Source organism: Panicum hallii, chromosome 9, assembly GCF_002211085.1.
Source record: "Panicum hallii strain FIL2 chromosome 9, PHallii_v3.1, whole genome shotgun sequence".
Taxonomy (NCBI): Eukaryota; Viridiplantae; Streptophyta; class Magnoliopsida; order Poales; family Poaceae; genus Panicum; species Panicum hallii.
In genome coordinates, this window is record NC_038050.1 from 31,732,209 (window position 1) to 31,803,419 (window position 71,211).

Genomic DNA, 71,211 nt, shown 5'->3' on the forward strand with positions numbered 1-71,211 from the left:
AACCACCACCCCGGCCGGCGGCGACCTCGCCCCCCCTGTTGGGGGTGCCACCTTCAGATCGCGCCAAAGGGTCAAAAGCCGAAGGTTGATGGTGATCACCTTGTTGGCTTCAGAACCATAGCGATTGTCTTCGGCTGAGCCGAAGGGTTGCGAAGACGAAGTCATTCCGAAGGGTGGGCGAAGCGAAGACAGCGCTAGGGTCAAGCACCCGAAGGAGCGGAAAAGCTTGGTAGCCGAGGGCCTGCGACGAAGGAGACGAACGCGCCCAGTCAGACCCGAAGGGCATAATGAGCTGTAAAGGGGGGTTCAGATAGGAAATTACTGTATGCCCTTGGAATATTTAAGAAAGATAGTTGTTGGGGGGAGGGTAAAAAGGTGTAATTACGATGGGGGTAGGTGAAACCGGCCCCTATAAATACCCCTGTAACTGTAAGTGATGGGACGGATTCCTGTTGAATAGAGATACGTATCCTACTTCGAAGGTGTCTTGTTCTTGATTCAGGTCGTTAGAGTTCGTTCCGCAGGCTATTGTGGTGCTTCTTCCTCTCGATGGGTACCCTCCACCAACAGTTTTGGCACCCACTGTGGTTCGTTCCAACACACCTAGCGCTTCGGCGTGGCGGACCGAGGACACCAGAGCTCTCATCGTCAAACTAGACAAGTGATGAAGGCGTTGAAAGTCTCGAAGTCGAGAACATCGCCAACGGCCAGTTCGAGGTCCCAACTCGAAGGGATGGGAGTCACGCCGAAGGACATCGTGGAGTACCGAAGGATCGAAGCAAGGCTCGACGAAGCAGCCGCACGAGCTCACGAGGTCGCCCGGGTGGCACAACCATCAACTTCCCAGCACAACACAAGGTCGAAGGGCAAGGCGGTCGAAGGGGCAATTGCCGAAGCCAGGAACCACCTTCGGCAGCTGCAGGAGGATGAGATGCACTTTTAGCAGTTGCAACAACAAATACAAGAAAAGAGAAGAATGCTGGAGCACATGTACCAGTCGGAGGCAGAAGACCTAGAAGATATGGAGAGTCCACCCCAAAGGCGCCCTCAGGATCTCATCCGATCCGAGGTGGTAAGACCAAGGGAGAGGCAGGATCACTCTGAAGAGGAGGTGTTCGAAGGGGAGCATTACAGAGAAAGGAGAGAGCATCACCGAAGGTCCAGCAGGCGCGAGGAACCTTGGACACCATTGGCCGTCGAGCTGGAACGGGAGCCGTGGCCACCTCGTTTCAACACGGTGATCTTGTCCTAGTATGATAGGGAAATAGACTCGAGGGAGTCTTTACTCAAATACGAACCTGTTGTAGAGTCAAACGGAGGAGGCTGAGCAATCAAGGCGAAGGCTTTTGTCATGGTCGTGAAAGGCTCGGCGCATCACTGCTAAGCCTGTATCCCGAAGGGTCACATTTATTCGTGGAGCCAGCTGCGATCGAAGCTGCTAACCAGCTTCCGAGGTTGAAGACGGAGGAGTTGACATCTTGTGATTTCCACAACTGCAAGCAAGGAGAGAAGGAGACGCTCCAGGAATACATGCAGCACATCATCACATGCAGCGCATCATCAAATGCGAGCCAAAGCTCCGAATATGGCTGATCTCACAGTCATCGAAGCTGCATCAAATGGGTTACGAATCGGGCCCTGTCAGGAGTATCTGGACTGATGCAAGCCCCGAAGCATCGGAGAACTCTTCGATGTCATGCAAGAATACTGCAAGTCAGATAAGGGCAGACGAAGAGGCATCGAGGTCATGAACCAAGAAAAGAAGGCAAGAACAAACCAGTGGTCGCATCCGAAGCCTTGGCATGCGGACCAACCAAAATAGCAAGGCCAAAAGCCTGTGAATGCATTTTCAGGAGGCCAACAGCAACTTGATTTCCAAAGCCCGTCAAACAGAGGGGGTCGAGGCGGTAGAGGAGGCCGCGGAGGCCGAGGGCCAAAGGTACCATTTTTCTATTTTCACGGCAAAGACTAGGGCCACTGGACGAACGAATGCCCCTTCACCAAATAGAAGAAAGAAGAGCTCGAGAAGAAGCCTTCGGAGATGCTGAAGTCAGTGAACTACACCTTCGAGGGAGACAGAGCTAGGTCTGTGGCTTCGGCACCTCAGTGGCCAACTAATCATCCAGCATTCAACTACAACCCCACGCCATACGTGCCACATTACTTGCCACTGCCTGCTTCGCCCGTAGTGCACCATCCATAGGCACCTTCAGCGTATAACCACGGATGGGCACGAAGCACATCCACCCAAGGATATGACCCCGTAAACTACCATCTTCCACCAGTACCGAAGGTAGAGCCAGGACAAGTCGAAGAAATGGTTGGAGGGTCTCCGAAGGTAAACAATGCCGGAGGCCCAATGGTGAATGTAATCAATGCAATTTTCGGAGGGTCCAACAAGCCAGTACATGAGACGAAGAGGCCGAGGAAAGATTACCTTCGAGCAATCAATCATGTATGCAAAGGCAAGCACTTCGGAACAACATGGTCTCATGTCCCCATAACTTTCTCCGAAGCAGATCTCAAGCTGAAGCATTTCTCTCACAACGACCCCCTCATCATCAAAGCGAATATCAGCAAGAACTCGGTACATTTCTTCTGAAATGATGTGGGGAGAATTCTAGTGGACATAGGAAGTTCCGCCGATGTCCTCACTTGGCGGTGCTTCGTCCAAATGGGTTTCACAGAAAAAGACTTAAAGAAGTCGGTGTATCCTCTGGTTGGCTTCGTAGGGAAGAAGATCAAAGCTGTCGGCAAGGCACACATCAATGTGACCTTCGGCCAAGGCACAACCATGCGCCAAGTGATAACTTCCAACATCGTCGACATACAGTACCCTTACAACGCCATCTTCGGAAGAAACATCATCAACAAGTTCGCAGCGGCTATCCATTAGTCGTATCTGTGCATGAAGATCCCAACGGCTGGGGGGGGGGGTCTGATCTATCTTCGGTAGCTAGGAGGAGGCCTGAAGGTGTGAATACAACACGTCTCAAGCTTCAAAGAATGTGCACGTCATTGAAGAAAACAAAGAGGAACCTGAAGGGGTGGCAAGTGTCGAAGCCCCAGAAACAAATGAAGGGGTGAAACCGGCGGAGCATACCAAGAAAGTGCCTTTGTGCGACGATGTACCGGATCGCACGGTCATCATAGGCAAGGGTCTCGAACAAGTTGAAGAGGAGAGATTGATACAATTTCTCAGAAACAACCAGGATGTCTTTGCCTGGTCTTCGGCTGACTTGAAGGGGGTCAGCAGGGATGTCATGGAGCATGTGCTCAATGTGGACCCGAAGGCCAAGCCGGTGAGGCAACGCCTTCGGACCATGTCCGAGGAGCGGAAAAAGGCTGCACATGCCGAAGTCCAGAAGTTGCTTGATGCAGGAGTCATATGAGAAGTACAGTTCTCTGATTGGCTCGCGAATGTTGTAATGGTGCCAAAGAAGAATGGCAAATGGCGAATGTGCATAGATTTCACAAACCTGAACAAAGCTTGCTCGAAGGATGACTACCCTCTACCTCAAATCGACACTCTCGTGGATGCAGCCGCAGGATCAAAGATGATGAGTATGCTTGATTGTTTCTCTGGGTATCATCAGATCTGGATGATGAAATGTGACGAAGACAAGACCCGTTTCACAACACCCTTCGGCACATATTGTTATGTTAGAATGCCGGAGGGGCTCCCGAACACAGGGTGCACTTTCAACAGAACAATGCGAACGGTCCTCGGAACGCAGTTGGACAGGAACATCTCGGTATATGTGGATGATGTGGTGGTACGAAGCCAGAAAAGAGGAGACCATATCCAAGATCTTCGGGAAACTTTCGCCAACATTTAGTAGCGCGACGTGAAGCTGAACCGGAGAAGTGTGTCTTCGGCCCTTGGGCATCTTGTTGGGTCCTCGCTTACCCCTACGGCTTGGTTCTGAAGTCGACTCACTGACATTTGGAGCTACCTGCTGCCCAAAGTCAATAAGAAAATTTAAAGATATGTATAATATTGAGGTCTACCGATATTTATAATCTAGAGAGCCAATAAAAAATGGTAATAGTTTTCAGTTGTTGAAATATATACAGTCAGTACATGCATGCTGCATAGATAGTAGGCAGGTAACATCAAAACTGTTGCGGCTAAACAATGCTACACCTATGGAACTTGAAATGTGTGCGCAATCAGGAAGGGGCACAAAGGTTGATGACCCTTCTAGACAGGCCCACGTTTGCTGCCTGCAGATCAAGTTCTGTCACTACGAACTGGTTTGGTTCTGGTAGGTGTGGCTGAAACGGTGTTTGCAGCATCCTGCTAGTATTCAAGAACGAGAAAGAGTAGGCAGTTAACTGAACGCTGCCGTAAAAGTCTGAATATCCATGTGGCCTCTACTCTACTGGCAGGAATAGCCTCTAGGTTATAGAATATTTGAATACGTCACTGCATACCACAATATCAGCGAATTAATATTATGGTGCTGCAATAGAAGTTGAAATCAGTGACATGCAGAGGCTCTGAGTTAAGGCCTAAGTGGAATTCCTTAATGAGGTAATCATGACGAAGAAAACAAGTAGCTTATTCTTTCTACATGCGCACCATCATCCTTATTAGTTACCCAGTAAGTTGATTTTGTTCCAATCTAATATGTTCTGCAATAGTGATTAAGACAGAAAGGCAGCATGCATGTGTATTTACATACTTGTCGTTACATCAGTTAATGTCCATTAGTCATCGCACAAATATACTATATAACGTGATCAAAGCATGGTAAAGTACATGTTTCGTTGCCTATGAAGAAACTTAGCTCAAGAGCTCAATACAGGAACCTCTGCATGGCTTCTACTACTAGAAATACACATGAGGGTAACACACAAAGCTTAGGCACATCCTTGGTTATTTCCTTATTTCTGATCGTGGCAGTTGCCCATTTGCAGATGACTAATGTTACCTAGAAGAAGGACAGAAAAGAAAGAAAAGAAACACAAACCCGTATACATATGTGTACTATATGAGGGGGCATGCTTGGCATTCTAGTACAGAGATAAAATCTCATGTGTGCAAATTTAGGCATAGTTCAAGTTATTGATTCAGCCAAAGATATCAAGATTCCAATTGAATTGGAACAATTTCATGCTAACACCACTAGGATTCAGGGATATTAAATGGAAGATGCAAATAATTAGAACAGATTTATAATGAAAATCCAAAATTCCAAATACACTAGCTAATTCAGTTAATGTCCTTTTCTTCTGAAGAAACTTTTATTATGCTCACTATGTCAATCTTCTAACAGAAAAATTATTTAGAGCACCATAATATTCTATAACTGAACGCTGCCTTAACAGTTGCAAAATATCCATGTGGCCTCTACTCTACTGGCAGGAATAGCAGGGTAGGGGGCAGAGGCACGCTACCTTGGGCCAGCGCCGAGCCGGGGAAGGGGGCCGGCAGCGGTCAGGGAACGAGGAGGAGAAGGGGGCTGGTGCCAAGTCGGGAAAGGGGGCCGGCGGCGGTCGGGGAAGGATGAGGAGAAGGGGGCCGGCGCCTCGTCGGGATGTAGGCCGGGGGTGGAGGTTCAGGGCGCCGCCAGAATCGGGTGCCTCAGATCGAGCGCCGCGGATACCTGGGCGGGTGGGTGCAGGTCGGGGGCGGCGTGGAGGTGTCGGGGGCGGGCGAAGGCCTGGGCGGTGTTGAGGCATTTTATCCATAGGCTTTCTCCGCACCATGGTGAAATGGCCCATGGGTAGTGCCGACAGTGAAAATAGGGATACCGGCCCATAGGGCTGGGTAGTGTATATTTTCACCGCCGGTTCTTAGAGAACCAGCTGTAAAAATACCGGTGTTGAATAGGCAATGTATATTTGTTTTTGATTTTCACCGTATTGAGAGATCGGTAGTCTACACATCACCTTAAACTATGATCTTTTTTCTTCACAAATAGGGCTGGGCAACCCAAGGTGAAACGCTTGGACGAATATAGCCTTTTTCTAGAAGTTCTTGCAGTTGTATTTTTAATTCTGCTAATTCCTTAGGTGGCATTCGATAGGGTCGTTTAAAGATAGGTGCAGTGCCTGGCTGCAGTTCGATGACAAACTCTATATCTCGATCTGGTGGCATGCCTGGTAAGTCATCTGGGAAAATATCGGCATACTCGTGTAACACCAGAATTTCTTCTATTTTGGAGCATACCCCAATGAGAGCACATGAATTTGTGCATTCTCGAAAGGGCAAATATAGAGTAGTAGCTCTTTAGGTCAGGGAATTGATTTCAACGGCTCGGGAGGAAGATCTACGGTTACTCCATGCCGAATCATCCAATCTACTCCCAAAATGATATCGATGCCTTCAAGTGTCAAGAGAATCAAGTTGGTTTTGATGATTTTGCTGCCTAATTTAATTGGCACATTTCTTATGAGTTGATTTGAAGAAATTTTACCACGCGGTGTAGCTATCGTATACGATCCTCATGTGTGATAGAAATCCAAACCCACTTTTGCACCGAATTTTGCTCTAATGAAACTATATGATGCACCAGAGTCAAATAATATAACTGCGGGCTTGCAGTGGATAGAAAATGTACCCTTCATTACTGGTGCACCATCAGGAAGCTCTGCAAGGGTGGTGAAATTGATCCGTCCTCACTTGACCTGAATAGTTTGTTTCTTGCTCTGGTTTCTGTTGTTGGTATTGGAGCCTTGACCTTGAGCTTGCTGTCTGGACTGAGGGCATTCTCGAGCAAAGTGAGTAGAACTCCCACAATTGAAACATCGGTTTGTGTTACTCGGGCAGTGAAAATGCCGGTGTTGACTGTAGTAGTGTAGATATTTTACATACCACTAGGTTCGTGCCTGTGCGTTGCTTCGGGCGACTAGAATATGATCAGATTCATTGACATTTATAAGAGAATTTTTGCGTAATAGTTTTAAAAAGATCTTTACCCTTACATTGTGAGCTCATTTTTACCCTTGGGTTGTGAGCTCATTTTTCGAACCATAGATTTAGAGCAGCAACTGTATGAAATATAGTTGTGAGCTCATTTTTCAAGCATGTTTGAGAGCTACTGCAGAATGTTATCTAGTTCACCTATTGATCGAGCTTATTATTATTACTGCGACTCCCACTTGCTTAGTTCTGCTTTCTAAAATTCTGCACAAGGAAAATGAAGAAGTAGATAAGTTGTCGCGATGAAAAAGGTTCATCAATTTCATAACAGGTGGTAACTTCTGAAGTATGGTCACAAGAATATGGAGGCCCTGGATGCACCTGACTACAGTGTACCCCCTTCCAAAATTACTGAGTTCGACCCATACCATGTAATTCGACAATGGGTGCAATATTGATACATAGATATATAAAAACAAACATCAATTAAATCTTATCTACACATATCACAAATATCTATCATTTGGATAAACAAAGTGGCAAACTAATAGAAGCTGGAAGCATAAACAATTTGCGAACTAATACCACTGTACAGCTTGCGAATTAAATCCTCGGTATGGTATGTGCAAGCCTTCAATCCTGACATGTATATTACCACAATTCCCAATCAGCTATTCTACAAGCAGAAGTCATTTTGACACAGCGAGTCACTGGCAAAATTTAAAAAAAGAAGATTCCAAAATCAAAACAACCTGCCTAAGGGAAACACCATTGGCAAAGCGCTTCTCATAGAAAACTGAGATAAAACATTTATAGCCAAACCATGCCACAAATTCTAAAATATGTTTTCAGAATTTACTCTATAAGATCAACAAAATCACTCAACATGCAGCAACATAAATCCACTACACAGAGCAGTAAAAGAATTTCTTATCTTTGTGTAGCTGCAGCATGGACCTCCTGAATCGCCTCCCTCCCCTAAACCACAAATGCTCAGACGGTCAGACCCATGTGTTGGCTGATCCTCCGCAGCACATGAACTCAGTGTTCAGGTACATAGGAGCGGGAAATTCTTTTGCCCTCGAAATCCATAAGCAGTTAAATCTACCAATGTAACCTACATGAACCCCATGAATGTAGCAATCCATTAGGGGAAAAAAGGAAAGTGAATAGAAGACATGGACAAGACACCGATGGTGCATCAGAACCAACTTGCAAGCAAATTAAACTTTATACTTAACCATTATTGTGCACCAATTTACATACTTTAAGGAAACACATGAAAGGACATGGGCTTTGTCCATTCATTAGTTTGTTTTCTTAGTAAATTCAATCTGATGCTTTGCTTTTAGGAATCCCACAAGTGCTGATGTCAATTGTATTATCAAGTTAATAAGAACTCTACATGAAGTTTACCCCAAACAGGGCCAACAAGAAAAGTCTTTGATGGAGCAGATGTTTAACTTTGAGAGCAACAACTACTGAATATAAATAAGCAATTAGTGTTTGCACAGTTTTTATATTGTCCTATTGAGGGCTCACGGAGCAAATGACATGCTAATTGGAATAGGGTTTTTACCCTGCTACGCACTAATTTAATTTGAATAGAAGAATGCCAGTGCTAACTAACAAAAATCATACAAAAATTAACCTTAACTTCAGAATCACCTAGATTAACTTTAGCAATGAGGATGAGGATAAAGGATGCAATGTTTGAAAATAAAGGGAAACAAAAATTGAAGCCAATAGCAAGGATGGGTTCAATATGCAGATGACTATCTTTGAAGAAAAAATTATAGAGCATTGCAAACCAAGTTCTAACAGTAGATATGCCAATTGTTGCGATCAGAATATGCCACGTGGACATCCATCCTATCTTCACGAAGAGCTTGAACCTTTCGTCCTTAGCAATCAGCAGATCCGAGAAGGAGACACATCCTGCACTGAACCCATCAAAGTAATAGAGGAGGGCATCATGCTCCCTCGATGATGTCCCCTGCAACAAGCAGGCTCTAGCTAGTGACACTCCCCTGTGCCATTCCGTTTTAACACAATAGAGACATTGCTGGTGGAACCGAAGCAGAGAAAGCCAACCGTTTCCTCCATAAGGTGTAGTCATTTCCTTCCAAAACTATAGAGCAATCGTGACTAAATCATCAGCTTCGCCTCCATGCCCTGTTCATGGGCAGTACACTTGGCAGTCACTGTCGTGAGCTCGCACAACCAAAAACCTATTATTCAAACAAGTAACTTGGTCTATAAAATGAAAATAGTCCAAGCCATTAACCAGAATTAAATATTGTGCAGATGTTTTTACCTAAATTTGATGACCTGATTTTTAACACTAATTATTTTTCTCCCAAAACAGATTAGCCAAACAGATTCTAAATAAGATTATGATATTGGATAAAAATAAGAGATAAAGTAAAGCAAAATTCAATTTACCAAGAAGCAAACAATTGTGATATGCTAGATCGCCTCCATCGAACTGGTAACAATAATGGGGGACAAATGAAAGAAATGTAAATATTTACATATGACAAAAAGGCAAGAAATATAAAGGAAACATATGACCTTAGAAGCTCCTAGCAACTCCACCTTGCAATAAAAGCATAGAAAACAAGGAAGAGGATTTATAGAAAAATCCAATCCCACCGTGTGAAGGGAACACCGTTCATCGGAGAAACTGGACATCACTTGGATGGATAGAAAAAGATCCCAGAAGCTTGATGCTTGATCCACCCGATTGAAAACGAATCCAAAAAATAGTTTGCATGCTAAGAAAGTGAATTGAAACATCAGTGATTAAGTGTTGTACCATTAACTCTACAATCGTGAAAAACAAAGAATTAACAGCTAGCAAGCAGATCATTATGAGAGATGGGAACCGCTAATGTGATAAATTAAATTTCCTAGCTAGTGGAAAATGGAAAGAAACTGAAAGAGAAGCAACACCTTTTCATGTATAATAATGAAGATTGCAGTATATTACACAACATATAATTTTTTGCCACGGCAGTATATCACCTTTTCATGTATAATGAAGCCATCACAAACTAGGTACAATCTGCAGGGATCTTATTGCAGGCATTTGCCACTGGTAACATCGCAACCCTCTGAACCATAGAATAAAGCATATTTTTTAGGTGTACTAATTTCTCAGCACCAAAAATGACTTCTTAAAGTATATAATATGAATGCTTGTAGAGACGAAATCAATATATGTCAGCACAGTGGTGATCATGTCTGCTTGCAAGCAATGCATAGGCTGCCTCCGTTATATCTTCTCAAGTGCTTGTAAGCATTGAATATGAACAATCATGATCAGATAAAGTAAGGGTGATTGCCCGATCAGGTTGTAAGAGCTTTTGGTTACCTGCTCAGCAACATATTGAGCAAAGTACTAGCTGGCATCCTCTATGCAGAACGAGAGCAGCTCGCAGAGTCCATCAGCACCGCCATCAGCACGCCCTCCCCATGCTCTTTGTGATTTGTGAATACAACTTTACCATCTGATGGAATAAATCTCCATCACCATCACCGTCAACATGAGAACCAATTGAAACCATTCATATGAGCGTGTTAGTGCAGGTCATCTCACCTTGAGATCCATCAAAGGAGACGGAACCCCTCGAGGTAGGCGGCAGCGGCAACATTGAGGGCAGGCAGAGGGATTAGCTGCAAGGTTGGGGGTTTGGAGCTTTGGGCTTGGGATGCTCGGAAGCGCAAGCGGAGCCAATGGCTGAACGAGGGCTAGCACACGCGGGGAGGAGGCCTAGTGGCCGGCGGGGCACAAGGACATACGGCAGCTATGCGGCGACGATGATGACATGGGAGGGGGGCAGCACTAACCGAGCATGGCGCAGTTTCTTCCCGCCGCCTTCGGTTCCCGAGCGGCCGGCTGGGGTGGAGAGAGATTGAAGAGTGGCTATACGGCGGCCCGTCGACCCGTGCGATTGGAGGTCTCCGGATCCGAGTGTGCAGCACGGCATCGTTGGGCGGCCGACTGGGGCGAAGAGAGGTCGGAGATCCGTGTGCAGAGAGCGGCAGTGCGTCGGCCCATCGATCTGCATGATTGGAGGTCGCCAGATCCGAGTGCGCAGGGTGGCGCTCAACGTCGACCTGAGGAAGGCCACGGTGGGGACGGCATCGTGTGGGGAGGGCTGCTGGTGGCGCGTTGGGGAGGGTGGCGGCAGCGGTTGCGGCGTGGGGGATTGAGTCGTGAGGTGGAGGGCGGAGCGTGGTGAACGTAGGGGATGGCGGCGGGGTTCGGAGGAAGGAACCGTTGGTAGACGTGGGGTGGGAGGCACGGGGGTTAGGAGTTATTTAACTATTTGCCACCTTTACGACGGGCACCTGCTCATTTGCCATCCTTATTTTGGCTCCTGCATTTTTATCACCCTTCTACACGCGAAGCTAATAAATTACCAATTTTGCCGACGTAGCTTGCCAAGTCAGCTAAGCAATATGGAAGGGCCCTGCGAAATACCATCATACCCGCTGTATTGGATCAGTATCACTACCGGAATCAAGGGGCTTTGCCGAGTGTCTGGGACACTCGGCAAAGCCCAGATTACACTCGGCAAAAGGCACTCGGCAGCGATTTCGTCGGCAAAGGCGTCTTTGCCGAGTGTCTTTTGTCGGGCACTCGGCAAAGGCTTTGCCGAGTACCAAAAAAACACTCGGCAAAGAGAAGCACTCGGCAAAATGTAAATCGAAAAAAATCCAAAAAAATGAAACAGGAAAAAATATTATTGGGGGAGGCATGCACATCCAGCTAGTGACCCATCTAATGAGTTGCACATTTTTTTAACAAGTTTTCATAATTTGTCGATGATAGGTTTCGAACTCACGACCTCCTGCACACAAACAACTTCCTCTACCATTGCACCATTGGACCACGTGTGTCAACATTACGTTTTTATTCTCCACATATTATAATTAACCGAGTGTAAATTGTTTGTTTGAGATAGTAAATAAATTAAAATGAAAAGTTGTCAACTACAAAGTGGCATAACTTTTCGAGATCTACAACTTTTATTTTAATAGTTTCTTCATCCGAGATCGTTTACAAAATTTGAATTTCAAATTTAAAAACTTCAAACGTATTTTAATATGACACAATGATTTCAAATCAAAAGGTTGTCAACTACAAACTTTCATAACCTTTTGAGATCTACAACTTTAATTTTGATGGTTTTTCCATTCGAGGACATTTGAAAAATTCGAATTTTAAATTTTCTATATTCAGATGTAGTTTTTGTTGACAAGATGACTTCAAATTAAAATGTTGCCAACTGTAAAATCTTATAACTTCTCAAGATCTACAAAGTTTATTTTGATTATTTTGTTATTTCTTCATCTGACATGATAATTCTAATATTGTTCACAAATCTTATATATCTCTCTTCTAGTTTCATAAACTGCGAGAGAGATATATATGTTTTGTGAACAAATATACATTTATTTTGTCAAATGAAGAAATATCCAAAATAAGAATTGTGCATCTTGATGAGTTATACAACTTTGTAGTTGAAAATATTTTTATTTAAATTAATTTACTACTTCAAAATATGATTTGAAAATTATCTTTGCCGAGTGTCTAAATAAGGCACTCAGCAAAGAACTTTTTTGCCGAGTGTCTTGAAAAAGGCACTCGGCAAAGAGCTTCTTTGCCGAGTGCCCCAGCACTCGCCAAAGAAGCTCTTTGCCGAGTGCCCGAGAAAAAACACTCGGCAAAATATTTGACACTCGGCAAAAATCTTTATTCCGGTAGTGATATATGTCGTGCTCTTTGTCCGTGTATTTCTATGACTGATGGGACCCACCTATCTTCTTCCACCTCCATCTCTTCTTCCTCCGTCCAGCGTTAAACTCTCGCATCGACGGATCCTCCCCCGCACTCTTGCGCCACCTACCTCCCCCGCTTCCCCTTCGCGCTGCTGCCCGCACCCCAGCCCGCATGCCTCTGACGGCCACATGCTACATGGCACTGCACCTTCACGCCATGTGCAAGCTACCTAGCACTAGCTAGCTGCAGTACCAATGCATCTGCAGTTGCAGAGAGGAGGGGCGTGAGGAGATGCATCTGAGCACAAACGAAGGGATCGAGGGCTTGCGGTTCAAGGTGACCCGCAGGAAGGGCTTCGTCGGTGCCGCGCGCTGCCTCTGCTCCGCCGCGGCGCTGCCTCTGCTCCGCCGCGGCGCTCGCGAGGTCTGGTCCCTCGACCTCCGCGTCGCCACCCCCTAGTCCCAGCAGCTCGAACTTGGGCGTGGTCTCCGGCGCCACGAACACCCTCCGTGCGTGCTGGAACGAGAAGGACGGCGCGGCGTCCGCATCGCCACCTAGGCTAGGCAAGCCTGACCTCGCTCCTTCCACGTCCGGGCCGCCGAGGGACGTTGTCGAGCGCCGCGACGCACGCGCGATGCTGCTTGGGCTCGGGCAGCAGCAGCAGCCGCTCCCCCTCCTCCTCCCTTGCCAAAGGACTGCGGCCTTCTCCTCAGCCCTCTTCGCATCCTTCTCCTCGGCCGCCGGCGCGGGCTTCTCCTCCGCCTTCTTCTCGGCCTCCGTCACGGCCATCTCAGTCGCCACCGCCACGACGGGCACGGCTTCATGCTTCGTCTCGTCGACCAGGCGCAGGTGCTGGCCTCCCCGTACGACACGCTCGTCGGCATCTACGATGCCTCACGGAGGTAGGAGACGATGGGTGGATCCCACAGGCAGAGAGAGAGAGAAAGAGTTCAGAGTTGGACTTAAGAGATAAGGCGGGTCGAGGAGGAGGGGGTGGGTGGTGCAGATGTACAGAAGGATCGGATGGTTAGGATGCGAAGTTGGCAAAACATGGGGAGGCAGAGCCGCGGGAGTGAGATGTGGATACTAACACTGTCTCCAGCGATATCCTCCAAATTCCATCCTCTACATTCTTCATTTACAGAATTCTCTACAAGATTTTCTCCTCTATATCTCATTTCTCTCCAACAACGTTCTCTAAATCTCGTTCTCTGTACATTAAACCCTATATTAGAAACGTATTTTGTTCTAAATTTTTGTACGTACGTATTTATCATACCTCAAACGTTATGGACATATTTTATTTTTATTTAATTCAGTGTTTGAAACGTAAAGAAAAATAGAGAAGAGGAGAGAGAATCTCTATATATAGAGGAAACCTGTAGCGTTCTATTTTAAAGAACCATTTAGAGAACGCTGCTGGAGCAATAGAGAACGGAATCTTTCTCTATATATAGAGCACAGAACGCTTTACAGTTTCCCGCTGGAGACAGTCTAAGTAGCAAAGAATCTTGACGGGTTGATTTTGACATAGAGTGGTTCGTGTAAAAGCTGTCTTGTGGACAGGTCCGGCAGCCCAACTTTAAGCTATCTCTAGCGATGTCCCGTAAAACATTCTGTTCTCTATTACGGAGGATACTATTGCTCCTGTAACGTTCCAGCGGTGCCCTCTATCGCGTGCGGTAAAATGGGGGACGAGCTCTGCGTCCCGCACAGAGGAAGGCACGACCGGCGTCCTCCTTCCCGGTCGCCCTCCGGCGCATCTCCACCAGCCCCTTCCACGTGGGCGCGGGAGGAAACTGCGGGGAGGGGAAAGCGACGGCCGCCGTTGGGTCGCCGGTGGGGAAGGGCCTGCCGGGTGCGGCGGGGCTTGGCGGGCGAGTAGATCTGGAAGAGGGGCGGCGGGGCCAGATTGGCGGGAGGCGCAGGAGCGGCGGACGCGTCTCGGTCGGCATCGGCGTTGCGCTCGAGGGCCGCCGGGGGCGGCTCGGGCCTGCGCACGGGGAGAAGGAAGTCCCGGCCGGCGTCCTCCATCCCGGTCGCCCACGCCCGCATCTTCACCAGCTGATTCCGCACGGGCGCAGGAGGAAGCAGCCGAGTAGGGTCCCCGGCGCATCGGGTCCCCGGCGGAGGAGGACCTTGCCGGTGCCCCCGCGGTCGAACTTGGTACATTGGGGCCGGGACCGGCTCGAATCTGGCGCGCGGCGGATCTGGAGGAGTGCGACAGTTCCTCCTTCGGGGCTGGCCGAGGGGAAGGCGAGAGGGACTCTCGGCCGTCATCTGCAAAGGGAGGGGGCAGCGGCGAAGGGAGACGAAAGAGGCGGCGGTCGGCAAGCCCTCGACGGCGGTTCATCTCCAGATCCGCAGACATCCCGTCTTCCTCGAAGCGGCGCCGGAGGGGAAGGTATACCTCTCGTACTTTTCTGAAGTGATGAAATTGTTCACCAATCAACAATGCTGGGATGCGATGGAACCTCACTTTGTCGTTCTTGCAACACCAGATGCTGAGCTTGTCTACATGCATGCATATAGTGTTGTTTAGATAGTCTGTCCATTACTTTGTCCTTGATGGATTGCTTGAAATTGATTGCCAACTGATTAAAAGCATCATCAATTGGTTGTGACAAGATAGGGTTGCACACTGACTAGGCACTCTACCAACATTCCTTGCTGTCCATCCTGTATTTATAAGGTTACATGCCTGAATAAAATGGTGAGACTTGTTTGATTGATCCAGTCCATCTGCTTTCCATGGAGGCATGGGCACAGTTTTAGTGCTAGATACGATCAATCCAAGAAAGCAGACGCTTTAGAGAGAGAGAATTATTTCAAGCTGTGTTTTAACCTTGCTAGTACTTTTTACGTTAGAATGGAACATCATATTGAGCTTCAAATTAATATTCAGGAACCTACCTAGCCTCTGCTTAGTCTTTAGTGTTTAGTTCAACTAAAGAGCAAACTTGCATTTTGAAAGAACCAAGCATTTTTTTGTTGGGGGGGGGGGGATTTCAGGATCTCTGAACTGAACAAATATCTAGCAAATGTCTAACTTGATGACAGCTAATAGAGATATTGCTTTATGATCAAGTGCAGCAATGGTCTAGTTGGTCTATCTGTTTCCTTTGTAGTTTGTAGTAAGAAGATACCTAGGCTTTGGAGTATCATGCTCACAGCCACCGTCTTCGCTTCCAGTTTCTTCCTCGAGCAGCAGCTTCCTTGCTGTTTTCTTGTTAGGTGAAAGGCGATACCTGGAAAATAAATATGCTAGATATCAGGTTATTATTTAACATGTTATGAAAAATGAAATTGTGTTCACAAGACAAATCTTTTTCTTGTGATAATCTTTTGTCTTGGTTGCAGAATTAGCAGCTTTATCTTTAAATTCGCTAGGATTAGCGTAGACTGCAGCATAAAGCATGAAAATGAAATAGAGGCATTGATAGATTGACTGTAGCCACATATGGCCAAATGCCTTATTTGAAAAAAAAAAAGATAAGTACATAAGAGAAAGAATGTCTATAGATAAGACCTAGAGATGTAAGATGAGCAGATAAATAGATAAGTTAGGGAGACTCACCTAGAAAGATAAGAAAAGAAGCATGCTACATAGGGCCCTTTCTGTGCAGTACACAAATGCAGTACAACGACGTAAAACACAAATACTAGGTAGCAAGAGATGAACTGACCCTTACAAATCCTTGGAGAACAAACAGCTGAATGCAGCAAAAACAACCTGACAGAAATGAACTTGTCTTATATTAGCAAGAAATGATCTGAAAAAGAAGTATCAAACTTCATAAATATAGGCAGAGCAGGAGCATCCAACCATGACAAAAACAGAACTCTGCACCATCTTTTGAGGCTGAACATATCTTCATGATGTTTTGGACAAACAGAAGACATCAATAATCATAAGCTTCAGAAGGCATCAAGTACATATTATTCACCTTGCAGCAGGAACAAACAGTTCGTAAGTTCAATTTTCAAATATGACTCAAGTACATATTACTCATGCGTCGTATATAACCTATATAACAATCTAATTTCCAAATATAGATACTTTTCTGTTCATGAATAAAAAAAGTTCAGAACTATTTAAATAACTAGATCTTTCTACCAACGAAATTCAAGGCAGACAAGGTATCTTATCAGAATATTTCAGCTTAACTATATAACAATCTAATTTACAAATATGATTTAAGAAAGAAGATACTATTTCTGTTCATGAATGAAAGAATACTGAAATCTAAATTAGCAGATTTACTTTGTAAGAAAGAATCAAATATTTCTTTTGCACCAAAGAAAGTTAAGGCAGACAAAAGGTCCCTTATCTGAACATCTCAACTTAGGTTATTGTCACTATCTAAGCACTGACTTGTGAAATATGCACTAACCTCTAAATCTAGACTGAAGGAAACACTGACATTAGTAAGGTACCCTAATCATATTTCTCTATAAGCCTCTAAACCGAATGACTATGTTTTAGGCAGTAATTAACATGGCGTAATAACATGAAACAAAGAGGTAGCTGGGCATGTTTGTTACTAAAGAGTGCAGTGTGCAAACCTACTCATATCCGATGACCAAAAGAGGTATCATTATTATTTTGCCATATATATCTCTTTTGTACTGTAAGTCACACAACTTGCTGTCCGCACATATGTTTGCAAGGTGTTTCAGTCGCCATAAACCCTTCTTCACACAAATTTTTGTGCTTTGTGATTTGTAGGGTCATGCACCGCGTGACCAATTACGCGATGCAAGGATGCAGCAACAATGACGAGAGAGAGGAGGTTGAAGCTGCTGCCAATGCTGCCTCTCGGCCGCAATGGATGGGATCGTTCCATCCATACGGAATGCCGCCACCAGTACCTCCTTATTTTTACCCTGCTCCAGCAACCATGCCGCCTCCAGCAGGACCCCCAATGCAGCAGTTCAGTGAAGGTCCGAGTGTCCGAGTGGGCGACCCCGATGCTGGGAAAAGTGGTCCGAAGGTCAAGCTTCCCAATTTCAATCCCGAAGAAGACGTAAACCTGACAAAGTGGTGGCTAAACATAAGTACTGACCCGGTTGTCAATACCGGGCAGCGGAAAGAAGGGTTTTGGTTACGGATCATGAAAGGCTACAACTCATCTCGAGGGGTTTACCCGAAGAGATCTCAGAAGTCGCTCACGACTCGTTGGGACTACATCAAAGAGTGCTGCACCAAGTTTTCCGAGTTCTACAGTAGTGTTCTGCGTTTGAATCCCAGCGGCATGTCGGACGCGGACAAGGTACTTGACATGCTTCTCAACTTCTCTACGGTTGCATTCATGGACAACATGGACCTGGATTTTACTTATATAGAGATATCCAATTTATACAATTGATACACCTTATTTTTGTCTATTCTGAGCATCTGCAGACGACGGAGGCAATGGCTTGGTATGCTGCGGCATTGCAGAAGCCTTTCACCCAGATGCACTCCTGGAAGTTATTGAAGGATGAGCCAAAGTGGGAGGCGTGCATTGGGGCTCACTCCAAGGTACATGTGCTCGACGACGACTCCTCGGATGCAGCAGCTGGCGGTGCCAACGAAGTGGGCGGTCCAGCCGAGTCTGATGTCCCGGCCTCCAGCGGGAGCAAGAGGCCGATTGGGAGGGATGCCACTAAAGCAGCGAGGAAAAAGGCCGCCACATCGTCGTCCTCGTCAGAATACATTTCACAAATGAATTATATGTGGGGCAACAAGCTGTCATTAATAAAGGAGAGTCATGCTAAGATGGCCAGCCACCACGCCACGATGGCTGTGCTGCAGGAGAAGAAGATGACTACGGAAAGGGAGCTGGAGGAACGTCGTCCGGCGCTTGAGGAGAGTCGGCTAGCAATGGAGGCGAGTCGGATGGAGATGGAGAAGAATGACAGGGAGAGTCGGATGGAGATGGAGCGGTCTCGGGCCGCCAAGGAAGAACGCGCGGAAGAGGAACGTATTCTTAGTATAGAGCTCGACAAATGCTCGCCAGCGCTACGGCTGTTCTACAAGCGACAGCAGGAGCAGATCCTTGTAAAGTACTCGTTGCCTCCTCCCTGACTGGTATCGGCCTTCCCAACTCTGCGTTGTTTGTATTATTTGAGAACTTTGTGTACGATTGCGGAACTTTGCGTGTATTCCTGATCGTAGAACTATTGTTACATGTTTGAGAACTTTTAGTGCTGAGTGTTGTATGAACTGCGAGAACTATTGTTTAAATGAACTGTGTGTTGGAAATTTGAGATTCTGCTTGTGTGCCCAAATTCAGGACAGATCGTCGATGAAGCCCAAAGCAGTTTGCAACAGGTCGTATGCTGTGAGGCACCTAGGCTGATGCAGGCACCAACATGCTGAAAATTCAGAGCCTGGAAGCTTTAGCTCTCATTCTCATTGTTGCTGCACTGGTTTCTATGGCTTTGGTTGGAGTTGCGGTATGGTGGTAACCGTCAGGGGAAGCAGGCAGGATCTTTTGGGTTGGGGCGCACACAAGCTCCTCACCCTCAGTGGGTGGTTGGAACTTGTAGCACTGCCCCTTTCACAGCTTCACAATTTCAGATATTTGTTGCGTCCAGGAGTACTGTACTGCTGCTCCGATCAAGGATCTGTTCCCAAAGCTACTAGAACGCATTGAGAAATACTAATTTGAAAAAGGAAAGCGTCAGGGCCACAGAATTGTGCCAATCTGACAATTTTGCATTGATCACCAAAGGCAAGAAGCCTAAATTAGAGTAGCATGTGCATGACACCAGCCAGCCTTCAAATCATTCACTAGTTCGACAAAAATGAAAAATGCTAAAATTCTGGAACAAGACAACAAAGATACACAGAAACTACGGACGAGCCATGATATCCTTCACAGCATCCAAAATCCTAAAATATTGGTAAAATCCTAACATCATAGAGGAATCTTGATATTTCATCCCAAATGCCTTTTGGGGCAAGTGCCACGTTCTCATAATAGAAGTATGGTGGCCCAATAGCCTGTTCAGTTAGCGATCTGTTCACTGACCCTAAACCGTTTGGCAAGTTATAACCAACCATTGGTTTTGGGAGACGCATGAGCTCATCATTAAGGGCCCTCTACTTCCTTGTGCTTGATCTCCAAACCTCTTTCTCTTTCTTTTGTTCCCTTCCATGGGCCTTCCTTTCTTTCTCCCTCCATAGGAATTATCCTGCAGAATTACATTGTCAGCCCATTACATTAGAACTGCACATTTTTACATATTTAAATTGACAGTTAAACCAAAAGGCACCTCATGGTCAGAAGATTTGCCAAAGTAACCACTTGCTGTTTGCGAGGCATAGATTGAATCAACCAAAACAGAAATGGATGCATCCTGCCCTGAGTAGTTTCAAGGTTGGAGATTAACCTTAGGAACATGGTCTCTAAAAAAAAGTTGCTTGTTTTGCTGAAGAATCTAAGGCATACGGAGGTTAGAGAGAGCATACCGCATCTAGTAACAGCCATGTTGACCTCATCTTCTGGAAATCCCATTTTCACCAAGTAATCAACTTTCTCATCGATATGCGACATCTCATGTAAGAAATACTGTACAAAAAGCATAGGAAAGCACTGAGAATACAATTGATGCATCTACATAAACTAGCAATATTAACAACCAAAGTACAAAAATAGAATTCATGAATCATCATAAATATGGACAAGTCAGGAAAACAAACAGCTGTTTGATTGAGAAAAAGATTGCAAGGGATAAAAGCAGGCGTGTAGATGAATACCTTGTAGGTAAGAAGAAGTTCAATTAATGAATCTGCCCCGTTATCCCCTGAAAGCAAAAGCAGCAGTCGAATAGAGTATGTAAAATCACCAATAACATAAATAAATGAGATGGAATGGGTTATTAAAAACTACCATTATCCTTCATGGCCTTCAGAACCATCTCCTCCGGGAAACCCATATCCACATATTCCTAAACTGAAGATGCAGATGGCCCAGCCTTCCCATTACCATTAGCAACCTTTAAAATCAGACCAATAAACAAACAACACATTACGATCATAGCCCCAACAAAAGATGGAAAAGCAACTGCATACCTTCTTCTATCATGTAATTGGGTGTGGTGTGGCGTGCATGGGGTCGCACATGTAGCACATCCGTCGCACTGGTAACCCTCGACCCATGTAGGTTCCAATTATGCACAATTAGATCCAACTGCAGGCGAAAATGGACATCACGATCTCGTAGCCGGTGATGTGCTTGAACAAAAGCATGTCGGTCCCCCAAGTTCCCCGTTGATAGGTCGACATGCTCCCCGGGATTTTCAAAGATGGTGTTCGTTGCCCTGTCACCCTCGTCCTCGATGATCATGTTATGCATAATTATGCATGCGGTCATCATATCCCGCACCTCGTCCCTATCCCATGGATAGGCCGGCCCACGAATCATTGCCCACCGGGCCTGAAGCACACCAAATGCTCTCTCAATATCCTTCCGAGCACCCTCTTATTTTGCAGCGAAGAGGCGAGTCTTCATCTCCATCGGTTGACGGACGGTCTTCACAAATGCGGGCCAGTCTGGGTAGATTCCATCTGCCAGGTAATATCCCATGTTGTATGAATGCCCATTGACTGCGAAGTTCACCGGCGTCGAGGTCCCCTGCATGAAGCGGTCAAAGAGACTCGATCTATTAAGAACATTGATGTCGTTGCAGCTACCTGGCATTCCAAAGTAAGCATACCAAATCCATAGGTTCCTGGACGCCACAGCCTCTGGAATCATAGAAGGTGACTTCCCACGGCCGGTGAACATGCCCTTCCACGATGATGGGCAATTACGCCACGTCCAATGCATGCAGTCTATGCTGCCAAGCATTCCTGGGAATCCCCGTTGTTCACCTTCCTCGATGAGGCGGCGGACATCCTCTTCATTTGGCGCTCGCAGATAGTATCCACCAAATGCATCGATGACTGCTTGACAGAAATGCTTCAAGGCCTCTTGAGCTGTCGAGGGACCGATACGCACATACTCGTCGACCGCATTGGCTGGTAATCCGTAAGCCAGGATGCGAATGGCCGCCACGCACTTCTGCAAGGCAGATATTTCCATAAGGCCTGTGCAGTCCGGACGCTGGATGAAATAAGGATCCACCCTCTGGACCACGTCGACAATCCGAAGGAACACATGCCATCGCATACGGAAGCTGCGGAGTCAAAGACAGGAAGTATTAGTTCACTCGCCATGAAACCGCAGACACATTATGTTACACATGCATGCGACGCACCGTTGTCGAAACAGCCGGTCGCCATACACCGGCTGGGGAGCGAAGTAGTCTGCCCATATCCGATGGTATCCTTCATGGTGATCACAAGGCACGATTTGGCAAGGCACCCTTTCGCGAGGCACCTGGGGACCCCCCATGGACACCATCAGGAGGGTGAAGTCCTCCAGATCGTCTAGCTCCATCTCCATTTGTCGCTGATGTTCATCTTGCTCCATCTCCGTTTGCTGTAACCAGTCCTCGAAGTCCATAGTGCGGGAGGAGGGGCGGCACCAGGCCGAGAAGCGCGGGACGATGGGCAGCGGCAGCCGAGCAGCGCGGGAGGAGGGGCGCCGGGAGCAATGGGCGCCCGAGCAGCGCACGACGAGGGAGGCAGCTCGCGCGGGCGGGCCACCGGGCTGCGAGAGGACCATCGATTCCGCGTGGGAGGCGGCTCGCGCGGGCGGACCACCGGGCCGCGAGAGGACCACCAATTCCGCGCGGGCGCGTGGCGGGACGGGCGGCTGGACGCGCGAGGCGGCTCCCGCGCATAGGGGGGGTGTGTGTCGCGGGAGGGGCGGCGGGCCGCGGGAGGTGGGGTGCGGGAGGCGGCTCGCACGGGCGGGACGACTGGCTGGGCGCGCGAGGCGGCTCCCGCGCGCGGGGCGGCGGGGCGCGGGAGGGGTGGCGGGCCGCGGGAGGTGGGGCGCGCGGGCGGCGCTGCGGGGCGCGGGAGGCGGCGACGGCGCCGTTCGGCGTTGCGGCAAGGGAAAGGGAAGTTGGAAGAAAGGATAGAAAATTAAGATTGTGGGGTATAGAAGATGGAAATAGAGGATGTTGTTGGAGTTAAGTTTGGTATAGAGAATGAAGTTCATATGGAGGAAAAAGAAAGGGGACGAGATTTACAGAATATCGCTGGAGATAGTCTTATAGCTTTATCTGCATGTACCTTACACTCCTCCTTTTAAAATTTGAAAAATAACCATTGCATGCCTCTGCACAAACCTTTTTAGAAACTTTTATAATGGTGTTGTGTTGATCATTAGTACAAGAATTTATAGTCCACGAATATAAGGATAAGGTACCACGATCATTTTAAATTCGTGGTACCTTAAACAATATGCACCACTAATAATAGATTGTATTATTTGAACATATTGGTACACCATAAAAAAAGTTTAAAATAGTTTGCTGATATTACATGGTACAAGATATTACATGTATCAAAACACACAACACTTAATTTACATGAGTCTTGACACCGCCGCAGCTCCTTGCCTCACGCGATCAGGGTCTGAGGTGACATCAGGGGGCGACGACTTCAGCTTTGTGGATCAAGGCCTCAGCAACGCAACCTGCAGCGGGGGTGGCAGTGGGACCGGCTTGCCTCCACCTCCGCTGCTGCAGCCGCGAGCATCGGCATCACCCCCGCAGCAGAGAGAGGAATCTTTGGCAAGTCCAGATCTAAGCCGGGCTGGTCCAAAATCTCCACCACCATGCCCAGATCTAGATAGTACGCGCTCCTAGAGAGGGAGAGGAGAGCACAAACAAGGAGAGAGAACGGGGAGGAGTTATATTTATGTAATATTGCGTCCGTATATATAGGTACAGTAGGTACACCATATCAAATATATGATGGGATATAATGCTAGAGCTGCAGTTACCTTTTCGGGATCTCGAAATGTACATGAAAGAACAGGATAACACCTACCTTGCTTCCCTGATGTATTATATCTCCATGCTGAGGCGCTCCACGCCGCCACTGCTCCCTTGCCTATCCTTGGTCTTGCTCCAACAAATAGTCAAGTGACAAGACAATAAGTGGAGACAAGTCAGAAACCAATCCTAGAGCACGATGATATTCCATCCATGCCCCATAGATGTCTCTTGAACTACGATGCTGCCATATGCCTCCGCTGCCCTTGTGGATTCTGGCAATGGACATCCGCCTTCATTGCTGCAAATCTCAGACGACTTGACCGATCCTGCTCCTGCCACAGCATTTGCATATTTGGATACTACTGCTGTACTTTCCGGAGGATTGGCTTCTAAGGGTATTTATCCTGCAGTAAGCTCGTGACGTACTAGGCGAGGATAAGATTCGGAGACGCTATCATGATACCCATCCTTCTTGAATCACCCAACTCTCTTCCCTCTATTCAATTTGCCTCTTCATGTTGAAAATATCAGATTGTAACTCATGCTTGTTTTGCGAAAATATCAGATTGTAACTCATGCTTGTTTTGCAAAGTAACCACCTCATTCTCTCTCCTTCCTCTATCTCCTCCACGTCATCAAAAATTCCACATAGAAGTGTATGGGACAACTTATGAGACCGCTGACGTGTAGCAATATTTTGCCCTAAGATGACTTATAAAAACGGTATGAAAAAGGACTTTCTTTAAGGAAAGATGAATAAGAAGGAAATGAGTTGAATTGACCTTCGCTATTGGAAAATATGGGTAGTATATGTATGCGTAATCTTCTTTAGTTTTGATCCCATCAAGAGTCAACTTATTCTTGGAGAGTTATATATAAAATGTATGCCGGCTGTTTGTTTCATAGCCGGCAGCTCATTGGAACCAACGAGGGCACCTAAACTCATTGGACTAGGCCCAACCTATTCAAGCCTACTCCCTCCATCCTAAGAAAAATACAATTCTAGCTTTTTTAGATAGATCAGTGGTGATATGAAAAAACTTTCATGCTCTCATTTGTTTGTCATATGAAGTTAGTTTTGGCATGCAAAACAAATCTAACCATTTAATTAGGCAGGTAATTGAGATCCAATTTCTAGAATTGGACTCTTTGTAGGATTTTTTTTCAAACTTATGATTGCACTTTTTATGAAACAGAGGAAGTTATTTTTGCTGGAATTTTGTATCCGTCCATCACAAGTCGCGGTAAATATTTTCTTTAGATATTTGGATGTCCGTTGGAATCGTGAAACTTTTTAGAAAAGCAGAAGAAGATAAAGAAACTTTCACCCTCACGGGACAAGTGACGTTTCCTAGAATATTACGATGCCAATCAGAGCCTCAGAGGCTAATACTATTCCAAATGCTATTTCTTGGTATTGTATTAGCGGAGGCAACTCCAATATTTTGTTTGGATCCACCCAGCTAATTCATTAGCTGATTAGTTGGAATTATCTAGGTTGAACCAGTTAATTGGCTAATTGATATTTAGCTTGTTAGAAAAGATTTAGTTAGACATTAGCTGGTTCCGTTTGGATCCACTGTAACTAAAATTAGCTACCTTACAATTATTAGCTGGTGGATCCAAACCCCAGGTCTCCTCGTGGCCAGCGATGCATTTGTACATGAGAAGACAGACAAAACAGAAAGGAATGACGGCATGGCGCAACGGCCGCGCAGTGCGATGCTCAGGGAAGAAAGGCAGAAGCCGCAGGAGGGGAGGTTTGGTAGGGGTCAACCGCTGCTGGATCGCCATTGCTGGTCCAGCAGCAACCACCAGACCAAACCCAATCCAAAATGACTGGGATAACACAGTGGCTAGACATTCCAATTAAATCTCTACGCCTCACCATGGCCCCACAAGCAGGAAAAAGCCCCCTTCCTTATCCAGCAGTGGTACCCTTTTTGTTTTTAGATGTTGCTATCTGAAACTACTAGTACTAATCCAGATCTGCATGGTGACGTATCATACTCCCTTTATATTAAAATATTTATCGCTGTTGATTTTTCTTACAACTTTGACCATTCGTCTCATTCAAAATATTATGTAAATACCATCTACTTTGTGTGTGATGATCATGACTTAATTTTTTATATGTTTACAATAAATTTTTAAATAAGATGAATGGTCAAAGTTGTAAAAAATTCAACGGCGATAAATATTTTAATAGGGAGGAACTACGTGTTTCCTCTTATGGTAGCTTTGCTTATTTCAGTTTAGCACGCAACCGCGGGTGGGTTCAAGTCGTGGCATCCGATCATGTGATCTGGCATCTCTTCTACTCTATCTTTTGCAAATTTACTTTGCGATGGTGCACTATACACTAGGTATAAAGTTAAATGTTTAGGAGTTTTCAGTAATTTTCAGTAAAACTTCATTAAATGCTGATCTCACACAGGTGCTGGATCTGTGCGAATAGCAACGGCGGTTCAGTAATCAGTAGTGTTTGTCTTGCAAAGATGGAGAAGGAACAACCTTTCCCTGGAAATTTCTCCGGCCTGCTCTCTTTTCTGCCGGAAAAAAAAAACAACTTTGCGAGCCAACACTATCATAGACACCAGTAGTGGTCACAATCGCAAGAGGAGAATGCCAACTGCAACAACCAATGGACCGAGAGCTCCGCACATTCGCACAATTGAGGAACGCGATTCACCACAACATTTCAAGAAAGTCTAATGAATTCTTTATTTTACAAAATTTTTCATCATCATCTCCGTCGGCGCAAGGAACCCAACAGATGAACGCGTTTGGATATGTACAAGGATCATCCAATCGCTGCCATGATGGAGGCTATGGATACATGCTCGACCATAGCTCAGAGGGAGCCTTCCTTGGCCGAGAGCCGCTTCAAGAACTCGTAGGCGGTGACCATGGTCGCTGCTGACAGCGACATGGACGCCCACCTCGGCCCGAGCCCCCGGTAGCACGCGGCCCACCCTCCCTCCGCCACCAGGTCGCGCGCCGCGGCCGCGAGCGTCGGCGCCCGGGCCCCGGCGTCCATCACCTGCAGCCGCGTCTTCACGGTGTCCAGCGGCATGGTCACCAGCGCGGCCGCGCCTCCCGCCGCGGCGGCGCTCGCGCCCTGCACAGCCATCGCGGCCCCGCGGCTGTCGTGGTGCGCGGGGCCGACCGCGCGCCAGAGGAGCCGCTGCGCCGTCGTGTAGGACGCCCACCACGCGGCGCTGGATGGCGCGTAGGTGAACACCGAGACGCCGAAGCCGCGGTACAGGCCTCGCACGCCGTCCGCGAGCAGGATCTTCCGGAACGCGTCGGCGCCGCCGCGGTAGTGCGCGGCTGCGGCTGCGGCGGGAGCGGTCTGAACCATGAGGCGCTGGCTGACGACGTCGACGGGCGTCCAGACGACCTGTGCCGCGACGGCGGCGGAGACGCCGCCCGCGGCCGAGGCCGCCGCGTTGGCCGCCGGTTCCGCGACGCCGAGGCGGAGCGCGGCGGAGCCCACGGCGCTCTTGGTGGCCTCGAGCGCTGCCATGTAGAGCGCACGGGCGGGCACCGTGCCCACGAGGGACGCGCCGAAGCCGCGGTAGAACCCCCGGGGCCCGTCGCGCCGGAGTATCACCGCCGCGGCCGTCGAGGCCGCGGCCTGCGGCGGCGGCGCGACCTGGAGGTGCGTCTTGAGGACGACGGCCGGGTAGAGCGCCGCGGAGACGCCGGAGAAGAGCGCGGCGCCGAGTACGAAAAACCGCGACTTGTCGAGCATCTCCCAGCTCACCTCCGCCGGCATGGCCCGCGCCTCCTCCACCTTGCCTCCATGCCCCGCAGCTCTCACGGCGCTAAAGCTCATCCCTCTCCAGATTTGGCTCCCACACGCCCGCCCACCTACAGCAAGCCTGGCTATCCAGTAGCTCGATCCGATCCAACCACTCCCTGCGGTCCGCCGCCACAAGAAGTCAGATGTGGAAGGGATGGAACATCTCGCGCGCCGAGTAGACGTCACCGGCGGTGTACCCTGTCGCAGACGGCAGCATCTCCGCTCCGACGAGGCGAAGGCTTGCTTCCTCCTCCCCTCTGTTTCTTTGGATCGATCGAACGGGAGAAGCGGTGGCCTGTTCCGCGAACGGGAATAGCGAGACGAAATATCTGGGACGCAAGGGGTGTAAGTGAATATTTATATGGGATGAGGAATTGAGGATTAGGCGCGCGCCACGAGGACCGCCACGTGGCGGTCGTTGCAAGTTGCTGCTGCAAGTCTTATCGGCTGCTCAGGCGCTGACAGAGATCTGCGATCACGAGTGATCTGGACGTAACTTGGGCCAGATTGGCCTGTACATTTCACGATGGAACGGATTGGGCTAACAAGCCCATTCTGATGCTGAAAAATAGAGAAGCTGAACACCAGATTGGGCTTGAAGATGCTTTTCAAGATTCGTGCAAAACTGCAAATGTATTTCAGTTAAAATTATTCAGCACCTATTTCTATGTGTGACTGGGCCGAATGTGTGCACTGTCATTTCTCTTTTTCCACTTGCCGCCCATGTATGCCATTTCTGTTTTTCTTTCGTTTCTGTTTTGTATGCCTTTCTTTGTTATATAATTTGTTGTTTTCATTTCACCTCTTTTTTATTTTCACACAGAGCTCTTTTTAGATTTTACAATTGTCAATTCATTTGTGAAAGGAGACCATTAAACCAAGTCAAACTTTTTGGTGGGCAAAAACGTGCTCAAATATATGTCCAAAACTCCTAAAATCTATAATACCAATGACAAGAAGGTGAATAGATTCAAAAACAAGTGAAATGTCCGGTGTACCTTAGAATTAGACATAGTTTACTACGACGGTTGCTAAAATTCAATTGTATCTTTGGGCTATTTTTTCATACTTATGTACTACCTCCATTCTTAGATATATGATACTATTAATTTCTTTCTCAAATTTTGACAATATTTTTTCCTTAATCAATTAGTTAAGTAAATAAATAAATACAACTAGATCAAAATTCAAATTTATTCAAAGTTTGACTTGTTAATTGATCTATTTATATAAATATCTATAGAAAATACGGAAAGTCAAACGAATGGAAAAAGTTAATGATGTCATATATTTATATATTAATGAATGAATGTAGCATATGAGTATACGCTTCATATTTGGCTAGACGAACATGTGCGGATGGAAATTTTGTGTAAGAACATAGAGTCTCATAAATATATAAAACTTTGTGAGACACTCAAGGTTTATTCCAAATTATTTACATTTTCAACGCCATGTCACATCTGGTTTTTAAAAGAAAACCGAATGCATAACTGTCGGAGATTTTCTCCAGCCGGGTGGCGGAGTGCACCCGCCTAATTCTAGTTTAGGATGAGTTTGGGGCAAGTCAAAGAATGCTTGATCAAGAGGCATACGAATATGAGAAGCACACAAGGGTTTAGAGTGGTTCAGGCCGCCCGAGCGTAAAACCCTACGTTCACTGTGTGTTGTATTGCTTGTGAGAGTCTGTGAAGGCTTGTGTGCGTATGAACTTGGTGAGCTTGAAAAGCTTATGTTCTAATGTGCGCGCTCTCCCTTTTATAGGCTCAAGGGGAGCGTGTACACTGAGCGGGGTCCCGACTGGTGGACCCGGCGACATATTAAATAACGTACACATTGAAGCCTTAAATGCCTCAGATCCTGAGATCTTCCTCATCAGCCTCCGCGTGTATCCTCAGTCCGGATATGGTCTTGTGCCGTCTTGTTAGCATAGGGTCTGCTGCCGCAAACATGCGTAGAGGGAGTCGTGCTGTCGCTGTAGAGTCAGCTTCCGCTGACACGCGAAGAGGGTTGTCAGAGGAATTCTACGGCCGGGTGGCGGAATGCACCCGCCTAATCCTAGTTTAGGATGAGTTTGGGGGAAGCCAAGGAATGCTAGATCAAGAGGCGTATGAACACGGAAAGCACACAAGGGATTTAGAGTGGTTCAGGCCGCCGGAGCGTAAAACCCTACGTCCACTGTGTGTTGTATTGCCTGAGCTTGAGAGAGCCTCTGGTACTTTGGAAAGCTTGTGTGTGCTTGAGAGAACCTTAGAGTGCCCTCATGAACCTTGTGTTCTAGCGTGCGCACTCTCCCTTTTATAGGCTCAAGGGGAGCGCGTACACTGAGCGGGGTCCCGACAGGTGGACCCGACGATATAGTAATAATGTACACATTGGAGCCTTAAATGCTACAGATTCGGAAATCTTTCTCTTCGGCTCCCGTGCGTATCCTCCATCTAGATTTGGTCTTGTGCCGTCTCGCTTGCACAGGTTCAATTACCCGTGACATGCATAGTCGAAGATGTGCCGTCACTGTTGGGTCATTTTCCGCTGACAGGCGAAGGGGCAATGTTGACCTGCCATGCTGTAGCCTCCGCGCACACTATAGTAGCGCACGCCGCAGCCCTCTTGCAACATATCATAATTACCCTTTCTCATGCGCGCGGCGCTGTGATGTGACTACACGCCGCCCGCCCGCGCGCGCAGCGTGGTGATGTGACGCACCGCCTTGGTAATAGGCGGGCTTACCGTAGTGTCAGCATACCTGCCTAACGTGTCAGTGGGCAGCCCATGCTTTGTCTTGGGCACGCGCAACCCACCTACCCGCATTTAATGCGGTAGTTGGGCTGGCGTCCCGTCGAAGGTTGGCTGCCACCGGACACGTGGCAGAGCTGGCTTAGCAGCCGCTTCCTCAAGGGCGCGTGGCGGCACCGGACCTCCTCCTCGGAGGGAAGGGAGGTCCGGGCCCCCGAGGCCGGTCCAGGTGCACAGGCCCCCTGGGGGTCCGGTTTCCACACGTGCGGCACCGGACCACCCCGCGGTGGTTCGAGCCCGCGGTGGCTGTTCCTGAGCACCTTGTCCTTGTGGGCACGTGGAGGCGCCGGACCTGCTAGACCACGGGGTGAGGTCCGGAGACCATGACCCCAGCTGTTAGGCCCGGGCCATACGCCCCGTCACCCAAAGGCTTAGTGCGAGGTTACGGATAACCTCGCACCTCTCGGGCTGGACACACTAGCAGGAGGTACCCCTGTCTGAATGTACCGACAGGGCTATACTGACTTGCCGTGTTGTAGCCTTTGCGCACTATAGCAGCGTATGCCATGGCCTTCCTGTAGCAGGTCATAATAACCCTTCACCCACGCGCGCGGCGCTGTGATGTGACCATACGCCCCTCGACCACGTACGCGGCGCTGTGACGTGACGTGCCGCCTCGGTAACTGGCGGGCTTACCGTGATGTCACCCATACCTGCCCAACGTGTCAAAGGGCAGCCCATGCCCTGTCTTAGGCACGCGCACCCCAACCACCCGCATTTAATGCGGTAGTTGGGCTGGCTTCTCGCAGAAGGCTGGAATTCACCAGACACGTGGCGGTGCTGGTTTAACGGTTGCTTCCTCAGGGGCACATGGCGACACCGGACCTCCACCCTAGAGGGATGGGAGGTCCGGTCCCCCTGGCTGGCCCAGGCGCTCAGGCCCCCTGGGGGTCCGGCTTCCTCACGTGGGGGCCGAAGACCATCCCGCCATGGTCCGGGCCCGTGGAGGCTATTCTTGAGCACTTCGTCCTTGCGGGCATGTGGAGGCGCTGGACCTGCTAGTACGTGGGGGGAGGTCCGGAGACCATGCCTTCGGTCATCAGGCCCGGGCCGTACGCCCTGTCGCCCAAAAGCTTAGTGCGAGGTTACGGATAACCTCGTGCCCCTCGGGCTAGATACACTAGTAGGAGGTACTCCTGTTTGTATGTATCGACAAAGGCCCCCGAGCCCATCTCGGGTAAGGTACGAACCCGCAGGTGGGGCCATAATCTTGTGTTGCGCTGGGTGGACAGCTTGCTCCTATTGCGAAGGGATAAGAAGGACTTTCCCCTCCGGCAAGATCTTCGAGGCGTCGTCCACTGCCCGCATTCTGCGCGCCTGATGGTTCAGCTTCTGTCTTATTCACGCACATCCCGCTGTACTGGCGGTTGAGATTCCACCTTTTTCCCCCGCCTCCAGTGACCGCGCCTATGACTGGCGGGCGCCTGGTGTGATCGACTCTTCGGATTCCCCTCGGTCGCCGTGGACTCCAAAGGGGGAACAACCTTATTTAAAGGCATGTGCCACAGGGATTGGCTACCTCTTCGCACTTGCCTTCTCCAGACGCTGCAGCACCCTTTCGGCTTCCCTTCGCACTTTTGTGATTTGCTCTTTGCGCCCGGTACCTTTTCCCTTCCTGCTTCCGCACGGTCCTTCCCCTCGCATCCGCGTCAGGAGCAGCTCGACTCGGTGCGCCGCCTCCTGGGTTGGACCGCGCCGGAACTTGCTGGGAAGATCCGGGCAGGTTCGAGTTCCCTCAACGACCTGGTCGTGGGGGAATTCATCCTCTTCAACTCGTACATGTCCTGCGGGATAGCCCCTCCGATCTCCTCCTTCTTCCTTTTGCTCCTGGAGGAGTTCGGGCTTCAGCTGTAGCACCTCACCCCCACTCCATCCTGCTTGTGTCGGTCTTCGTCCACTTCATAGAGATGTTCATGGGGGTCCACCCCTGCGTCACCATCTTCAAGCACTTCTACGCCCTGGTCAGGTCAGGGAGGAGCAGGTGCACCGATACTACTTCCAGGTGCGGCACGGGATGTCGAGCTCCTACATCGGCGCCTTCTCCAATGCCAAGTGGGAGGACTGGCGCACGGACTGGGTCATCGCCATGTCCGATGCCAACGACCGCCTCGAGCTGCCAACCAAAGGGCCCCTCATCGACCGCAACAGCTGGAAAGCCAGGCCATCCCTTCTGGCAGAGCTCGACCCAGTGCTTGACCGGGTCAAGGTTCTGGCGAGGGGCGGCCTCACATCAATGATGGTGCTAGGCGACTTCCTGAGGCGCCGCATTGCTCCCCTGCAACAGCGATCCAGGCTGGCCTTCATGTTCACCAGAGTGAACGACTGCAGCAGGATCGTGCGCGGGGCCGGCATGGATCTGACTGACGTGGAGCTGGAGGTCCTGATCCGGGGGATGACCGGCGGGGCATACGCCCGGAGTTGCTGGAGCTCCTGAGAGGGATCAAGGCACTGTGTGAGGACCAGGGGATGCAGACGGTGATCCTGGCATCACTGCCAACCCTTGACGACGACGGCCTGGCGATCCGGCAAGTGAGGGGTGACCCCAACCGCGGTATCCGAATCCCAGGCGCCTTGCCCGACTGCCCTCGGCACGTCGATCCAAGCCCCGGCGGGTCCAGCCACGAAGCCCCAGCACCCTCCGGCAAAGAGAAGGAGCCGGATGCGGCCAGCTTGCGGAGCAGCCGGGACCACGAGGAGGATAGATTGCGGAGGCTCCGCCGCGGCGACGGATCCTTCATGGGGGAGCCGGCCCCCAAGCGCCAGAGGACGACAGAGTCGGGGGGACAGAGTAGCTCCTGGTCTTCGCCGCCGCCGCCCCATCGCCAGCAGCGGCCACACGGGAGGCGTGAGGAGCTGCGGCGGTTTCCGCCGCAGCAGCGACCACCGCCGCCGTTGCCTCAGCCTCCACAGCAGCGCCGGGCGCCACCACCACCACCGCTCGAGCGGCAGCCACAGGCCCCACCACCACCATCGCCACAGCAGCAGCAGCAGGCTCCACCACCGCTGCCGGAGATACCTACGGCGGAGCAGCCCTAGGGAGGAGGCAATCCCCGGTCTTCCAGGCAGGATGGGGGGTGCGGAGCTCCATGTGAGTGGTTAACTCCCCTTGTCCTCTTTATTTATTTGTTTTTTACATTTTGAATCCTTATCTTGATGATGCTTGCCAAGACTGCTCGCCCTGCCTCAACCTCTGCTTCCTCCGGCAACTCCTCGGCCGGGAGGTCCGGCCCCCAGCAGGCTTCTTCCACCACCACTGGGGGGCCGACAGCATCACCGACAGCACCTCCAGCCCCGCCCACGGTCTCGGAGGTCCGGGCCGGAGCTCCGGTGGCTGAGGCTGCACCACAAATGGAGGCGACCCCTCCAGCCTCGGCGGGCGGAAAGGCTGCACCAGCGGCCACAGCGGGTGCCACGGCGGGGGCACCCTCTGCAGAGCCGGCTACGAAGGAGGTCACGGCGGAGATGCCAGTGGAGGCGGCAACTGCGGGGGCAGCCGCAGCAGAAGTCGCAGGCCCCCAGCTCCGGCCCCCAGCCCGCGCAGGGCGATGAGCCGGAGGTGGTGCATGGGAGGCCCCTCCTCTCGAGCCCGGTAGAGGTCCCTCTTCCACGCCTCCTGGTCAAGGCCTAGCGGGCGATGGAGGAGGCGGAAGCGGGCTTCCAGTGCGAGTGGGAGAAGCTCGAGGCAGAGCATCTCCAGCTCTCCGACTAGGAGCGCCATCTGGGGGACTGCATCCAGGTGGTGGCCTCCCGCGCTGCCGAGGAACGGGCCCAGCTCGCACAGGAGCATGAGGCTCTCCACGAGAAGGTTCGCAAGACTTTTGACCAGGAGGTCGCAGTCGCCTCCCGGGAGAGGGCGGCGGCCCGGAAGGAGAAGGAGGTGAAGCTGAAGGAGCGGGCGGCTCGTCATACCATCGATACTGCCAAGGCTATGGCAAAGATGATCGATGACGAGCAGGCCGCCCTCAACCACCGGGAGAAGAACCTGTCCCTCCGGAAGGCAGCCACCAAGGAGGAGGTGGATCGCCTCTCCACCCTCCGGACAGACCTGGAGGCCCGGACCCGAGCCTTCGAGGACCAACACCAGCGCCAGGAAGAGGAGAGCCGATCCCTCTCCCAACGGCTCGAGGCCCTCAAGCGCCGCGAGGCCGAGGTGGAGGGGCTCCTGGCAGAGCAACGCACCGGGGTGCAGCGGATCGCGAAGTGGGTTGGTGAAGCAAGCACCACCTTGGAACCTCTTGGGCTAAGCCCCATCCAGGTTGCAGAGGTGCCTTCTTGCATCAGCTCCGTACTTCCAGCGTTGGACTCCGCCGCCGAGCGTCTGCAGTGCCTAGAGTCCACTCTGGTTGCGCGCCTCGAGGCTGAAGGATGGGAGCTTGCACGGGTGGTGGTAGACCACATCCTTACCTGCTTCGGGAGCCACGACCCCGCCATCTCCTTAACTCCAGTCCTGGAGGGCCCTATACCGGAAGCGGAGGCCACCGCCCGGGAGGGAGTACGAGAGGTAGTGGAGGTCGTGGCTGCCCGCTTCGAGCGTGTCACACCCGATTTGTAAGGACATAAACCGAGCAATCATATATGCGCCAGGATCAAGTCACACATATATATAACAGAATTATCAAGATATCAGAACACATATCACGAAATAAAAGCGTATAAATTGTAAATGAATTCTTTATTACAATCGAATCAAGAATCGGTTCAAAGAGTGCGGAGGATTCTGGATCAGTGACCATGGAGCAAGCCTCAAGGGGGTACAAGCACATAGCACAGACCAAGCCTCGTAGCGCGAGGGCCATAGAAGCTTACCACCCCTCTTGCCCCGCAGGTAAGTTACTCCCAAACCAAAATGACCTAATTAATAAGCCAAGACCGTCCTATTCCAGTCTTGTGGTTGCGCGGTTGTCCCAAGTTGTCGCTCTATGAACCGGTCCTTATGGAGAGTGGCCAACCAAGCACTAAGCACCGTGCTGGCCCCCTAAACCAAGTTTCTATAAAAACATATTTTAACGAGACATGGGTGTGGCAGAACCAACCTGAATTACACCGGCTCAAGTACGCAAGTCCTCTCTCTCAAGGGCTCCAACGTGCTTCAAACGGTGTAATCCCTTGGCCTGTCGGGTAACGTCCCGATAAACCACAGAAAGCAGGATCCAACATGGTACCTCGCACGAAGGCGAGTCTAGAGATACAATTGCCATCATATTTTACATCACAAGCACTTATATTACAAGAGTTTATAGAATAGCATAAGTTTTAGACTGATAAAAGTTATTACAAACCAGATTAAACTTCAAGTTCACAACAGCGGAATTCAAAGTATGATAACTGTACATGTCGCCAGTATGGACATCATGCTAAGCCATGGCATGACCTCACTCGTTACGGTCGGTGTTGGCCGGGGACGGGTCCCACTCCACGGACCAACCATCAGGCAAAGCATAGGGCCAAGGCATGGGAAGAGTAGGGTCTTCAGAGACATTACCTAAAATAAAATCATAAGGCAAGGCTGAGTACATTAATACTCAGCAAGGCTTACCCGGTATTGGGTATACTTAGCCCATAATGAGACCATGAAGGCTTTAATAGGGTTTTAGGTTTTATTTCAGCTGAAAAGCAACAAAGAGTAGGTCCTTACTTTCATATTTTAGCTTTCAGATTCTAGTTCCTTTAACCATTCTAAGTGAGCACCTGTAACTACTCAAGCTAGGTAGAGTCTTTTAGACATACACCAGTATTACTCATCAACAACATTACTCTTGTTACTCTATGTGGCAAAAGAGTTAAGCAGTCTCAATCTTCGTGAGAAACGGATGATTCTGAATCGAAATTCAACCCTTGCAAGGTAAACCTAACTCACACGCTTGGAACACCAATAGGTCGTTCCGAAGCAACCATTTGCCTTTCATTCCGGGTCGTGGAACAAAACCACCACAAGCGACTGTTGGACCATACTTACATCCAATGTGCAGGACATACGTCTGTAGCGCGACTACATGACCGTATTCCCATCTGCTCTGCAGAACGTACTCCCACAGTCGGTGCGTGTAAACATAAAATAAAAGTCGAGTGGTGGGGGACGAGTCCACTTGCCGGGCCGATTGGTTACTAGGCTTACCGCTTACCATATTTCACGGCATGTGGCTAGTACTTTCAAATGCTTAACTGCCACTACCACACACTGCGACCTTAACCAAATTCATCAACACAGATGGGGTATCCTTTCTTTCCAAGATGCTACACATAACCCCGTCCGTCATCCTTATAGTGATTGCAAAATTGTAATCAATCAATTCCTATATCGCGTGAGTGACAGGAAATCACTCGACTTCTACCGGTCCTATTAGCATAGCACTAGTCGGACTCAGTTTCTAATATTCAGTACATTGGTTCCTAGGGAGATGCATCTACGGTTTCCAGACAACTCCTAAGAACTTAATGCATAAGTATATAAATATATAAAGGTAAATTGCAGTGTAAATAAGATACTGGGTTTATGTCCGGGGCTTGCCTTCGCTGGTGGGGCTGGGTCAGAGATGTTAATAAATTCTCCCGAACTCGGGTTCGGGGTCTCAGTTATGTCTCCGACAATGTTCCCGGCGTCTTCAGAGACTTCCACTTCGGGTTCCGGGTGAATTTGATAACCGTCGGCGAGAAACGTCGAGTCTACATGTGATGAAAATGATGCAGTTTAGAAAATGCATAGATTGTTACTCCACTTCACAATAAAGTTGCAATCCATCGAACTTAACACTATATACTAGCAAGCGACATAGTTGCCATTTACTGGGCAGTCATTTATCGGGTATTAACCCATATACTTAGTTACATTAAGTGACAGGGGGGTAACTCTAAACATTTAACTAACTACATGAAGTAGCATGGTTGACTATTAAACTAATTACATTTAACACCTTTTATTTATTTAACTAGCTAATCACCTTGAATAACCCTAAGTTATTATTTAATATGGATCTACAAATTAAGTTCTATTTATTTTAGTTATTTTACACCTGATCATGGGTTGAAAATTTGTGGGTATGCTACACTACTCGAGAGTAACATCTTAAAATATTTTCATAATTTTCCAGGAATAAAAGCTAGTATAATTGAATTATCTTTGGAAACAAACCAAAAATTCATAACTTGGGATATGTCTACTATTAATCCTAACATTTTTACTATGGATTATACATTTAAAAAGGAAGTTATGGTAAAAATTTCAAATACAAACACCAACATAAACACTCTTAATTAAAATTCAAGTGTTTCATCAATATATTATAAAAGTACTCGAATTTCTAAGTAAATGAGTAGTAAAGAACTCAAGATTTTTGCTCAGAGCTATACATGGCACATACAATTTAAGTTCCAAATTTCAGCTACAACACACACATATAACATGAGATACAAATAAAACACTCCTTTCTTAGTATTTATTTTATATAAAAAACTATACTCATACAGCTTAAACTTGATATATAAAAGTAGTCGAATTTAACTTAAGGATTCCAACAAAACTGGTTTGGCATTTTTTTGAATTTTCTACAATTTTCTACACATTTTTGAAGTTCACAGCTTTTGAATTGGGGGGGGCTCTGGAAATTTACAGGGACACCCTTAGAACTTTTGAAATCTTCGCACATATGTCCTTGGCTCATCGAGGAAGAAGGGCAGAGAGGTCGCCGACCAAATTCCAACGAGGGGAATGGCGGGGGTTGGAGGAGAAGGGGTCAACGAGCTTCAGGAGCTCAAGGCGCAATTGCTGGGGGCCTGGAAAAAGGAAGGGATGGTCGGAGGGGGCGTTCCCACGGCGGCCGAGGCGGCGGCGAAGGGGCGCTCATCGGCGAGGAGGTTTCCGGCGAGGAGAAGGGCCAAGCTTGGGCTTGACAGCTGCAGGAGGATGAGGGGAAACTATTGGAGTAGTCGAATTGGACGGAGGAGGGTTGGAGGTAAGAGCTCGACGGCGGACAGGAACTTACTGGTGAAGCGGTAACAGCGGCGAGGTAGCTCCGGTGGAGGTCCGGCCACTGGGAGTGGTTTGGGAGCGTCAGGGGAGCGAGAGGAAACTTCCTAGGGGGTTGTGGTGGTGCGGAGAGGATTGGAGTGGGCTGCCCACGGCAAACAAGAGGGCGCCGGAGTTGGAGGAGATGGCGGCGGTGGTGCTCGGGGTTCCGGGCAAGTAGAAAGTAGAAACGGGAATGGAATGGGGAGAGAGGGAGCTAGTGCTGCTCTTGAACCAGAAAAGAGGGGGCGAGGGGGCATGCACGGGCAGTGCCACGGCGGCGGCGAGATAGCGGCGGCAGAGCCGCGGGACGGCGTGGCACGCGCGCAAGAGAGCCAGGGAGGAGGAGCTAGGGCGGCGCTCGGGTTGGGGGCGACGCGTGGAGCGGCTAGGAGCTGGAGGTGGCGCCGGGGAGCGGCCAAGGCTCAGCACATGGCCGGGGAATCGGCGCTGACACCGGCGGCAGAGGAGCAGCGGGCGAAGCAGAGGAGGTGCCAGAGGAGGAAGAAGAGGGAAGGAGGTCCGAGGGGCCTCATTGGAAATTGCAAAAACCTCAGGGACTTCACTGCAAATAGAAATTTCCCACTGATCCAGAGCTCTAATGAGGAAATGGTCAAAATAGAAATTGTAGAACTTTTCAAATCCTATAACTTTGCTTTAGGGCTCAAGTTTAGAAACCTAAAGCACAATGTTTTATTTTACCATTTTGCACTCAAATTAATCTTTACATAAGTTTTGTCCTAGTAGTGTAAATTTTATGGACTCTTGGGCTTAGTTGCAATCATTTATGGCTGGTCATGATTGCTTTTCCACTTTTACATTTTGACCCTTGGTAAGTTTTGGATGTTGCTTTTATATTTCAACTAAGTTACATAAAAGGACTTATATTTTTGTGAAATTACATAATTGCCCTTATTTTCATAACTTCACTCAAATTTCACACAATTCAAACCATACACAACAATTTTTCCTATTGGCTTGCTCTATTTGACACCTAGGGTGTCACAATGGGCCGCTCAAGCACACAGCATAGAGAGCCCCTCTCAGAATTAATTTGCATATACCATTAATCAAATTTAATTAAAAAGGACCATAATGTGTGAGAGCGCAGCACCTAGCACAGCTAATCAAAATGCAACCCAAGGTATTTATATATAAAGGATAAAAGTGGCTAGGAAATCCTTATAGGCACAAAGTGTTAAAATGCAGTATGCAATTGTATTTAAAAGTGATAGGATGTTCATGTTATACTTGCCTTCCTCAAACTCTCCTGGCTGCTACTCAAACGCGTCTGAAGAAGGTGGCTCCTGGTACTCCTCCGGTGGCTCAACGTCTACTCACGATCGCAACGCCAAAACATGGTCCGGCACATACACATACATGCAAACCAAAGCAAAAGCTAAGAAATAGTACAACATTACATAAAAACAACGCAAAAACTGGGCTAGAACTATCCTACGCGTTACAACGATCGCGTGAGCGCGAAAACCACCTAGAACGGAGCTAAGACGCGCAAACTAGGGCTAAAACAAGGTCCAGGGGCTTTTTTGTAAGAAAATAGAAAGTTCCAGGGGGTTCTGCAAAAAAACTAGGGAGTTAAGCATAATTAAAGGTTAGATCTAGGGTCTAACACGCCAAAACTCAAGGGCTGGATGATGGGTCCTATATCTGGAAAGGTCAAGGGTCTAAACATTAAAAATAGGACTAATCTGCAATTATTCTTGAACTAATTTGGACTGCGGGTTAACTCTGGACAAACTCAGGGTCTCTTTGGCAAAATGGCACGGCTGAAGCGGTACCTTCTAATCTGTGCTGTCGGATCTGAATCGGACGGTTCGGACCCGATCTGGATTGGACGGTTCGATCTGGCGGCGGGGGTTCGGACGGTCCGATCTGGGTGGTAAAGCGGACGGTCCGATCTGAGCGGCAGTGGATTGGACAGTCCGATCTGGGTGATGGATCGGACGGTCTGATCTTAGTGGTGAATCTGATCTGCTGGATCTGGATCTAAGGGCTCGGGGTTAAAAGGAAGGGCCAACTGGTACGCGGGAGGGGGGAGGTCCGATCCGTTGGATCTGGATCTGAGGGCTGGGATTTGATGATGTTTAGATCTAATCGTGGGCGTTCGCTTCGGATCGGGCGGTTCAGGATGGATCAGGCTGCGGCCGACGGCGGGGGTCACCGGAGACTGGTTTCCGCGGCAGCGCGCGGCTCGGGCTCGCCGGACTTCACCAATTCCGACGCTCTGGTGGCCAAATCGAGCAGGGCGTGGGGCTGGGATGGACTACGCGACATGCATAATCCACCTAGGGCCTTTGCGGGGCTCGGCAGGGCTCTGTGCTGTGGTTGCGGTGACGGCGGCGGCTCTGCACGGCATGGCATCGCTCGCGTGCATGCGTTCGGCCGTGCCAGTGCTCGGATCCGGTTGCAAAAGGGTGTGGGTGTGTGCGCAGTGCAGGTGCAAGCCAAGGAAAGGTGCGAGCGGCACTGCAGGAGGCTTGCCACGACAAGGCTGCAGCGCGGGCGGCTGTGGAGCACCGGCGGCCGGTGTTCCGGTACCTAAGGTACGCCTCGGCCTACGACATCTAGCGCAAAAGGACCAGGGGAAAGATGTGCTGCTCACCGAGGACTTGGTTCGGGTGGAGCGGCAGCGCAGGGTGGCCGGCGGCGAGGTCCGAGTGGTGGGTCGGCGTGGAGCTCGCGGAGGAGGTCGATGTAGGGGTTCCCCAGGCTCCTAGTCTCCACGGGTCGACTCGTGGTGTTCCTGCGGAGGTGCTATGGGGGTCAGGGAGGTCCAGGGATCGCCGGCGGCGAGGAATCGCAAGGGCAGAGCGTCTCACTGGCGGCGGGTCTCGGTTGAATTCCGGCCACTGCTGGAGTAGAGGTCGAGAGTGGAGGCCTCGGGAAGCTTCCTGGCATCGAGGGGAAGCTGCCGTGGGGTTTGACCAGGGCTGTGGTGTAGTGGTGCGGCGGGTCCACGGCGGAGCAGGGGCTCTACGCGGCGGAGCAAAGCGGGGATGGCGCTAGGGTTTTGGGCGGCCGCCACAGGGTAGGGGATAAGGAAGCAGGTGGTCTGCGGGTGTGTTTAAAGGAGGGAACCGGGGATCTCGGGGGGGCGCACTCGGGGGAAGGCCAGCGAGGATTGCGGGCGGGTTGTTGCGCGGCCGGTGGAGGGAGGAGGAAGAAGGGGCCGACAGGTGGGGCCGAGCAGTTAGAGGAAGAGAGAGGGAGAGCCCGGGTGCTGCTGGGCCGAGCGCTGGAGGGAAAGTGGGCCGCAGAGAAGGAAAGGGGAATGGGCCGCGGGGAAGGAAACTGGCCCGTGGGGGAAGAGAGAGATGGGCCGGGCTGGGCTAAAATCTAGGTTTGCTTTTCCCTATTTCTTTTCCTTTTCTTTTTCTAACCAACTCAAATCTATTTGAACTCAAATCAAATTTGAATTCAAACTCCTATGCACTCACTCAAATGAAAACTTATGCTCCGGCATGAATGCACAAACATGTTGAACCTAAAATGAAATTTTAATTCTTTGTGAAATAAATTATAATTATTTGCAAGCTAAACAAAGAAAAACCTTAGAAACTTTATTGAAGCCAATTAAATTTAGTATAAAGTAGAAAATTTACATTAGGGTGTTACAAACCTACCCCCCTTACAGGAATCTCGTCCCGAGATTCAGATAGGCTAGCTAGCAAAGAGATCGGGGTATGTCTTACTCAGCTCATCTTCTTGCTCCCAAGTAGCCTCATCCTCTGTGTGATGACTCCACTGTACACGGCACATCTTGATCTTCTTATTCCTGGTAACTCTCTCAGACGTCTCCAGAATCTTCACCGGATGCTCGGTGTAGGTCAGATCCTCCTGTTCATCTAACCCTTCTAGTGATGCTTGCTCTTCCGGCACTCTCAAACACCTCTTCAGCTGGGAGACATGGAAGACATCATGCACTCCTGAGAGATTAGGAGGTAACTCCAAACGGTATGCTACCTCACCCTTCTGTTCCAACACCTTGAACGGACCGATATATCTAGGAGCTAGCTGCCCTTTCACATTAAACCTGCGGATTCCTCTCATCGGCGAGACCTTTAGATACACATGATCGTCCACCGAAAAGGTCAAATCCCGTCGACAGGTATCCGCATAGCTCTTCTGACGAGTCTGTGCAACTCTCAGATTCTCTCGTACCTGCTGTACCAGCTGTTCTGCATCCTCAATAATATCCAGACCGAATACCTACCTCTTGCCAATCTGATCCCAATACAGTAGAGTTCTGCACTTCCGACCGTACAGGGCCTCGAAAGGAGACTTCCTCAGACTTGCCTGATAACTGTTGTTATAGGAAAATTCTGCAAACAGCAGGCATTTATCCCAGCTGGTACCATACTGAATAGCGCAGGCTCGAAGCATATCCTCCAACACTTGGTTGGTACTTTCTGTCTGCCCATCTGTCTGAGGATGATAGGCGGTACTGAAGCGTAGCTTCGTATCCAACGAATCATGCAACTGCTCCCAGAACCGTGAAGTGAACTGAGATCCTCGGTCAGATATGATCTTCTTCGGAACACCATGCAGACAGACGATCCTGGAGATGTACAACTCTGCGAGTCTAGCACCGGAGTAAGTAGTGTTCACTGGAATGAAGTGGGCTACCTTCGTCAACCAATCCACTACTACCCATATAGAGTTGTACCCTTTCTGAGTATGAGGCAATCCAACAATGAAGTCCATAGTGATCTCCTCCTACTTCCACTCTGGAATCTTCAACGACTGCAATAGACCTGCTGGTCTCTGATGCTCTGCCTTGACACGCTAATAGGTGTCATAGATAGCCATGTACTCTGCAACGGAACGCTTCATCCCATACCACCAGAATCGTTCCTTGAGGTCATAATACATCTTCGTGCTGCCCAGATGAATGGAATATGCTGTATCATGAGCCTCACTCAAAATCAACTTCCTAAGATCCTTTACATCTGGCACATATATCCGGCCCTTGTACCACAAGGTACCCTGATCATCCTCTCTGAAATGAGGTGCTTTGCCAATCTTGAGCAGTTCACGGATCTCCTGCAGCTTCTTATCTTCTTTCTGATGCTGCCTGATCTCTGCCTCTAGAGAGGGTTTTACCTCGAATGATGCACTCGAGGTGTGATGCAAGAAACCCAGACTCAATTGCTCAGATTCCTCGCATAACTCCTGAGGCATCTGAAAAGCTATGGTCATGTTGGCATAACTCTTCCTGCTTAGAGCATCTGCTACAACATTGGCCTTGCCTGGATGATAGTGAATCTCCAGGTCGTAATCCTTGACTAGCTCTAGCCATCTTCTCTGCCACATGTTCAGCTCACTCTGCGTGAATATGTACTTGAGGCTCTTGTGATTGGTGTAAATGTCACACCTCTGCCCAAACAAGTAATGCCTCCATATCTTCAGAACATGCACAATTGCGGCTAACTCCAGATCATGCGTGGGATAATTCAGCTCGTGCTGGCGCAACTGCCGCGAAGCATAAGCTATGACTCTGCCTTCCTGCATCAGAACGCAACCGAGACCATCCTTTGAAGCATCACAATACACTGTGAACCTCTTGCTCTGGTCTGGCAGAGTAAGGACTGGCGCCGTAGTTAACCTCTTCTTCAGCTCATCGAAGGCCACCTGACGCTCATCAGTCTAGGAGAAATACACACCCTTCTCCAGCAAGGAAGTCAAAGGCTTCACAATCTTGGAGAAATTCTCAATGAACCTCCGATAATATCCTGCTAAGCCCAGAAAGGAGCGGACTTCCTTCACTGTCTGCGGTGTCTCCCACTCGAGCACATCCTTCACCTTGCTCGGGTCTACCGCAATACCTCCCTTGGAGATGACATGGCCGAGGAATGGAACCTCGTCAATCCAGAATTCACACTTGCTGAGCTTGGCATACAGCTTGTGCTCTCTCAACCTCTGCAACATGAGCTTCAGATGCTTCTCGTGCTCTGCCTCTGACTTGAAATATACCAGGATATCATCAATGAATATCACCACAAAGGTATCCAGGTAATCCATGAAAACCTTGTTCATCAGATGCATGAAGAAAGCCGGAGCATTGGTCAAGCCGAAGGACATGACCGTATACTCGTATAGCCCATACTTGCAGGTGAATGTCGTCTTCGGGATATCCTCGGGACGAATCTTCAGCTGGTGATAACCCGAACGCAGATCAATCTTCGAGAATACACAAGCACCTTGAAGTGGATCAAAGAGATCCTCAATATGGGGTAATGGATGCTTGTTCTTGATGGTGACTACATTCAGATCCTGATAATCGACGCACATTCTAATCGCGCCATCCTTCTTCTCTACAAGCAATACAGGAAAAGCCTAAGGAGAGAAGCTGCGGTGGATATAGCCCTTGGCTAGCAACTCGTCGATGGTCTTCTTAACTTCCTCATGCTCAACGGGTGCCATACGATAGGGCCACTTAGCAATAGGAGCTGTGCCAGGCAAGAGATCAATAGAAAACTTAATGTCGCGATCAGGCGGCATACCTGGCAAATCAATCGAAAAAACATCCGGGAATTCAGACACCACGCGAATACCATCCGTGGGTCTAGCCTCCATCTGACAAAGAAATCCAGAGGGCTCCGAAGCATTAACTGTGACTTCCTGTCCATCCGGTGTTGACAAGTGGACAATACTCTTAGCACAATCAATCCTGACACCCCATCTAGCAAGGGTCTCCATTCCCAAGATCACATCGATACCCACTGAGTCAATGACGATAAGCCCGGTGCGGAACTCTAGCTCCCTTATGATCACACTAATCCTGGAGCAGATAGAGCAGGTATGGATCTTGCCTCCAGGTGTAGTAACTACCATAGGAATCCTCATGGAGGATATTGGTATATGATGTTTCTCAGCAAATGACTGGGTAATAAATGAATGCGTAGCACCAGTATCGAAAAGAACTGTAGCAGGGTGGGTATTAACCATGAACGTACCAATAACCACGTTGGGAGCCTCGACCGCTGACTCGGCCGTCATGTGGTTCACCCTGCCCTGTGATGGCGCCCTGGGCTGAGCTGGGCGCCCCTGCGGTCTAGACCGCGCCTTCCGGGGACAAGCGTTGGTGTAGTGTCCCGGCTCGCCACAGTGATAGCACGCCCGTGGGGGTGCTGGAACCTGCTGTCCGGCAGGAGGAGTAGGCACTCCCTGCCGCGAAGCTGGTGGAGCTGGTGGAGCTGGGCGTGCCGGAGGTACTGGGAACCTCTGGCCCTGCCCCACCTGCTGCTGCTGCTGCTGAGGACGAGGCGGGTACTACTGCTGTCGCGGCTGGTACGGCTGAAGTGGCCTCTACTGCTGCTGCTGCGGGTGCTGGTACCAAGGCCGAGTGTTGCTGCCAGACACAGTAGGAGTCATCTTCCTCTTCTTGTCCTCAATCTCCCGGTGCTTGCGCTCGGTGCTGAGGGCGGAGTCAACCAGATGGTTGAAGTTGTTGAAACAGAGGTTCAGGAGCGCGTACTCAATATGATCATCCAGCCCCTCCCTGAAGCGCTCCTGCTTATCGCCATCATTGGCGACCTCAGCGGGGGCGTAGCGAGCGAGCTGGAGGAAACGGTCACGATACTCTGTCACCGTCATAACTCCCTGCTTAAGCGCAAGGAACTCCTTGTGCTTCATCTTCATGACTCCAGCGGGGATGTGGTGGTTCATGAAGAATTCCCGGAACTGGACCCAAGTGAGGGCGTCGCGGTCCCGAGCTAGGTAAGACTCCCACCAATCAAGAGCTGAGCCTCGTAGCTGCCCTGCCGTGTATAGAACTCGCTCCCGGTCATCGCACTGGGCGACATCCAACTGACGCTCCACCGAACGAAGCCAGTCGTCTGCCTGGAGTGGATCAGTCGCATGGGAGAACGTCGGCGGGTGACCCCTCAGAAAGTCCGCACGCCTATCACGGGGCTGCTGCGGTGGAGGAGGTGGCGGCTGAGTGTGGATCTGCTGCAGAGCCTGAACAGTGTTGTTCAGGGTAGCCATCATCTACATCTGGAGCAGGAAGAACTACTCCAGAGTCAGGGGTGGAGGCATCGGCATCAGCTGGCCGGTACTCTGGTTGTTTTGCCCCTGCTAGCCAGAACCAGAACCGGTGCTCCTGGTGTTCACCATCTGATTGCAGCAGAACAAAATTTATAAGAGACCGATATTGTACAACTCTGGAAAGAAAACTCTGGCAGGATAAGGTAGAGAGTAAAGAGTGTACAGTTTTACCCCCAACGATCTATCTCAGTTTTATTACTTAATTCAAGTTTGCATTAAAGTCGATTTGCATGAGCAAGTTTAACTTCTAAACTATGCAATCAACCAAAAATCCAAATCAAACATTTTGAATAATCACAAACACTCAATATCCACACTTTAGCCGAGTTTATCACGCCACTCGACTAAAACAAACAGACACTCTAGCGTATTTTTGCAAAGGCATCCTAGGCTTATGAGGACGGACAGAAAATTGCAGGCCAACGTCTACGGAAGAGATCAGACTAATTCTCGGAAAGGACAAGAGAGAGAGCTAGCAAATCAAAGTTTAGGACTCAAGGAATAGAAGCAGAAACGAATTTTTGAGTTTTGTGGAAGCAAGGCAAGAGAAAAGAAGTCCTTAGACTCGACCATTTCTATCTAGGTTTTGTCCTACAGTCGACATGGCTCTGATATCAACTCTGTCACACCCGATTTACAAGGATATAAATCGAGCAATCATGTATTCGCCAGGATCAAGTCACGCATATATACAACAGAATTATCACGATATCACAACACATGTCATGAAATAAAAGCGTATAAATTGTAAATAAATTCTTTATTACAACCGAATCAAGAATCGGTTCAAAGAGTGCGGAAGCGTAAAATGAATACATGAAGAACAAGGCGCCACAGGGACGTCGGCTGGGAGACAAACACGTAGAAATCGTCGAGTCCACTGATGTAGTCCTCCACGTCGCTTGGTACTGAGCAGCAGTCGAAGATATCCCAAAAAGAATAGAAGAGTAGAGAAGGCAAGTGTGAGTATACAACTTGTACTCAACAAGTGTAACACAAACTATGAGGCTCTACGGTTAGCTAACTCAACTGCGTTAGCTTTTAATCTAGGCAAATTTTATTAAAGTTATTTACTACAAGTGGATGAATTACCATAACCCAAGTTACTGAAATAATTAATTAAAATTACTCATGAGTCTACTGAAATCCAAGCCAAACCACCAAAGATAAACCCCACTAATTAGACGGACGATTTGGGCCGCTCATGACCGTGAGCATGGCTAGTACACCAGTTTTACACTCTCGAGAGGTTGCACATCTTTACCCACAAGTCGTGAGCTATGCTAGTTGTTCATCACACTTCCTTAGGTGAGATGACTAAGAAGCACACTACGAGGCCGTTACAAAGGACACGTTGGTAAGGTGTCACCGCTAAGGATTCTGGATCAGCGACCATGGAGCAAGCCTCAAGGGGGTACAAGCACATAGCACAGACCAAGCCTCGTAGCGCGAGGGCCATAGAAGCTTACCACCCTTCTTGCCCCGCAGGTAAGTTACTCCCAAACCAAAATGACCTAATTAATAAGCCAAGACAGTCCCATTCCAGTCTTGTGGTTGCGCGATTGTCCCAGGTTGTCGCTCTATGAACCGGTCCTTATGGAGAGTGGCCAACCAAGCACTAAGCACCGTGCTGGCCCCCTAAACCAAGTTTCTATAAAAATATATTTTAACGAGACATGGGCCGCTCAAGCACACAGCATAGAGGGCCCCTCTCAGAATTAAGTTGCATATACCATTAATCAAATTTAATTAAAAAGGACCATAATGTGTGAGAGCGCAGCACCTAGCACAACTAACCAAAATGCAACCCAAGGTATTTATATATAAAGGATAAAAGTGGCTAGGAAATCCTTATAGGCACAAAGTATTAAAATGCAGTATGCAATTGTATTTAAAAGTGATAGGATGTTCATGTTATACTTGCCTTCCTCAAACTCTCCTGGCTGCTGCTCAAACGCATCTGAAGAAGGTGGCTCCTGGTACTCCTCCGGTGGCTCAACGTCTACTCACGATCGCAACGCCAAAACATGGTCCAGCACATACACATACATGCAAACCAAAGCAAAAGCTAAGAAACAGTACAACATTACATAAAAACAACACAAAAAACTAGGCCAGAACTATCCTACGCGTTACAACGATCGCGTGAGCGCGAAAACCACCTAGAACGGAGCTAAGACGCGCAAACTAGGGCTAAAACAAGGTCCAGGGGCTTTTCTGTAAGAAAATAGAAAGTTCCTAGGGGTTCTGCGCAAAAACTAGGGACTTAAACATAACTAAAGGTTAGATCTAGGGTCTAACACGCCAAAACTCAAGGGCTGGATGGTGGGTCCTATATCTGGAAAGGTCAAGGGCCTAAACGTTAAAAATAGGCCAGATCTGCAATTATTCTTGAACTAACTTGGACTGCGGGTTAACTCTGGACAAACTCAGGGTCTCTTTAGCAAAACAGCACAGATGAAGCGGTACCTTCTAATCTGTGCCGTCGGATCAGAATCGGACGGTTCGGAGCCGATCTGGATCGGACGGTCCGATCTGGCGGCGGGGGTTCGGACGGTCCGATCTGGGTGGTAAAGTGGACGGTCCGATCGAGAGGCAGTGGATCGGATGGTCCGATCTGGGTGATGGATCGGACGGTCCGATCGCAGTGGTGAATCTGATCCGCTGGATCTGGATCTAAGGGCTCGAGTTTAAAAGGAAGGGTGAACTGGTACGCGGGAGGGGGGAGGTCCCATCCGTTGGATCTAGATCTGAGGGCTGGGATTTGAATAGGTTTAGATCTAATCGTGGGCGTTCGCTTCGGATTGTGACACCCTAGGTGTCAAAATTGTAAAATATTAGAAAGAATGTGAAATGTAAATACATTAAATTAAATGAAATTGGATGAATGTGTGAAATTTGAATGCATATGTGACCATAAGGACTTGTGTGTAATTAGTTCAAAAATATGAGTCCTTTTGTGAAAAATGTTGAATTACAAAGGTAACTCTCAAATTTACACTAGGGGTCAAAGTGTAAAAATATAAGTCATCATTACATTACCTGAACTTGCAATTAAGTCCAAAGTTATATGAAATTTATCTAACCAAGGACAAATACTTTGGAAAGTTTGATTTGAGTCCAAAGTTTTTAAATAAAGCTCTAATCTTTGAGTTTTTGAATGTGAACCCTAAATAAAAGAGGTAGGATTTGAAAAGTTCTACAACTTTCATGTTGACCATTTCTTCATTTAAGCTTTTGATGAGTGGGGAATTTTGATTTACAGAGAAGTCCTTGGAGCTTTTGAAGTTCATAAATCAGTCCCTGGCACCCCCTCCCCTTCTTCTTCCTCCTATGCCTCCTCTGCCGCGCGACAGTGCCGCCGCCCGCCGCCGTTGCCGTGCCGCCCGAGGCCAGTTACCGCCCCAGCGCCGCTCCACGCGTCGCCCCCGAGCTCGCCCGCCGCCTTAGCTCCTACTGCTGGCCCTCCCCGCGCGCGCCACGCCGCCGCCCGAGCCGCCAGCAGCTCCTTGCCATCGCTGCCGTAGCTCATCGCCGCTGCAGCTCCGCCGGTACCATTGTTTACTCGGATAGCATCCACGCGTCGTCTCCAAGCCATTTGCCGCCCTAGCTTCCCTCCTCTGGTGCTCTTCCGCGCACGCCACACCGCCCCACCTCTGCCCGAGCTCCGCCCGGCCGCCACGATGTGCCGCCGGTCGCCAGCAGCAACCATTGTGCACCGTGCCATTTCTTAACTCCACAGCATAACCAGGAGCCCGCTTCGACTACTTATACCCACTCCTGCAGCCATATTTCACTTCTTCGGTTTCTTCTCCGCTTAACACCCCGCCGGACCTCTGCCGCCACTCCTGTTCGCCGTCGACAGCCTCCTCCGCCGCTTCCCATCCCTGACCCAGTGCTCCTCGAGCACCACCGCGACCCACTGAAGCTAACCAGCCCACCCAATTCCACTCTCTTGCACTAGAACAACCGGACCACTACGCCGGTGAGCTCGACCTCCCGCCGCCGCTCGGCCTCGCCGTCGTCCCATTGATCCACCGCCTCTCAGCCCCCGACAAGTCCACCACCAGCACCACATCATCACGTGGAAGCTATCTAGCCACTTCCCTGCCACTCTCCTACCCTCCGGCCACCGGAACACCGTCGCCATCGTCGAGCTCCACCGCCACCGTCTCGGGTCGCCGTCGTTTTACCTACTCCGGTCATCTCCAACCTGCATATCACCCCCAGAAAGGTTCGCCCTAGTCCCTTGAACATTCCTGGCCAGTTCCCCCTTGCCGTCGGCGACCGCCGTCACCGGAATTTGGCTGGCATCTTCTAGCTTCTCTGTTCCAAGGAGCAAGGACCCAATTGCAATGATTAAAATCTTTCTAAGGGGGTGTCCCTGCAAGATTACAGAGCCCCCCCCCCAATTCAAAAGCTGTGAACTTCAAAAATATGTAGAACATTGCATAAAATTCAGAAAAATGTCAAACTAGTTGGGTTTGAATCCTTGTGTTAAATACCACAACTTTTGTAGTGTGATCATGAAACGAATATGTGTGTTTTGTACTGCAATTTAATTAGTAGATAATGAGTACTTTGATTAGATCTTTTGATCCATAGCAGTGCTAAGGCTCAAATTTGAAACACGAGATTTGTGTGCCATAAGTAGATCTGTATAAATTTTGGAGGCTCAGAACAGCCCTCTAGCTATGATGTTTAGATAACTTTGCTTTATGATGATAAAAGTCTCATGATTTAATTCTAGATGCATCTCTTCATGTTTATAGCTGAAAATTTTACCTTAGCTTTGTTTCAGTATGTATAATCCAAGGTAAAAGTTTGAGAGCAGCACCCTAATGTAGCTTTAGTAATGAATTTAAGCTTAGGATCAAAGGAAAATTCATGAACAATAGTTCTAGTTCATGAAAAATTATGAAAATAAAGTAGCATGATTCTTTTGAGTAGTATGGCATGTCCACAAATTTTCAACTTAGAATCACGTGTAGAATAGCCAGAATACATAGAACTTGATATAATCATGTTATATTCCTAACTTAAGGTTTGTTTAATTAATCAAAGTAAATCCGTAATTAAGTAATAACCTAAGGTTATTAACGGTAATTAGTTAGTCAAATAATTAAAATTATTAAGTGTAATTAGTTTGATTGTTTAAGATAACCACACATGCTACCTAATATAATTAATTTAGCTGTTTAGGGTAAACAACCATGTTATTTAATGTAACTAGGTAACTTGGTTAATACCCGATAAATGACTGCCCGGTAAAAGGGAATTATGTTGTTTGTTTGTATAAAATGTTAGTTTTCTTGGATTGCAACTTTATCGTGAAATGAAATGCAAATGTATGCGTCCATTGAACCACATCTTTGCATATCATATAGACTCGACCACTCTCGCCAACGGAGATTACGAACTGATACCGGAACCAGAAGGAGGTTATTCTGAAGACCCCGGGACTTTTATTAATAAATTCTCTGAAGCCCCGAACCAAGGTTCGGAAGATAATAACTTGACCCCAGCCCCGCCAGCGAAGACATGCCCCGGACATAAACTGCTATTTTATTTACCACACTGCAATTACATCTATTTATATATGTCTATTTGTGCATTACATTTCCAGGAATTACTTTGAAACCTTAGTTGCATATTCCTAGGAACCTATGTATTGAATACTAGAACCTGAATCCGACTAGTTGCTAAGTTAATAGGACTGGTAGAAGTCGAGTGGTTGCCTGTCAATCACAAGCTTTATAGGAATTGCAATGTTTACATTTCTGCAACCACTATAAGGACGACGGACGGGGTTGTGATTATGATTCATGACCTTGATAAGAAATCCCGTCTGTGTTGATGAAAACTTGATAAGGTCGCAGTGTGTGGTAGCGGTGGTTAAGCGTTTTAAAGTACTAACCACATGCCGTGAAATATGGTCAGCGGTAAGCCTAGTAACCGATCGGCCCGAGGAGTGGACATACCCCCCCCCCACTCGTAATTTGGTTTTTCTCACGCACCGACGTGTGGGAGTACGTTCCGCACAGCGGACAGGAGTACGGTCATGTAGTCATACTACAGACGTACGTCCTGCACTTTGGATGTGCGTATGGTCCTACAGTCGCTTGTGGTGGCTCTGATCCATGAGTCGGAATGAAAGGCAAACGGTTGCTTTGGAACAATCATTAGACGTTCCAAGCGTGTGAGTTAGGTTTGCCTTGCAAGGTTGTGAAATTTGATTTAGAATTGTCCGTTTCTCGCGGAGATTGAGATCGCTTGATCCCTTTGCCACATAGAGTAACAAGAGCAACCTTATGGTTATCAAAGATGATGTTTGTTTAAAAGATTCTACCATGCTTGAATAGTTATAGTTGCTTACCTAGAATGGATAATCAACTAGAACCTGAAAGCTAAAATTTGAAAATAAGGATCTACTTTTTGTTGCTTTTCAGCTGAAAACTAAACCCAAAACCATTTAAAGCCTTCATAGTCTAGTTACATGGCTATGTATACCATGAAACGGGTAAGCCTTGCTGAGTATTAGGATACTCAGCCTTGCATTATAACTTTTATTCCAGGTAATCCTCCTGAGGACTCTACTCTACCTGTGCCATGGCCTTATGCTCTGCCCGATGGTTGGTTCGTGGAATGGGACCCGTCCTCGGCCAACACTGATCCTACCGAGTCATGTCATGCCAGGGCTTAGCATGATGTCCGTACTAACGACGTGTATAATGGTCGTGTTTTTAATTCCGCTGCCATAATCTTGAAAACTTTGAACTGGTTTGTAATAAATTCTATCAGTTTGAGACTTAATACTACTTTTGAAATTTTTTGTAATATAAATGCTTGTGATGTAAAATATGATGGCAATTGTATCTCTGGACTCGCCTTCGTGCGAGGTACCTTGTTTAATCCTGCATTCGGTGGTTTATCGGGACGTTACCCGACAGGCCAAGAGGTTACACCGTTTGAACTATGTTGGAGCCCTTGAGAGGGGACTAGCGTACTTGAGCCGGTGTAATTCAGGTTGGTTCTGCCACACGGATCGGGCGGTTCAGGATGGATTGGGCTGCGGCTAGCGGCGGGGGTCACCGGAGACTGGTTTCCGCGGCGGCGCGCGGCTCGGGCTCGCCGGACTTCGCGAATTCCGACGCTCCGGTGGCCAAATCGAGTAGGGCTTGGGGCTGGGATGGACTACGCGACATGCATAATCCACCTAGGGCCTTGGCGGGGCTCGGCAGGGCTCTGGGCTGTGGTTGCGATGACGGCGGCAGCTCTGCACGGCACGGCATCGCCAACGTGCGTGCGTTCGGCCGTGCTAGTGCTCGGATTCGGTTGCAAAAGGGTGTGGGTGTGTGTGCAGTGCAGGTGCAAGCCAAGGAAAGGTGCGAGCGGCACTGCAGGAGCCTTGCCACGACAAGGCTGCAGCGCGGGCGGCGGCGGAGCGCCGGCGGCCGGCGTTCCGGTACCTAAGGTACGCCTCGGCCTACGACATCTAGCGCAAAAGGACCAGGGGAACGACGTGCTGCTCACCGAGGACTTGGTTTGAGCGGAGCTGCAGCGCAGGGTGGCCGGCGGCGAGGTCCGAGCGGCGGGTCGGCGTGGAGCTCGCGGAGGAGGTCGATGCAGGGGTTCCCCAGGCTCCTGGGCTCCACGGGTCGACTCGTGGTGTTCCTGCGGAGGTGCTACGGGGGTCAGGGAGGTCCGGGGATCGCCGACGGCAAGGAATCGCAAGGGCGGAGCATCTCACCGGCAGCGGGTCTCGGTCGAATTCCAGCCACTGCTGGCGTAGAGGTCGAGAGCAGAGGCCTCGGGAAGCTTACTGGCGTCGAGGGGAAGCTGCCGTGGGGTTTGGCCAGGGCTGAGGTCTAGTGGTGCGGTGGGTCCACGGCGGAGCAGGGGCTCTACGCAGCGGAGCAAAGCGGGGATGGCGCTAGGGTTTTGGGCGGCCACCACGGGGTAGGGGATAAGGAAGCAGGGGGTCCGCGGGTGCGTTTAAAGGAGGGAACCGGGGATCTCGGGGGGGCGCGCTCGGGGGAAGGCCAGCGAGGATTGCGAGCGGGTTGTCGCGGCCGGTGGAGGGAGGAGGAAGAAGGGGCCGACAGGTGGGGCCGAGCAGTTAGAGGAAGAGAGAGGGAGAGCCCGGGTGCTGCTGGGCCGAGCGCTGGAGGGAAAGTGGGCCGCAGAGAAGGAAAGGGGAATGGTCCGCGGGGAAGGAAACTGGCCCGTGGGGGAAGAGAGAGATGGGCCGGGCTGGGCTAAAAGCTAGGTTTGCTTTTCCCTATTTCTTTTCCTTTTCTTTTTCTAACCAACTCAAATATATTTGAACTCAAATCAAATTTGAATTCAAACTCCTATGCACTCACTCAAATGAAAACTTATGCTCCGGCATGAATGCACAAACATGTTGAACCTAAAATGAAATTTTAATTCTTTGTGAAATAAATTATAATTATATGCAAGCTAAATAAGGAAAAACCTTAGAAACTTTATTAAAGCCAATTAAATTTAGTATAAAGTAGGAAATTTATATTAGGGTGTTACAGAGCACAACACGGAGCCGAAGGACTAGATTAGTTTTTGTTGTTATTGTACATATTGCAAGTTATGTAAAATTTTGTATACGATATGTAATACAAATTTTTTTCGTACACGTTATGAGTAATGTAATATTCTGTGTATGATATGCAATATAAAAACTTAGCTGTTTTTCATTTGCTTGTTCTCCTTCTGTCATGTGCCCCTTGGCCTCGAGGTCCCTTGGCCCCCTGGGAGGTAGTCGCAAGGTATTAGGGCTAGCTACCACGAAAATGAGGTTTAGACCTGCACATGACTTAGGATCGGCGCTTAGCAACATTCCCACGGGGTTTCGGACCTTGCACGCAAGAGTCCTTTCAGATGTAAAACTGGGCTTAGTGAATCGGAGCACCAAGACCCATCCTTTTGGATCGGAGGGATCCGGACTTCCGGATCTGTAGTTCTAGGTACTACGGTACTTATCCTAGGGAGGTAGAGTGTGCAGGCTTAGGGTACGGAACCAGGCTAAGCGGCTACATGACAATGGACCTCCCCCGAGGACAAGTACACTTCCCCGAAGCTGGTCCCCAGAAGACCGGACCCCTCCTTCTTGTGAAGGAGGGACCTTGGGCGGATACACAACCCAGCGACTCAATTCGGGCCTCAAGCACAGCACAGGAATAAGGGACCACATGGGGGTTAGGGTAAGAGGGAGGCAAGAAAAAGGACCAAATTGCATCAACCTTAAAGACAGATGGAGAATAAATTTTTCCTTGATAAATTGGTACAGATAGAATGTGTGGACCTCCACCACCCTGGTCCGCACGGAGGTGCTACCATATTATAAAGGAAAAAACTTAATCTCTGCTACGGCCCTAAGGATAAAACTTACGGAGGTGCTCAATGTTCCATGGGTTGGGTAGTTGCACGTCCTCCTCTGTAGCTAAGCGAACAGAACCGGGTCGGCACACCTTTGACACCTTGAAGGGGCCCTCCCAACTGGGGGAGAGCTTGTGGAGCCCCTCTCAGTTTAGGATTTGCCGCAGGACTAGGTCCCCGACCCGGAGCTCCCTACAATGCATGAACCATTGATGGTAATGCTAGAGCGCTTGGTCATACCATGCATTTCGGACCGCTGCTCGCCATCTTCGCTCGTCGATAAGGTCTACATCTTGATGGCGCTGCCACTCCTGCAATTCCTCATTGAAGGCTTGGACTCATAGCGAGCCCATAGTGATCTCTGGGGGAAGGCATGCTTTGGCCCCGTAGACCAGGAAGAAAGGGGTCTCCCCGGTCACTCGGCTGGGTGTGGTCCAATTCCCCCATAGCACGCTCGGAAGCTGGTCAATCCATTTCGCACCATGCTTTTCAAGATCGTTGTAGGTGTGAATCTTGAGCCCCCTGAGAGTCTCAGCATTAGCCCGCTCCACTTGGCCATTACTTCTAGGGTGTGCCACAGAAGTAAGCAGAGCTGGATGCCGATGTCCTCGCAGTATTCTTGAAAGTGCCGGCCCTTGAACTGGGTCCCATTGTTGGTGATGATTCGGTTCGGGACACCAAACCGGCACACAATTGACTTGAGGAATGCGATAGCAGATGCCTTGGTGATGTTGACCATTGGGGTAGCTTCCGGCCACTTGGTGAACTTGTTGATTGCAACGTACAGGTACCGGTACCCGCCGACGGCCCTGGGGAAAGGTCCCAAGATATCCAAGCCTCATACAGTGAAAGGCCAAGAGGGTGGAATCATTTGCAGAGCCTGAGCTGGAGTGTGTATCTACTTTGCATGGAACTGGCATACTTTGCAGGACTTTACCAGCTCAGCTGCATCCTGGAGCGCTGTCGGCCAGTAAAAGCCATGCCGGAAGGCCTTACCGACCAGCGTGCGGGATGAAGAATGACTTCCGCACTCGCCTCCATGGATCTCTACGAGCAAGTCGCAGCCCTCTTCCTAGGTGATGCACCGCATGAGCATGCCATTGGCACCACGGCGGTAGACATCCCCTTCTATCACCGCGTATCGCTTAGCCAATCGTACTATGCGCTCAGCGGATGCATGGTCTTCAGGAAGGATGTTGTCTTTCAGGTAGTCCCGGATCTCAGAGATCCATGCATTGGGACCCCCCTGAGAGTTTGGATGCGGCTCCTCGAGGTCTTCGGGGCCTTCGATGGTGCACACAATCCTTTGTGGACCCCATAGATGGAGCGCCGCCGGGACCGCTAGCTTCGAGCTGCTAGACTGACCCCCTTCGCCCAGTTCGGCAGGCTGGGCGAATGGCTTGAGCAGCCGTCTTTGAAAGACGCCCTCCAGCACGGATGCTTGAGTTGATGCCCTCATGGAGAGTGCATTTGCTGCCGAGTTGTCTTCACGTGGAATGTGTTGCAGTTCCAGTATGTTGAAATATTTCTCCAGCTTCCTCACATGGATGACGTATGGTGCGAGCTAGGGTTTGTTGCAACTGCAGTCCCCCCGGACCTGCTTGATGACGAGCTGGGAGTCTCCCTTGACCAGGAGCTACTGGACCCCAGGGATAGCGCCGCAGTCAGTCCAAAGATCAGGGCCTCGTATTCCACCATGTTGTTGGTGGCCTCAAAATCGAGAAGCACTATGTACATCACTTGTTCGCCATTTGGGTCGATGAGGACCACACCAGCTCCAGCCTTCTTGTTGCGTGCGGACCCGTCAAAGAAGAGCATCTAGTGGGGTCCGGTGAACACTAGAGTCCTGACTTCTGGAAGTGGGGGGGTCCCCCAGGAACGCTTGGTGTAGGAGTCTACTCAAGAAGAGCATCTAGTGGGGTCCGGTGAACACCAGAGTCCTGACTTCTGGAAGTGGGGGGTCCCCCAGGAACGCTTGGTGTAGGAGTCTACTCTACAACAAAGTCGGCAAGGACTTGACTCTTGATGGCGTGGCGGGGCTGGAAGTCGAGTTGAAATCCAGCAAGCTCTGCAGCCCACTTGGCGATGTTGCCCGTGGCGTTGGAGTTGTGGAGGATAGCCCTCAATGGATAAGAGGTCACCAACACAATTTTGTGGGCTTGGAAATAATGGCGGAGCTTCCGGGACGCAATGAGTATAGCATAAATGAGCTTATGAGTCTCGGAATACCTGGCCTTCACTTCATGTAGGACCTCACTGATATAGTAGACTAGCTTTTGGATGGTCTTTGGCAGCAGGATTGCTCTTCTCCCTTAGCTGGGGATTCTCCGGACCCAGGTCTTCTGGCTTTTTTCCAGGTCAGGACCTGGCCGGACCCCCTGAAGCAGGGTCGGTTGTCACATCGGTGAAGGTTTGTAACACCCTGAAAAACTTACCAAATTAAACTATTCGCTAGAGTGTTTCAATCAAGAATTTATTTGCCGTCAAAGCCCGTCCGAACCCTAACCCTAACCCTCTCCGTTTCCCCCGCCATCCTGACAACCGACACGAACTTGACCGCCGTCCCATCCCGCACCGCTCGGTGGCCTGTCGCCCACGCGTGACCACCCGCCGCGATCGGCGCCGACGCAATCCCGCTTCCCTTTCCTTTCTTGCTCTCTCCTTTTTTTTCTTTTTCTTTCTCTCTCTCCCATTTCTTTTTTTCCTCTCTTTCCTCTTTCTCTTTCTTTTTCTTTCTTCCTTTTTCTTTCTACTTTTCCACTCCTCCCTCCTGCTTGGCTCCCGCATGCGCGCCCCTGGCCATACCCTGCCGCGCCAGGCACCAGCCGCCTCCCTCCCCTCGCACGCACATGAGCCCCTGTGCTCGGCCGCCCGCGCCCACGCGCGCCCCGCGCGTGCATCGCGTGACCGCGCGCCACGCCGTGCCGACCGCCGCCCGCATCCCCGCCCTGGCCCGCGCCTCACCGCGCCGTGCGCGCACGCGTGCGCCCTTCCCCGCGCGTGCCGCGCCGCCCGCCACTGGCGCCCCGCCCTCGCCGCTCGGGCCGTCGCCCCTGTGCCGCACCGCGACCGGCCCCCCCTTCTCCCCCACGTGATTGACGTCGCCCTCAGCGCCCGCGCCTGTGCCGCACGCCGCGTCACGACACCGAGCGCCATTAATGGCCGCCCCCGGAGCTTGCCTCTGCCGGCCACCTGCTCGCTCGCTCCACCGCCTTAGCCGCCTATAAATGGGACCGAGGAGCACCCCCGGCGCCCCCACAAACCGCAGCACCACCAAGCCCCTCGCCTCCCTGCCCCTAGCACCGCCGCCACGCACGCCACCACTGGCCGCCGCCCCCCACCGCGGCCCCGCCTCCTCGCCGCGTCCCAAGCCAAAGTGAGTAGGGGAACCCGACCCCCTCGCCTCCCTCCTCCTTTTCTCTCCCTCCACGGCCGACGCCGGGCCTCGGGCCGGCCGGATTTGCCACTGCCAGCGCCCCCACCACCTCTCCTCTGTTTCCCGTGGGGAGAGGAGGAAGAAGGTGGCTGTTTGCCACAAAACCCCCTAGCCTTTCCCCTTTTTCCCTAAAAAGAACCCCCTTGTGCCACTTTTGCTTATAGGCCCTTCTGTTTGTAGCTATTCAGGAAGTTAAGACCCCCGTCTCATAAACTTCATTTTAATTAGGTCCCTACACCTTTCCAGTATACCCCAAGTACTTTCTGGAATTATAACCAAGCCCCGCCTCCTCTGAAACATTTACGAACAAGTCCCTGACTCCTTGTTTAACCCTTAAACCTTTATAGAACCTATCATTTTATGCGCCAAACGACCTCCGATCGACCTGAAACTTTACCACGCCATTTCTAGTATAGTTCTAACCATGCCATTAAGAAACCACCCAAAAATATTACCCCTATCTCCATAACTAAATTATTTCCGATTCGAGCTCAACGATAAAAACTTTTAGTTCTCTCGCTTGATTGTGTGCCTGTTTGTTTGCGTCGTAGGAGTGAACGAGGAAGGTCCTGACTGTGATCAAGTGAACGAGGACCAGTTCTGTGACCCCGAACCCGAGGGATAGTGCTTCGATCAGGACCTCCCGCAAGGGTTTGATGATGGCAAGTTCAATCCCGCCCTTTGATGCATGTTTCTGTCCTAGTTTTTATGAACACAACCCGTTGGCCTGTTTTACAAAAATGCATGGTTTTGCCTGAGAATACATGGTAGGATAGCCACCCTTGCTTTGTCATAACCACCCCTTGTTTTGCGATGGCTATTCCTCGACTACCTGTTTTATAAATAAAAATGTGTGTGTGTGTGTGGGAAGAGATAAAATGTGGTTTTGAAAGATGAGTTAGACAGGATGGATGGCATTTCTATATGAATTGCCGTTGGTGTGCTCGTACCTGTGTGGTTGAGCAAGGAAGGGAGATATCCATCTTGTCACCCCTAAGGACCGAGTTGATGTGTCAACTCACCTAGCTTCCTGTCGTGCAAACCACTTGACCGTTGTATGGGCAACGGCTTAGCATAAATCCCACTAGTTAGCCTGATAGCCATCAGGAGAGCTGAGAGCAACGGGTGATCAAGGAGAAGGGATAGGCCCTGTGTGACTTATGCCCCGGTTAAACCTCGGAGATAGGTCGAATGACCCCTTGATGGATCCCGTGGTGGCTAGTCAGGTCTAGCTAAGGTGGGTAATGGCTTTGTTGGGATCTGCACTGATACTAAGGTGATCGTGCTACGGTACCCCACCTGTGGGTAAAGTTGCACACCTCTGCAGAGTTAAAATCTATTCGAATAGCTGTGCCCACGGTATTGGGCAAGTTACGGTGTGGTCACATAACTAGTGTTTCTCTCCGGGAATGGTTGGGCTGGTGTGAGTTGTTTGGAAAGTGTCCGGCAGTCGTGACGTGCGCTACGGCGGACGGGGAGTCCGGTAGCAGCTTAAAACTTGGATCCTGTGTGGATCAACATCACGTGCTCCTTGGTACTAGAAAACTTGTTTTGAAAATGTTTTTAAACAAACCTATGCATACAACCGAGTTTTCCGCAAAAGAACCATAACCTTATCCTTGGACTGTCCTGTGCATTGGTTTCTGTTATAACCCCCACCGTGGGTGTGATTGGACTTGCTGAGTACGTTTGTACTCACCCCATTCTTACTTTTTACAGCAGAAGATCCAGACTACCTCCCCGAAGACGTCGAGTAGGGTTCCATCCTGCACCCAGTCTTGCCTATGGTTAGGGCCACCGCTGGAGTTCCGCATGGCGCAAGACTCTGATGACCCTCTTTTCGTAGCTAGTGTAGTAGTGTGGATTTTAGTTGTAATCCTCGCGATAGTGGCGCTTCACTGCCCATTACCGCGTAGAGTTGTACGGTGATGTACCATCTGATGTAATAAAAGTGTTATCAGCTTGCTGGGACTGATAAAGTAACACTTTTAAGTCTTCTCTTATGAGGGGACGCTTCAGATGGTATCAGAGCCATAGGTTGGCCGTAGGACGTGACCCTAGGAGCGAGACCCTTTTTCAGGCCTAGGACTTGTTCTAACATAGCTCTTTTCCTGCACAAACACTCACCCCTGGTCCTTGCCCTGTTCCAGATGGCTGCCAATGGATGGGTTGACGGAATCTGCCACGCAGAGCTCGGCCTTCCTAAGCTATTAATACTCAGCCTGGAACGCATCGGAGTTATGGAACCACCAGAGTATGCCTACCGAGAATACACCTCCAAGGGCATCCTTCGATGCGACATGCTGGTCTTTGTGGGAAAAAGCACTCGCTACCCTGATGTGGACCCCTGGTTCATCTCCACCTCTGGCTTTCGCTTCCCTGACACCTACCGAAAGGCCGCCCGTAAAGCCCTGCGACGATTGCGTGTGATCTACAAGCACCACCTTCAGCGGACCCCTATGGGATTTTTCCCACCTACTGAAGGAAGAGGACGCACTTGGATTGCCCGGATGAGAGGACTCGGAAGAGAAGAAGAAGACCTAGAAGATACAGTCTCCCTCCTATCCATCTACCTTACCGGCTTGGATGAACTCTACCGCGAACAGGCGGCACAACTGAAGCAGCTAATTCATAGGGCAGAAAAGGCAACCCAGGAACTGGAAGAACAACGGATAAGAGCCGCACGCGCCGAGTACTCCTTAGCCGCCCTCCAAGCCCAGATACAGGAATATGAGAACCGCGGAGAAATAGGTGGATGGATAGAGAAAGAAGAGGAACCTGAGGAAACCCATTGGGATAAAGGTACTCAGACTGAAGATGAGGTGATGGATCGGTGCCTCCCAATAAAGAAGCGCCCTATCAGAATCGGGGAAGAATCCCCATGATAGGAGTAGCACTCCAAGCTAGAACCCTACCCTAATAACCACGGAAACTGTTCCCCCATGTTACAATAATAAATGTTACCTACTCCCTTTTGTACCTGTGCAAGATTGTTTACCCTGTCCTTGTTTCAGATGGCTGAGGAAGGATGGACCCAGGGCAATTGCCAAGCTGCACCTGGCTTTCCCAGCCTTTTGATCAACGCCCTGGAAAGCCTTGGCGTTACGAAACGCCCAAGGTACTACAGTAGAGAGTACGAACACCATGGTACCCTCCGCTGCAGGGTGATCCTGGTCATCGCCAGGAGCAACCGCTACCCCGACATCCAGCCATGGCGAGTGACTGCCACAGGGTTTAGGCACCAGGACACCTACCCCTTGACCGTCAGGAAAGCACTCCGTTATTTATGTCAGATTTTTGAAGAACACCTCGCCCCCACACCAGTGAGGTACTTCCCGCCGGCCATCAGAACCCTAGTTTGGGAAGCACGCATGAGAAGTCTGGAACGACGTCGCCATGAAGAAGGCCCTCTGTACCAAGTGGCTACTTATCTAGCCGCCTTGGACCAACTCTTTGATGAGCAAGCCAACCTTCTGAGAGAGCAGACCCATCGAGCTGAGCAAGCAGAGCTCGCAGTAAGACTGCAGCAGATCCGAGCCGCCCAAGCCGAGGCAAGGGCCGCAGCCGCGGTCAGCAGCGAAGCAGTCGTCCAAGAGAGCCTCAGGCAGGCCCAAGACCGGCGAATGCAAGAATGGACCCAGAGTGGAACACCAGTCCTGGCAATTGGAGAAGACCATGTTTTACTCGGGACACCCGTCATAGGATGGGGACCCCTCTTTGGAAACACACAAGCCCCACCCGAGAACCCTGAAAGTTCTGCTGCCGCCGTTGAAAGGGATGCTGCAGCGCAACCCCTGACAAATGGGAACCCAGAAGACGGCGAGCAAGGATTGCTCACACTTCCCGCCCCGGAAGAAGGCACGCCCCGCGAGTAAAGTAACCGACGCCACCCTAGTGATGTACCCCCAGCCTCTTTTGCTTAAGTCGTGCCCTTAGGCATGACCCCGGACGAGTAGTACGAGACCTAGTCTTATCCCCAAGCTGTACCCCCTTGCAGTAATGAAGTTGTTTGTGATGCGGTATGTTGGTTTGTTGTGTGCTGCTTGTTTATGTGACTACTAGCAGAAGGTAGATTCTGCCTTATATATGAATTAAACAACTTAAACATCACATAATCGTAACCCCACTCTACCCAATCAACAGATGGCTCCCCAGAGCGTCGCGAGGGCCTCCCGTAGCCGGAACCCCGCAGCCACTGGTGCCGAAGCGCAGCCTGCTGGACAAAATCTTCCTTAGGGAGAACAGGAAGTAAGCCAGAACCGAGGAGAAAATCAAGGAGGAGAACAACTACCACCACCCCCACCCCTCGGGGACCTGGCACAGATAATCCACAACCAGACCCTCATACTGGAAACACTGGTCAACGCCCTCGTTAACCGGCAACCACGAGGGCAGAACGTGAATGACAAGCTGACAGCCTTTCTGAGGACCAAGCCGCCCACCTTTGCCGGATCCTGCAACCCTTTGGATGCAGACGACTGGTTACGAGTAATTCAGAGGAAACTCGAACCGTTTGAATGCCAGGACCGAGACAAAGTTCTTCTGGCAGCCCACCAACTCACCGGCCCACCAACTCACCGGAACAGCATTAGCCTGGTGGGAAAATTATTGTGCCGCAGCCGAGGATGCCTCTACCATCACTTGGGAGGAATTCGTGAAGGAGTTCCACCGATATCACATCCCTTCGGCCACCATGAAGCGCAAGGCGGATGAATTCCGCGCACTGCAGCAAGGAAGCATGACGGTGGAAGAGTACACCCACCGGTTCATAGAGTTGGCCCGATATGCACCGGAGGAAGTGAACGACGATGACAAGAAACAAGACATGTTCAAGAAGGGATTAAACCCAGAACTCCGGACCTTGCTTACCCCTCAGATCTATCCTGACTTCAATACCCTGATGAACAAGGCTATCCTTACAGAAAGGGCCAAAACCGAAGAAAGGAAGGATAACAAACGCAAATTCCTGGAAAGTAAGGCCCGCCAACAGGACCGTTTCCAAAAGCCGAGAAACTTCAGCTATACTGCACCAAGATCTCAGGCCCCAATGCAGTATAGGACTCAGTCTCAAGTGACAGGACCACGGGCCCCTGACACACAGCCTAGGAGCCAGAATACCATGAGGGCCCCACAGAGTAATGCAAGCCTGGTCACCTCCGACAACAACAATGTTAGGGCCTGTTTCAACTGCCGTGAGACAGGACATTTCATTGCCAATTGCCCTTATGCCAAGAATAAGCCGGCTACATCAGCCTTCTCCAACACGGTGAATGGACCTAGACCAGCCCTGACCGGTGTCAACCGAGTACCCATCCGCAGCAACGACAACAGTCAGCAGATGAAGCAGCCCCAGCAATCGTTTGGATGAGCCCGCGTCAATCACATCGATGCGCAGGAGGCTCAAGGAGCTCAGGGCGTAGTGCTCGGTGAGTACCTAGTCAACTCAACTCTGGCAACAGTATTATTTGATTCTGGAGCATCGCACTCGTTCATATCCTCAAGTTTTGTGGAAGAACACAAAATACCTACAGTACTACTAAAAACACCCCTATTAACCCGGACGCCTGGAGGTAACATCAAATGTCAACTAGGTTGTCTACGGGTAAGGATCAATTTAAGTGGGGTAGAATTTCTAGCAGATTTGGTAGTACTTAAGTCTAGGGGGATAGACGTGATCCTTGGAATGGACTGGTTAAGCCGACACAATGGCCTCATAGGCTGTGCTGACAAAGTGGTACACCTAACAAACCCCGAAGGAGTACGAGTAACCTGCCATACCCAGGAAAGTGGGCTTAACCCAATGGTGTTTAGCATGGAAGCCAAGTCCTTAGAAGAAGTCCCGGTAGTAAACGAATACCCAGATGTCTTCCCCGAAGAACTTCCCGGTATGCCCCCGGACAGGGATATAGAGTTCGTCATAGACCTTATCCCTGGAACCTCCCCTATAGCCAAGAGACCCTACAGGATGGCAGCCTCAGAGTTGACGGAATTAAAGAAACAACTAGAAGAACTGCAACGAATTGGCTTCATCAGACCAAGCTCGTCGCCATGGGGAGCCCTAGTTCTGTTTGTCAAGAAGAAAGATGGGAGTATGAGGTTGTGTGTAGATTACCGGGCACTGAACGAGGTTACCATTAAGAATAAGTACCCCCTCCCCAGGATTGATGACCTTTTCGATCAGCTAAAAGGAGCCAAGTACTTTTCCAAGATCGATCTAAGGTCAGGATATTTTCAGCTCAAGATTAGAGAAAGTGACATCCCTAAGACAGCTTTTGTCACTCGTTACGGGCAGTTTGAGTTCACCGTAATGTCCTTCGGACTAACCAATGCCCCTGCCTATTTTATGAACCTCATGAATAAAGTATTTATGGACGAGCTCGGATCAGGAGTTAATAAAGATCTGCAAACAAACTGGAGAAAACAAAGCACCGGGTTTTAGAGTGGACGATAAGGGAACGCTGTGGTACGAGGATAGGATTTGTGTACCCCAGAATGGAGACTTCCGGCGGATAATCATGGACGAAGCCCATAACTCGGCCTACTCCATCCACCCAGGATCCACCAAAATGTATATGGACATAAGGCAAAAATATTGGTGGAATGGAATGAAGGCGGATATTGCACGATTTGTGGCTCATTGTGATACTTGTCAAAGGATCAAGGCCGAACATCAAAAGCCAGCAGGATTATTACAACCCCTACCCATTCCGGTTTGGAAATGGGATGAGATAGGAATGGACTTTGTAGTAGGCCTACCAAGAACACAAAAGGGACACGATTCCATATGGGTAATAGTGGACCGACTCACTAAATCAGCTCATTTCCTACCCGTACGAACTAATTACGGTGGAGAGAAGCTGGCAAAGCTTTATATGGAAAACATAGTAAAGTTACATGGAGTGCCTAGCAGAATTGTCTCAGATAGAGGAACCCAATTCACCTCTAGGTTTTGGAAAAGCTTGCATCAAGCCATGGGCACCAAATTAGATTTCAGCTCTGCATATCACCCACAGACGGATGGTCAAACCGAAAGGGTAAATCAGATTATGGAAGATATGCTGAGAGCATGCGTCCTGACCTATGGAAAGGATTGGGAGCAGAGTCTGCCTTATGCGGAATTCTCGTACAACAATAGTTACCACGCCAGCTTGGGCATGTCGCCATTCGAAGCTCTCTATGGAAGGAAGTGCAAAACTCCCCTGATATGGTCAGAAGTTGGAGAACGTGCACTAGTAGGACCCGCACTTATAAAGGAAGCAGAAGAAAAAGTAACGGAGATCCGCGAGAAGTTGAAAGCGGCTCAATCCCGACAGAAGAACTACGCAGACAAGAAAAGGCGAGAAATAAGTTTCAACACAGGAGATTTTGTTTATCTCAAGGTCTCACCTATTCAAGGAACGCGAAGATTTCAGGTACAAGGAAAATTGGCCCCTCGATACGTTGGACCGTATCGAGTTCTGAAGAGAGTCGGAGCAGTGGCATACCGACTGGAGTTACCAGAGAAAATGTCAGATATACACCCAGTGTTTCATGTCTCGCAATTAAGAAGGTGTTTGAGAGTACCCGAGGAAGAACACGTGCCGGTGGAAACGATAGATCTGCAGCCGGATCTGCGATACCAGGAAGTACCGGTCAAAATTCTAGACACTGTCGCTAGGAGGACAAGGAACTCTGAAGTACGGATACGCAGGGTTCAGTGGAGCAGACATGGAATAGAAGAAGCGACATGGGAACGTGAAGATGCCCTAAAGAAGGAATTTCCCCATCTGTTTAGGAGCCAGCCAAATCTCAAGGACGAGATTCATTTTAAGTGGGGTAGGTTTGTAACGTCCTGAAAAATTTACCAAATTAAACTATTCGCTAGAGTGTTTCAATCAAGAACTTATTTGTCGTCAAAGCCCGTCCGAACCCTAACCCTAACCCTCTCCGTTTCCCCCACCATCCTGACAACCGACACAAACTTGACAGCCATCCCATCCCGCACGGCTCGGTGGCCTGTCGCCCACGCGTGACCACCCGCCGCGATCGGCACCGACGCAATCCCCCTTCCCTTTCCTTTCTTGCTCTCTCCTTTTTTTTCTTTTTCTTTCTCTCTCTCTCTCCTATTTCTTTTTTTCCTCTCTTTCCTCTTTCTCTTTCTTTTTCTTTCTTCCTTTTTCTTTCTTCTTTTCCACTCCTCCCTCCTGCTTGGCTCCCGCACGCGCGCCCCTGGCCGCACCCTGTCGCGCCAGGCACTAGCCGTCTCCCTCCCCTCGCACGCACACGAGCCCCTGTGCTCGGCCGCCCGCGCCCACGCGCGCCCCGCGCGTGCATCGCGTGACCGCGCGCCGCGCCGTGCCGGCCGCCGCCCGCATCCCCGCCCTGGCCCGCACCTCGCCGCGCCGTGCGCGCACGCGCGCGCCCTTCCCAGCTCGCGCCGTCGCCCCTGTGCCGCAGCGCGACCGGCCCCCCTTCTCCCCCACGTGATTGACGTCGCCCTCGGCGCTCGCGCCTGTGCCGCACGCCGCGTCACGACACCGAGCGCCATTAATGGCCGCCCCCGGAGCTTGCCTCTGCCGGCCACCTGCTCACCCGCTCCACCGCCTTAGCCGCCTATAAATGGGACCGAGGAGCACCCCCGGCGCCCCCACAAACTGCAGCACCACCAAGCCCCTCGCCTCCCTGCCCCTAGCACCACCACCACGCACGCCACCACCGGCCGCCGCCCCCCACCGCGGCCCCGCCTCCTCGCCGCGTCCCAAGCCAAAGTGAGTAGGGGAACCCGACCCCCTCGCCTCCCTCCTCCTTTTCCCTCCCTCCACGGCCGACGCCGGGCCTCGGGCCGGCCGGATTTGCCACCGCCGGTGCCCCCACCACCTCTCCTCTGTTTCTCGTGGGGAGAGGAGGAAGAAGGTGGCCGTTTGCCACAAAACCCCCTGGCCTTTCCCCTTTTTCCCTAAAAAGAACCCCCTTGTGCCACTTTTCCTTATAGGCCCTTCTGTTTGTAGCTATTCAGGAAGCTAAGACCCCCGTCTCATAAACTTCATTTTAATTAGGTCCCTACACCTTTCCAGTATACCCCAAGTACTTTCTGGAATTATAACCAAGCCCCACCTCCTCTGAAACATTTACGAACAAGTACCTGACTCCTTGTTTAACCCTTAAACCTTTATAGAACCTATCATTTTATGCGCCAAACGACCTCCGATCGACCTGAAACTTTACCACGCCATTTCTAGTATAGTTCTAACCATGCCATTAAGAAACCACCCAAAAATATTACCCCTATCTCCATAACTAAATTATTTCCGATTCGAGCTCAACGATAAAAACTTTTAGTTCTCTCGCTTGATTGTGTGCCTGTTTGTTTGCGTCGTAGGAGCGAACGAGGAAGGTCCCGACTGTGATCAAGCGAACGAGGACCAGTTCTACGACCCCGAACCTGAGGGACAGTGCTTCGATCAGGACCTCCCGCAAGGGTTTGATGATGGCAAGTTCAATCCCGCCCTTTGATGCATGTTTCTGTCCTAGTTTTTATGAACACAACCCGTTGGCCTGTTTTACAAAAATGCATGGTTTTGCCTGAGAATACATGGTAGGATAGCCACCCTTGCTTTGTCATAACCACCCCTTGTTTTGCGATGGCTATTCCTTGACTACCTGTTTTATAAATAAAAATGTGTGTGTGTGTGTGTGGGAAGAGATAAAATGTGGTTTTGAAAGATGAGTTAGACAGGATGGATGGCATTTCTATATGAATTGCCGTTGGTGTGCTCGTACCTGTGTGGTTGAGCAAGGAAGGGAGATATCCATCTTGTCACCCCTAAGGACCGAGTTGATGTGTCATCTCACCTAGCTTCCTGTCATGCAAACCACTTGACCGTTGTATGGGCAACGGCTTAGCATAAATCCTACTAGTTAGCCTGAGGGGACGCTTCAAGGTTGGACCTCCACTTTCTACAGGGGGGACCACGGGGTCCCCCTGCATGACCTGCTCAGACCTTTCTGCGGCTAGCACCATGCTGATCACCTCAGTCGTCGCTGCAAGGTATAAAAGCAGTGTCTCACCTAGCTCCGGAGCCACCAGTACTGGCAGGGAGGTGAGATACTGCTTCATTTCCTAGAAGGCTTGCTCTGCCTCCTCAGTCCATGTGAATGGACCAGAACCCCACATCAACTTGAAGAAGGGGAGCACTCTCTCCGCCAGCCTCGAGATGAAGCAGCTGAGGGCTGCAAGCGACCACGTTAACTTCTGCACATCCTTGAGTCATGCAGGGGGCCTCATAGCTTCGATTGCCTGGATCTTGTCCGGGTTTGCCTTAATCCCCTGTGTGACACCAGGAACCCGAGGAGCTTCCCCGCCGAAAAGCCAAAGACACATTTCTCGGGGTTGAGCTTCGTGCATGTTGCGCGCAGTTTGTCGAAGACTTGGGCTAAATTTTCTAGAAGGGAATTCGCTTCTCTAGTCTTGACTACGATGCCATCAAGATAAACCTCAACTATGTCTCTAATCAAGTCACCTAATGTAATGTTCATTGCACGAGCAAAGGTGGGCAAGGCATTAAGCAGTCCATATGGTATTACAACATAGCAATAAAGACCATCCACTGTTACAAAAGCTGTATGCTTTCTATCTGCCTTAGCCATTTTGATTTGATGAAAACTAGAATAGGCATCTATGAAGGATAGCAAGTCACAACCGGAGGTGGAATCTACAATTTGATCTATATGTGGAAGTGGATAGGGGTCTTTAGGACATGCCTTATTGAGGTTGGTGTAGTCGATGCACATCCGAAGCTTTCCGTTGGCCTTTGGGATGATGACCGGATTGGCTAACTACTCGGGGTGGTGGACCTCTTCGATGAAGCCAGCTTGCAGCAGCTTGCAGACCTCTTCACGGATGAAGCTCTGCTGCTTGATGGACTGCTTTCGTGGCTTTTGTCGCACCGGCCTGGCGTCGGGGTAGATCTTCAGATGGTGCTCAATCACCTCGCTGGGGATCCTGGGCATCTGTGACGGCTCCCAGGCGAACACGTCGACATTTGCCCAGGGAAGGCAATGAGCGCGCTTTCCTATTTCTCTCCCAGGTTCCCCCCAATGCGGGTGGTCTGGGAGGGCTCCGCTCCAACCTGGAGGGTCTTCACGGGGACATTGTCCGTATCAGACGGATGAACTTTGGGTGCCCTGGCTGGTGCCCTAGCGCGTGAGGATGAGGGCTCGGACCCCTCTGCGCCGGCAGCCGGGGCAAGACCTGCTGCCAGTGCATGCAGTTTCTCTACTGCTGCTACCGCAGCAGTTCGATCACCCTGCACGGTGAGGATTCCTGCAGGGGAACGGCATCTTAAGGACCAGATACCCATAATGGGCAACAGCCATGAACCGGTATAGAGCCGGCCTGCCAATGATGGCATTGAATGGGAGGTTCACCTCCGCAACATCGAAATGCCGCCGTACATGATGTACAGCTTCTTGCATCGCTCGTCGCCCCCGGACTCGGAGTCGGACTGGAGGTAAAGGCCCTTAAGGTCCTTCTTTAGGGTTTGGTACCCCAATTCCCTCTCCGCCGCGGCAGCGTCGGCGTCGGAGACCTTCTCCTTGCCAGACCATCGCGGTGGGGAGGAGTCATCCTTGGAGGCCTGCTCGTGCCTCTTGCTGACGCGCTTCGCGAGCTTCAGGATCTCATGGCATTCAGAGGCGCTGTGGTGGGCCCCAGGATGAATAGGACACGACCTAGGGTCGCTACGCTGCTGGCGCGGACGGTTGCCGCGCGGGTTTTGGCCCCCGGCCGCTGCCGCTGCAGCGACCGGAGCTCCAGTTTGTGGCTTGTTTGCGCCGTGGTTCTTCTTGTTCTTCTTCTTGCTGCCGCCAGGGGCAGCGACACTGGAGCCCCCCGTCTGGGTGGCCCCTCCCTGAGGGACTGAGTGCCATGCTTAGCCATCAGCAGCCTTGGCGCACTTGTCCGCCAAGGCAAATAAGGTGGTGACGGTCTCCACCTGATGTGTCGCTAGCTTCTCTAGCATCTTCTCATCACGGACCTCCTGTCGGAAAGCCATGATAATAGATGCATCAGAAATACGTGGAATGGTTCCATGTACCTTAGTGAAGCGGGAGATGAAGGCCCGGAGGGTTTCCCTGGGTTGCTTCCTCACAGCATAGAGGTGGGCCTCCACGCCATGCT

General features: G+C 49.9%; 5 protein-coding genes across 5 annotated transcripts; 2 read left to right on the plus strand and 3 right to left on the minus strand.

The window, feature by feature from the left end:
- Window positions 1-12,614: 12,614 nt before the first annotated feature.
- LOC112876872 lies at window positions 12,615-13,611 on the minus strand. The gene has a single exon (XM_025941053.1). It carries the CDS (start codon window positions 13,449-13,451, stop codon window positions 12,888-12,890), a length of 564 nt encoding a protein of 187 aa, XP_025796838.1. The 5' UTR covers window positions 13,452-13,611; the 3' UTR covers window positions 12,615-12,887.
- A 1,174-nt stretch (window positions 13,612-14,785) lies between these two features.
- LOC112873963 (glutathione S-transferase T3-like) lies at window positions 14,786-18,891 on the plus strand. The gene is made up of 4 exons (XM_025937080.1): window positions 14,786-15,066; window positions 16,559-16,632; window positions 17,392-17,935; window positions 18,067-18,891. The coding sequence occupies exons 3-4, from the start codon at window positions 17,396-17,398 to the stop codon at window positions 18,730-18,732; spliced, it is 1,206 nt and encodes a 401-aa protein (XP_025792865.1). The 5' UTR covers window positions 14,786-15,066; window positions 16,559-16,632; window positions 17,392-17,395; the 3' UTR covers window positions 18,733-18,891.
- A 7,373-nt stretch (window positions 18,892-26,264) lies between these two features.
- LOC112878353 (solute carrier family 25 member 44-like) lies at window positions 26,265-27,709 on the minus strand. Its single transcript, XM_025942813.1, has one exon. It carries the CDS (start codon window positions 27,385-27,387, stop codon window positions 26,401-26,403), a length of 987 nt encoding a protein of 328 aa, XP_025798598.1. The 5' UTR covers window positions 27,388-27,709; the 3' UTR covers window positions 26,265-26,400.
- A 4,907-nt stretch (window positions 27,710-32,616) lies between these two features.
- On the plus strand, window positions 32,617-33,186 carry LOC112872991 (basic salivary proline-rich protein 2-like). The gene has a single exon (XM_025936025.1). The coding sequence runs from the start codon at window positions 32,617-32,619 to the stop codon at window positions 33,184-33,186; it is 570 nt and encodes a 189-aa protein (XP_025791810.1).
- Window positions 33,187-56,690: 23,504 nt separating this feature from the next.
- On the minus strand, window positions 56,691-57,077 carry LOC112872992. The gene has a single exon (XM_025936026.1). It carries the CDS (start codon window positions 57,075-57,077, stop codon window positions 56,691-56,693), a length of 387 nt encoding a protein of 128 aa, XP_025791811.1.
- Between the last annotated feature and the right edge of the window lie 14,134 nt (window positions 57,078-71,211).

Bases quoted from the DNA above. Each gene is read 5' to 3' on its own strand.
- LOC112878353 (XM_025942813.1), bottom strand. From the start codon at position 27,387: ATGAGCTTTAGCGCCGTGAGAGCTGCGGGGCATGGAGGCAAGGTGGAG.
- LOC112872991 (XM_025936025.1), top strand. From the start codon at position 32,617: ATGCAGACGGTGATCCTGGCATCACTGCCAACCCTTGACGACGACGGC.
- LOC112873963 (XM_025937080.1), top strand. From the start codon at position 17,396: ATGCACCGCGTGACCAATTACGCGATGCAAGGATGCAGCAACAATGAC. The intron at 17,936-18,066 runs GTACTTGACATG...GAGCATCTGCAG, and splicing joins GCATGTCGGACGCGGACAAG to ACGACGGAGGCAATGGCTTG.
- LOC112872992 (XM_025936026.1), bottom strand. From the start codon at position 57,077: ATGAGGGCATCAACTCAAGCATCCGTGCTGGAGGGCGTCTTTCAAAGA.
- LOC112876872 (XM_025941053.1), bottom strand. From the start codon at position 13,451: ATGGCCGTGACGGAGGCCGAGAAGAAGGCGGAGGAGAAGCCCGCGCCG.